The sequence below is a fragment of the Coptis chinensis genome, chromosome 4 (genome assembly GCF_015680905.1).
Source record: "Coptis chinensis isolate HL-2020 chromosome 4, ASM1568090v1, whole genome shotgun sequence".
In the NCBI taxonomy this organism is placed as follows: Eukaryota; Viridiplantae; Streptophyta; class Magnoliopsida; order Ranunculales; family Ranunculaceae; genus Coptis; species Coptis chinensis.
The window spans coordinates 33,180,337-33,252,425 of NC_141459.1; the positions used below are offsets into that span (position 1 = coordinate 33,180,337).

A 72,089-nucleotide genomic window follows, 5' to 3' on the forward strand; every position below is an offset into this window, starting at 1 on the left:
ACGACTCGTACCAATCATTTTAGGGCGTCCCTTCTTGGCTCCGCCAGCGGCTCATAACCGCCCGCGATGGTTCGATGTCCTTGTCCTTTGGCCATCTTCTGTTGAGGTAAATGTTTTCAAAGCGAGGACCGCGGTATCGATTCATCTACAAATGGAGAGGTTAGCATGATCGAGAGCTTAGCTCAAGATTACTTCAAAAACATGTTTCCGGAAAAACAGATTAACAAATTCCTTTCCTTCGGAAATTTCGACTTTAACAATGACTCCCTAGTAGTAGACAAAATCGAAGAAGAATTCCTGCAACTCTTTTGCACCGCTTCTTTACCACTTCGCGAGTCCCCCCTTACCAATAACCATTCATCCCTTGATGCTATGACGGAAGATGAATTTTTCGATCTCTATCCCAGTGACCCTTTTGACCCAACTATTGAGGAATGTCTTGCATATATCAAGATTTCTGATGATATGGACTTGAGAGCTCTAGCTGAGAATCATTCACCTTCCATCACCAATATTCCCCACCCTCCACCTTTTCAAAGGAACCTCGAGTTTGCACTTTCGATCCTTTAGTTTCTCCTCGTGCTTCATGAATTTTTTAATCCACCTAGTAAACAAATACTTCCCAAGGATAAACCACTTGACACCTTCATTTTCAGACTTGAGACAGTCCCTAACTACACCATGAATGAGTTTTGTGCTAAACCCACATCCTCATTTTTTCCATGCTTTTTCTCTAAAACTTATCCCAATCCACCATATCTTCCACAACCATTCACTTTTCCACACTTATTCACTAGGACACCCTCTCGTTCAAAGATGAAATATAAGGTGCATGCTTTCGGTTATGTTATAGGTCTATCCGACTTGGCTTTCATTCCACTAGGCTGCGTCGTAGGAAATCTTGGTGCTTGATTGTGTTTGGATATGTTTTTCTGTGATATTTATTTATGGAGCGATCCACAACTATTTAGGTTGTTGATATATGATAAACTGCATATTCATACATATATTTAGATAAAGTCTCAGTATCGACTATAAGCGACTCAATTTTTTTGTTTGGTGCATTTCCTTTCATTTCCATATATTGGTGAATGCACCATTCAGTAACCGGGCCCTCCCTATGGAGTGTGTGGTTGTAAGTACGGATCCTAAGTCCACGGTTCACATAATTCCGTTTTCCACTCTTGCATGTTTTCTTGGTTTTAAGTCATGTTTTTCTATGGTGTGAATTATGTCTTTTTGCTTATTGTTTTCCTTTATATTAAACCTAATTCATAAAAAGTAAAAAAAGTTTAAAGCTATAAAAATAGTAATCTAGCAAGTCTCGGGGAATCGACCTTAAAAGACCCAAGTTTTAGTACAATACCAACTTTTACGGAGTATAGGCCAAACAAAAATTTCAAACTTAAAAGAGTTTTCCAATTTTGTTTGGGGGTGCATGTATTTTGGTATTCATTTCAAATCTTGTTGCCACCCTAAGCCTGTCATGTTTACTCCGGTAGAGTTTGTGTTAGTTAGCACGTATAACAGTTTAATTGTGCTTCATATTATCATATCATCTTTACAATATTTACATTGCAGTCGCCAATTTTTGCCACGTTTCTATGGTAAATTCTTTCCTTATCTCTTTACACTTTGAGGACAAAGCGTTCGATTGTTTGGGGGTGGGATAGAAACATTTGCAAAAATTAGACACTTTTAGGATGTAAATTATGCACTTTTATTTATAAAATGTTAAAAATTATAAAAATTAGTTAGTTACATAATTTAATTGTGCTATTGAATTGTTTCATGAACCCCCTTCTCCCAAATTGTTTGGGGGTGGTATAGAAACACGATGTAAATGTTAAGCATATATTAGGTTGTATATTACGTGTTATTTGTCTTAAAAAAAATAAATAAAAATAATAAAATAATAAAAAGTTTATGCATACACTTAGGAATATTGGTATTATTTCTTTCTCTATGCTCTTAATAATCTAGAAGTCTCACGTAGCTTTTGCATTAGAATAGTTTTTAGAAACTTAGGTTAATATGTAAGTAATAATCGTTGCATCTATCTATAAATATATTACATGAGTATCTATGATTGTTTGGCAATAAGTTTCTGAAATCTAGGCTAGAGTACTTATTCTACAAATCCTGTGAGAATATAGCATAAAGCCTTATATGAGTGAAACATTTGAGAAATGACACAAGGGAGAAGTATATTCCGAATAGAGAAATCACACGTCCACTTGCTTGACCACTATACCATGTCCTAAGAGAGAATTTAGGCCCTTTTTGGATCGATATAGCTAGAAATTCCGACCTAAGTATATTTTCCGCTAGTCGCCCCACTGAGCCTTTCTTTAGCCTTTCATAAACCACAAATCTTTTACCCTGTTACAAAAACAAAACAAAATTAAAAAAAAAAATCATCAACCTACCCAATTTAGAATAAGTCTGAGAATAGAATGAGGAAGAAAGAAGAAGAGAAAAACCTGTGTAAACAAAAATTAGTTAGTTGCTTCAGAAAATAAAGAAAAGAAGTTTACATCCAAAGAAAAGAAAAATAAAAATAGAAATAAAATAAAAACTCCAAAAAAATAGAATAAAAGGAGTCAAAAGCCAAAGAAAAAAAAAAAAAAATATGGCTAAGGATGGAAACAAAGTGTAGAAGCAAAAGTAAATAACAATGTTTTCTCTAGTTACATAATATGAAGACTCTATTATCTCAGACTTGTCCCTTTTTGAATATCCATTTCCTTCCTTCTTAAACCATCTCCTAATCCCCGAAACACCTAATAAAGACCTCTAGCTCAATTAGGAATTGGTTAGTGTGATAGTAAGTGGCAGATGTGTTTGATCGACTCCGGCTTCCTTGTGTGTCATTGAGATTGTAAGATAAAGTGTGCCCAATGCGCACTAGAGTAGCGAAACTTGAGTGGAAAAATCATAGTGTTGTATTTTGACTATTATTGTGAGAACCTACTTAAGGACGCTATTCCGAGTTTCAGAAATGGACCTGCTATTGCATTTCATAGTATTACTCATTGTATAAATGTTTATTGTAGATGATTGATTATTATGTATATATTAGCTTAGGTTTTTGACTTGGTTATTCTTGTTCATAGCTAGTGAGATGTATAGATAATTTGGAGCATGAATAAGGAAACAATAGTTTTCTTTCTTAGTCGTTGTAGTATAGATGAAGTTTGTGAGTAACTTCACTGGAAAACTCTCACGAGGCTATAACTCGTCCACTAGGGAATTCCTAGAGGTTTAAGGCCTTGTTGCATATTGTCAATGCAATCGCTTTCAGTAGCTTGAGAGTAGTTAGAACTCCATTTTTGGTCACTTATTCTAATTTCTCATCTTTGCTTGAGGACAAGCAAAATGCTGTTTGGGGGTGGTTTGATAAGAGCCCAAAACTGTAGTTTTAACCCCATAATCATACTATTAGACCCAATTATATGAGTAATAATTAAGAGTTAACACTGATTACGTGTTTTTATGCATTTCAGGCTTCAAAGTCGATTATGTGCAGAAATGTGCCACTTTAACGAGATAAAGGAGCAAAGGTCGGTTACTAAGGAGTTCCGTGATTAAAGGCCAAGATTCAAGAAGATAAAGCCTTTCTAAAGCCCGGTCAAAAGCTGAAAAGTCGACGCGGGCAGAAACAGCACACAAGTCAGTAGAACTTCCAAAGGCCGTATGTTTGGACTCAGACCTCGGAATGGGGTCTACCTTATGTCAAAACGACCGACCCGGAAAGAGCTTTCCAATGGTCCAAGCCTTGACCCAATCAGAGTAGCATAAGTGGACGAAAAGTCTGTTGAAGCCAACTGCAGCTGAAGAGGCCTTTTGATTTGAAAAATTGGGTTTGGATTCTTCGCCCAAAACATGGCTCCAAGCCCATGCACGATTTTTGGATCTGAATGTATAAAAACCAAAGCTTCACTCTTTGTTAATGGTAGATAGTTAGACCTAGATTAAAAATTAGATTAGTAGCCTCCATTAATTAATTCTAGATCTAGTTTTCCTTAGATTTAATTAGTTTAATTTAATTAGTTTCATATCTTGTTTTTATTTAATTCCTTGAATGATTGTTCGTCATTTAATTAGATAAATAAAATAGTTATTATTATTCAATTTCGATTTTTGTCATTTGCATTTATAGATCTAGTTTAAATTCTTGTTCTTATTTCATTCTTAGTTAATTAATTAGATTTCAATTATTGTTTAGTTAAATTTCATAAAGTTAGAATTTTTGTAATATGTTGTATTCAATTTCAATGGGAAATGATGGTTTGATGAATCAAGGCTAAAACCTCTATTAGAGGGGTTGATGAAGCCTTGATGAAAACTTAGTTGTATAGTGTAGAAGTGTTGTAGAGTCTATTCCATTCTAGAAGGTCGTGTTTCACCATGAGAATGGGTGGACGACCTCACATGCTAGTTATAATTGGTAGAAATGCCATGTTAATTAGGGATTAGAACGAGCAATTCTTATCGTAAGAACGTAAGAATTGGATTACAACATCTATTCTAGGTGATTAAGTTGGATTAGAGGTGGATTCAATTCCCCTCTAATTCTTTATCTAGATTCAAGAACATTAGTATTTCCATATATTTCGTAGTAACATTCAACATATTACTTTTCGTATTGCATCGTAGTATAATTCCCCCTTCGTAAAGCTCTCATTAGACTTAAGACCGACTAATTAGATTAGGAAACATTCCATGCTAGAGAACTAGGAGTGGAACGAACTTGTTACTCCACTCTATCTCATAGGATTGAGAGTAGAGAAATCTTTGATAAGCATATAGGATCATAAATAGTTTTAGTTTACTTACGTTTTGAGTTCATCGTTCATTTCGTAGGTAGACTATTCATTTTATGTTTATCACCCACCATTCGAGCGTTTCCTTACGGTTACAAGTTTAATCTATCTAAGACCCAAAAGTCAGGTCAAAATTTAGCAAAGCCAATAAGATACAATTGGCTGCCTTTGTGGGCTTAAAACTATGAAGGTGGTAAACACGAAAAGTAACCACGTTTAGCTAATTAACTATTCACTAATGATTAATTAAACAAAATATGTAAAAGCTTAGAAAGTGTTCGTAAAGATTGGAACTTCAACCCCCAAGTTGGGTTGAGATGTGCGAGCGTGATATTACACTACTCGCCTCACACATCCAATCTGTCCAAGTTGCTTGAATCCCCAACTCTTAGTAAGTAAACTTAAACTATTTTGTATTTATCCTAATTAATTTTTTTGTATTTTGATTTAACTATATGATATTATCTTAATCTAACATGCATAAACAACAATTAATAGAAAATAAACCCTAAACATGCTTCTAAATTAATTTTAATGTTTAACTTTACTGATGGATTACTAATTCATTTAAATTAATAAAAAAATTTAAATTTTTAAATTCATTTTTTAATTGAATTTTTAGTTTTGAAAACTCAAAACTTTGCAAATCTATCTACTTTTTATCTTCTCACAGTTGAATTAAAATGACTAGGGGGAATTAAAGCTAACTTACATATGAAGATTCTGAGCCAACAGAATCTTCATTTAAAAAAAAAGAGGTGTAGCCTTGAGACCGACAGTAGCCGCTAAGGCTTAAGGAGGTGCGTGGTTGGCGGCCTGGTCGATTTGCAATTGTTTTTGGCTTGTTTTTCTCTAGCAATCTCCGGTGAACCATCTCATGCTATTCTCGGGCTCCATTGCTCAAAAGATTACTGGAAGTACACGAAAAAGAATCATCAGTAATGAAAATAAAGAAAAAAAACTTGAAAATAAGATTGAGAAGAAGAGTTCAAAGAGTGATTTTTGTCTCCATCTTTCTCCTTGTGCTTAGATCCATGACGGCGGCACCATTTAATTATTATTATATAGTGGTATTGGGTGTGTTGTTCATCTTAGATCATTTGTTAGGAGGAAGGGGTTTTATGGTTGGAAAACCTCTTTCTAAACTTTATACTCTTTCTTTAACTTGTTCTTGATGTTTAAATGGTTAAAACATGGATAAAACTATTGATTTAATAGAGAAAATATGTATGAAATGATTTAGTTGGGATAGCTTGCTCACAAAGTTATACTCATTTGAACATGTCAAATGAGTATGACTAGTGTTTTGGGGTTTTGATGCAAAATTAGAAGAAGTAATGAGGTAAAAGACAGAGTCGAAAACTTTGTATTGAAGACAATAAGAACTTGATTTATCAACCAAAGCTTGAAGAACATGAAAATGAAAAACACTTAATTAAAAGCAATAAAAACTAATTATATTAAAATAAGTAAAATGCTACTTGGTTTGTCAATCCAAGAGGGTTCTAAAAGTGAGTCATCTCTTCACTTATATAGTGTGAAGTGATTGACCCTTTTAGCCTTCTAATTTATTAGACTCTAAGAAACCTAATTCTAGAACTTTTTTTAGCTTTCTTAAGTGGAGTGGGCCTTGGGCCTAAACCCATGTCTGATAGCAGCTTTGGCCTTTTGTCTTATGCAGCTTCCTTTGTAGAGTCCAGGTCTTGGAAGGAGTTGGGTCTTGATCATAGCAGTCTTTGAATGATGTTTTGAGCTTTTGACTTTTTAGGTCCTTCGGTTGACTTTGACCTCTGACTTTTAGCAATTGACTTTTAACACTTTCTCCTGATCTTCCCAATTGGTCCTTTTTAGACTCCTTTTGACTCTAGAATGCATACTTTGAGATTTATGGTTCTAGAATAGGCTTGTAACCTGAAAGGTAATAAGAAGGTGGTTATTCTACATTATTGATCATAATATTAATTGAATTGAAACATTGTAAGGGGATAGAAATACATATTTGAGGCATGATCAATTAGCTCAGGTGGATGATGGTCAGGTGGTGCTCTAGGTAGTTCTGGAGAGGGTGGATCATCACAGGCTCTTAGAAACTCATCGAATTCCTCATCTAGGTTGTTCACATCCACATGATTGGTAGTCATCTGCATCTTTGAGGAATTCATCTATCTCTTCCATTGTGAGATTGACTCCATCTCCTATAGGGTCGGAAGGCAGGTTGGAAAATTCTTCCTCTATTTCAGTTATGTTCAGGGAGTCAAAATTGTGATCTTTGTCTTTTTCCCTAAAAGGGATATCTATTAGTGTAGGGACGAGGTCAACCGCACTAATGTAAGATACAAAACTCTTAATGGACTTCACTTCCTCTTCAATAAGCAAACTTAGTTGTCCATGCTTGAGTCTAAACATGTTACCCTCCATAGAAAGATTTCCAAAGGAAAGAGTCATTGATCCATCCCGATAATTGATTTGGGCATTGGCGGTTGCCAAGAAAGGGCGCCCTAACATGATGGGAAGAGAATCATGAGCAACTTCTGTGTCAAGAATAACGAAGTTGGCTGGGTAGTAAAAATCCTGAACTTTAACGATAATATTTTCAACTACACCCTTGGGATACTTAATAGAATGATCGGCTAACTGCAAAATTATTTTGGTTGGTTGAAGTTTTGTTAGACCTAGTTGTTTATATAAATAAACAGGGAGTAAGTTAACACTCGCCCCGAGGTGTAATAGCGCAGTTGTTATGAAGTAATCTCCCAAGGTGCATTGTACAGTAGGATGACCAGGGTCCTTGTACTTAACAATTCTGTTATGTTCAGATAAAGAGGGATATTGTTTCTTTAAGAAGGCTTCTTTGGGTTTCCTCTTCGTGGTGCACAAATCTTTTAGAAACTTAGCGTGTCCAGGTAGACTTTTCATAGCATCTAGAAAAGGTAGGATTATAGTCATATTTTTAAACACTTCCCTAATCTCATCAAAATTCTCATCCTTTTTAGACACAACTAGTCTCTGGGGAAATGGTGGTTTTTCTCTATACGTACTTAGCATATGGGTTAACATATTTATGAACCGTTATTTTATCTTTTGGTGGATTCCCTTTTGGTTGTGGTTTAACTGGTACTTCTACAGTTGTAGGATCTTCAGTTTCTATTACAGTATTTGGTATGGCTTCGTTCTCAACTTCCATTTACGGGTGATATTCAGGCATAGTCACTTTGTTATCAACTACTTTACCTGAATGAAGGGTAATGATGGCATGTAGGTCCCCTTGGTTTATATTACCATTACATTGAATATTGTTTACATCGAAGGTAGTGTTTGTTGACTTAGGATTAGGCACTGCTTGACCTGGAAACACGCCTTGTTGGTTATTATTGTGGTTAGGAGACAGATCAAGTACCTTTTGGCACAATGCTTGGATCATATTAGTTTATTATTGTTGGTTTTGTATCATGGTTAATAATAAGTCATCTTTTGATGGGTTAGCAGGCTGTGCGGTAATAGGAGGGGTGACTAGGACTATGGTTTGTTGAGTGTTTATGTTATGATTTTGATAGTACTGAGGTACGTGCACTAAACTTCTATTATGGTCACCGAAATATCCTTGTCCTAGATGTTGGTTAAATTGGTGGAAGTTTGCAGTAGACCTAACATTTTGATAATTAAAACATGGAGGTGTAGGTTGTTGTTGTTGATTATAATTAGTGTTTTGCCTCCATTCTGTGTTAGGGTTGGTGAAAGTGTAATTATCTACCAGTTGTGGTGGAGGTGAACTGTAGAGTAAGGGACAAAAGGAATCGGTATGGTTGGGATTAAAACAGACATTACATGGACCAGTGTTTATGTTCATGATCGGATTTGGTTTCGGTTCTTGTTTGTTAACATAGAGGGCATTGACCTTTCGAGTAAGGGATTCAATTAAAGTTCTAAGTTCAGGATCAGGTTTAACCTCAAACATACTGGTTGCCTTAACCTCAAACATACTGGTTACCTCCCCAATTGTTGCGTTTCTTGGATTGATTATCTAAGAAGTTATATGCATCTGTGGCTCCTTTACTTAAGAAATTACATCCGTTCATGATGTCTAAAGTCTCCTTATAGTGTTGAGATAGACCTTTGAAAAAGGCACGAACGAGTGTGTCTTTTGGTGAAAGAAGTGAATATTTTGAAGCATTTCGTTAGTCTTTTGTGGTGGATAGAATTGTTCCATGAATAACCCAACTAGTTTCTCCCATGTGTCCACAGAGTTCGGTTTTTGTGCGGTTACCCAAGCAGCCGCTTTGTTAGCTAGGGTGAAAGGAAACACCCTAAGTTTTATTTGTTCAGGACCTACTTCAAGATGATGGAAGGTGGTTAGTACTTGTTGTATCCTACGTAAGTGGTGATAGGGTTTCTCATGGGCTAACCATGAAAAATAGGTAGTATGTTAAGGATATTAGGGGGATTCTAAAATCTCCTATTGTAGCTGCAAGAACGATGCAAGATTATGGTGCATCATTCACTGCTTTGTAAAAATCAGAGAGAGGTATCTCTGTCTCTTGAGCCATTGCTACAGTTGTGGTGTGTGAATTTCTAGATCTTAATCTCATACAAATTTTAAGTCTAATATGAAATCAACCTAATTAAGTATGCAAAACAGCCTGATTATTGCTAGAAATATAATCCTCTTACAGTAGATTTGAGGATGTAAATAGGTGTTACCAGGAGGGTCCTTGCTACGAGTATAAATAGCGCCTTCAATAGCCTTCAAGCACGTCTATTGTTAGTTGAACAATTATACGAGTACTGGTCCAGGTCCAAGAGATGGATTGTGAAGTCCTATAAAAAGTTCAACCTGATCAGTATAACCTAGAGGGTATGCACTCTCTCTAATAGGGTACATATGGCGCGGGGCGTGCTCTGTATTAAAAATAAAGGTCTTTTTACTATGGGCTTCGTGTTGGGGGCCTGGATGTTAGGCCTGTGGTCGGATGGTTAAACGGGCTTTGGTAGTGGGTGGGCTTACTATGTTTACTACTAAAAACTTTTCAATCCAACAGCCAGGCCACTTAAGAATTGAAGGAGGTTGTTTGTGTGTACACATTCCTTAATTAGATAACCCCAATTCTTTAAGTTTTATAAACACCGTATAGTATGAAAAATTTTGTTATGAAATACTGTAGTTGGTGGGCATACAAGTATTGTACTGTACTCGTGAGGTAATATTGCAATTACTATAAAAGAATTAATTTATTCTATTTAAACTAGGACGCGGGCGTGCTTATGAATAGGCAAATGATGGCGTGGGTTGCGCCTATGAGTGGGAGCGCAGGACACGCTGTGGAAAGGCAAAATTAGAGCGCGGGCACGCTCTAAAGGAAAAACAGGAGGTTCAATTTTTAGGGTCAGGTCACGAGGGTGCAAGAAGTTGGATTCTCAACTCGTATGCACTCAAACAATAGTAGAAATATTTTGAAAAAATACGAACAGTAAAACAAGTTATGTTTTTTGAATAATGAAAAGATTTTTTATATCTAATTAAGCGATACGTAAACAAACAAGATGGCCAACGACGCCATTTGATAAGTCTGTAATTGTATGGGGAAAATAGTGAATTAAAGATGGAAAACATTTATTTAAATGATGAGTGATAAGTGCAGAATTATTACATATTCACGCCCAATTTTATATGAGTTAGTCCAGTTATTTTATATAATTTCGTATTGATTATCGTGTTTCCTTGGTTTTTGCAGAAATGGTATGAATGCGTGAACAGGTTGAAAAGTGCTGGAAGTTGACTGATTGTGCTATAGAGAGGGCCTCTATTTCCTAGCGCTTGACTAAGCCCAAGTGACCAAAGCCTAGAACCGAGAGTTAAAAGGTTGGACCGAACCAGTTAACAATTAATGGCCATACCGGTTCATGTCCACATGAGAGCACCGAATCAGACCTTATGTTTCTCCACCCTTCGCTCATGAACAGAAACATTTTTCACGAACAGGAATCGTTTCCTCCTGATCAGCATCCATTCTCATCTCTCATCCCTTCAATTCAAGCTTCCAAAACCAGTCCATATACACACACTAAAAATCCCGTACCCACTAATTACTGGTCACACCACTTCTTGTCCATCCGAGAAGCACCGTAGCAACCCATCTTACCTTCTCCCATTCACGAACAGAGAACAAAAGGCCGAAAGTCCTTATTCAAATAAAACTGATCGAATTTGAAAATCTCGCTACCAAATTAGATACTCCTAGTTCCATTCCAAATCAAACACTGCTAAAAACCGAAACCTCTATATATACAAGTGAAAATAAAGAAGGAAGCGGGGCGAGCAATTGGGGCTGGTCTTGGCTGGAGAAAAACTGACAGCAGCAGTAGAAAGAAGCGGCTCTTGGCTGGAAAAACAGCACAGCAAGGCGCGGCTCTCAGCTGGAAGAGAGGGAGAACAGAAAGGAGAGAATAGAAAAGCCGGTAGCAGGAAAACACAGCAGTAAAGGAAGGTCGAGAGCGCTGGAAAAACAGCACAGCAAGGACGCACATTGAAGTTAGAGACCGAACCAGAGAACAGGGAGAGAGGCCGAGACTTTGAGCTGGAACGAAGGAGCAGAAGAAGAACGAGACTTTGAGCTGGAACGAAGGAGCAGAAGAAGATAAACCAGCCGCAGTACTCTATTGGATTTATCAATGGGTTTATTCTTTTCTGTTTTTACTGTTCTACTTATTATGTCTAACTAAATCAAAGCTAGGGCTTAGAGGAAGCCCTAGACTTGCGTAGGTTTATACTGTTTAATTGATTAATTGTTCTCTAGATTAATTAATAACTGATTGATTTCGCTGATATTAATAGAATACTTTCATTGATTATATCTCGCATGTTAAAAGTTCATGACTTGACTAGTTAATCGTTAGATAAATATTCTGTTCTTATCAAAGCATCGTTTTTATCGTTTACCTAAACTTGTGAGAAGTCGTGCTTTAAGAAGACGATTTTTGCTAAGAGTTTATATTCTCGTTTGTTGAAATTCGATCAAACCAATATATAGATTTATATAAGAGCTCAACGTTCATATCTCCGAGAAAGCTAGGGTTTCTTTTCCCTCGTGCTACTCGTAATTAAAAGAGAACTTTAAAATTAATTAAACTAAAATAATCTACAACGGTCTAGGGTGGATTCGAATGCCTTAGTGTTTTCTTCGTTAATAGTTAATCCATTTAATTTATTGCTTTCGTAGTAATTAGTTAATTTTAGTTAATAGTAATTCAAACTTCCATAAAAAAATATTGTTCGAATTAGGTTAGGTAATATTTTAGTACTCGTTTGTCCGAAGTAGCAATCCCTGTGGGATCGACCCGTTCACCGCAACTATTTTCAACGATAGTTGTGCGCTTGCGGTTTAACTAGGGTTAGATTAGTCTATTTAATTAGACCGACTAATTACCTACCAAGTTTTTGGCGCCGCTGCCGGGGATTGCAGTGGTGCAATCGAGTTTTAGGGTCTTACTTAACGTAATTCGTAGTTTAAGTTTAGTCGTAGTTATATTAATTTGTAGTTTACGTATTTAATTTTAGTTATTTTTGCAGATAGTTAAGCAAAGATTTCTTCTTACAAGGTTGATAGTCGTGATTTGTTGTGGACTTTGTGAAGTTGCTTGCTGTCGTCACCCGGCGTCGCAAGTAGCCCTCGAAGGCTCACGCCGGAGGTACGTCTCTTTCCTTTGTGGGGTTGAATTTTGTTTGTTCCGTGTGTTTTGCTTGTTTCATTGTTTCTTGCATTTAGTATTGGTTAAGTCACCTTTGACCAGCCTTAGCCATCTTGCATTAGGACAGGTTTTATCCCACTCATTAGGAAAGCTCTTTTGACACGTGGATCGAGTGACGGTGCTTTTGCACAAGAACTGGGAATCGTGTTATTTGGGTTTAGGAGCAAATATATTAAACAATATTTAAAAATTCAATCTGGGTTGAAATATTTGTTTGATATTGTTTGTGTGAGCATCGTTTGCATCATTTATTAGAGTCTTAGGTTTTAGAAGTGGTTTATGATTGAGACTCGATCCAATAATCCAGAGTTAGCACTGTTTGATTCAGAAATTGAACGGACACTTCATAGAAGGATTAGAAATCTCGCCGAGTTAGAGATACCTATAACCTTTGTCGGCAATACACCAATTTTTGCTGACATGGCTAACAATAATAATGACATTGTTGCCCAAGTACCTAGGTCCATTAAGGAATTCATATATCCTGCTAGGACAACTCGACCATCTTGCATCGTTCCTCCACCGACCAATGCTAATCATTTCGAGTTAAAGCCCAATCTACTTGGGTTACTTCCTAAGTTTAGGGGTACGGATGAGGAAGATCCATATCTTCATGTAAGGGAGTTTGAAGATATTTGTGGGACTGTGATGCTTCAACAGTTTTAGCGATGAGGCTATAAAGTCGAAGTTATTCCCTTTTTCCCTTAAGGAGAAAGCTTAAGAGTTGGTTTCACACTCTTCCATCTAATTCCATAACTACATGGGAAAGATTATGCATTGTGTTCTTAAAGAATTTTTCCCTAATCATAAGGCAACCGCTTTTTAGAAAAAATTTATCATCTTTTGCCAAGCCGATGGAGAGTCATTATGGAAGTGTATGGAGAGGTTCAAGGACCTACTCTTGCAGTGTCCTAACCATGGCCTAGAGAAGGGTAGGCTAATACAGATTCTCTATGAGGGTCTTGATTTTAGCTCTAAGGCTATGATTGAGACCATGAGTAATCGGAGATTTTCGTGATAAGACCGTGGATGATGCATGGTCGCTTTTAGAAGACGCGTTCTTGAAAAGGTCCAACAATGGGAAACTAGTCGTGAGCCTAAGAAGGTGGCTAGTAGTACTACAAAGAATGTTATGTTTCACGTTGATAAGGATTTTGACTCGAATGCCAAAATAGCTGCCTTAGTTAGAAGAGTTGAGGCTCTTGAGGTAGAAAAGGAGACAAAATCTCCACTCAAGTTAATAATGTTGACCCCCGGTTGTTTGTTGTGTGATAGTCTTAATCAATTGATTGATAATTGCCCACGGCATCACTGCGCAAGTTAATGCTTTTAATTCATACCAAAAGCCAGGCAATAATCCATTTTCTAATACGTATAACCCTGGGTGGCGTAACCACCCCAACCTATCTTGGTCCAAGGGTATACATCAGGGTGGTCCAGTTAGTAATACAAACCCGGTGCAACAGTATACACCCCAACCACCTAAGCTGTCACCTTTAGAGGAAACCATGGCTCAATTAGCACAGACTACCATGAAATTCCAGGAAACAACCCAACAGTTTATGCAAGCCAGTCAAACGGCTACTCAGGAGAATGCTCAAGCCCTTAGGAAGTTGGAAGTTCAAATTGGTCAAATTGCTAATACTTTGAATGAGAGGGACAAGGGTAAGTTTCCTAGCCAACCAGTAGCTAATCCTAGGGGACAATTTGAAATAGGTTCTAACTTGAACCAAGGGAACCACCAGGAGCAAGCCAAGGCTATTACTATTCTTAGGAGTGGTAAACAGGTTGATAATAGGGTTGAGGTACCTAAGGATGGTGAGGTCGGATCTGATCCTATAGAGACGGAAAGGGAAGAGAATGACGTAAGTGGGACTACTAGTCGTAATACTTCCAAGGAGAGCTTAGAACCTCCTACTCCTGTGCAGACTAGTCCTATACCTTCTTATATACCAAAAGCTCCTTTTCCCCAACGGTTAGATCAGGCTAAGAAAGGTTCTAATTTGAGTGAGATGATGGAGCTGTTTAAACAAGTTCAAATCAACATTCCATTACTTGATGCCATAAAACAAGTTCCTTCTTATGCCAAGTTTCTTAAGGATTTGTGCACACGGAAACGTAAGTTAAATGTGCACAAGAAAGCCTTCCTTACCGAGCAAGTGAGCTCCATTATCCAAAACCAAACCCCGCCTAAGTTTAGAGATCCTGGATGCCCTACTATTTCTTGCATAATTGGTGATCATATGATTGAGATGGCATTGCTAGATTTAGGGGCTAGTGTTAATTTGTTGCCCTATTCGGTTTATTTACAGCTTAGTCTTGGTAAGTTAAAACCCACCACCATTACTCTTCAATTGGCGGATAGGTCTGTGAGAGTTCCACGGGGTATTATTGAGGATGTTTTGATTCAGGTTGACAAGTTTTATTTCCCTGTTGATTTTATTGTTCTAGATACACAGCCTGTTCAGGACCCTAAGCACCACATTCCTGTTATCTTAGGTCGTCCATTCTTGGCCACATCTAATGCTATCATTAACTGCCATAATGGAGTGTTGAAGCTTTCTTTTGGTAATATGACTACCGAGCTTAACGTGTTTAATGTGGGTCAACAACCCCCTGAGCCTGATGATTTTTGGGAAGTTAATCTTATTGAGTCTGTGGTCCATAAGACTTTCTTAGAGAGTTATTCCGATGACCCTCTTGCGTCTTGTTTAGCTCATTTTGGCGGTGATTTTGATGTGGATAGTTCTATTTGTGAAGTTAATGCTTTGCTTGATGCTACCCCGATCTTAGATACTAATAAGTGGAAAACCAAGGTAGAACCTCTTTCTCCTTCTGAGTCTAAACCAGTTTCTTCCATAGAGAGTCCTCCTAAACTCGAGTTGAAACCATTACCTGATACTCTTAAGTATGTCTTTTTGGGGCCTGATGAGACCTTGCCTGTTATTATTGCTTCTAATCTTGATAGTGAACAAGAGAGTAAATTGCTTAGGGTTCTTAGAGACCATAAGACAGCTTTAGGGTGGACTATTGCTGATATTAATGGGATCAGCCCCACTTATTGTATGCATCATATTCATCTAAAGGAGAATGCTAAACCAACCCGTGAATTCCAGAGACGGCTTAATCCTAACATGAGAGAAGTAGTGAGAGCCGAGGTTCTCAAGTTGTTAGATGCGGGTATCATTTATCCCATCTCTGATAGTCAATGGGTGAGTCCGGTTCAGGTTGTCCCTAAGAAGTCTGGTATTACGGTTGTTAAGAATGCGAATGGCGAGTTAGTTCCTACCCGTATGACTACTGGGTGGCGTTTTTGTATTGACTATCGTAAGTTGAATCTAGCCACTAGGAAAGATCACTTTCCTCTTCCTTTTATTGACCAAATGCTTGAACGGTTAGCCGATCATAAGTATTATTGTTTTCTCGATGGTTATTCCGGTTATTACCAAATATGTATTACACCTGAGGATCAAGAAAAGACTACATTTACTTGTCCTTTTGGAACTTTTGCCTACCGTCGTATGCCATTTGGGTTATGTAATGCACCTGGTACCTTCCAGAGATGCATGCTTAGCATTTTTTCTGACATGGTAGAGAAGTTTCTTGAGGTGTTTATGGATGACTTCTCTGTATTTGGTGATTCTTTTGATGAGGGTTTGCACCATTTGGAATTAGTGTTAATTAGGTGCAAGGAGAAGAATCTGGTGTTGAATTGGGAGAAGTGTCATTTTATGGTTCAACAAGGTATTGTTCTTGGTCATATTGTTTCTAGTAAAGGCATTGAGGTTGATAAGGCCAAGATTGATGTCATTTCTAGTCTTCCACCACCTAAGACTGTGAAAGATATTAGGTCTTTTTTAGGTCATGCTGGATTTTATAGGCGATTCATTAAGGACTTTAGCAAGATATCTCGTCCCTTATGCAATTTACTTGGTAAGGATGTCGATTTTGTCTTTGATGATGATTGTTTGAAAGCTTTTGAGAAGCTTAAGCATTTATTGACTACCGCTCCTATCATACAACCACCTGATTGGAGTGTACCTTTTGAGTTAATGTGTGATGCGTCAGACTATGCTATTGGTGCTGTTTTAGGTCAACGGTTTGATAAATTGCCCCATGTAATTTATTATGCAAGTCGAACTCTTAATGATGCCCAAATGAATTACACTACAACCGAGAAGGAATTGTTAGCTGTTGTGTTTGCTTTAGACAAGTTTAGGTCTTATCTCATAGGATCTAAGGTTGTCGTGGTTTATCGATCATTCGGCTTTGAAGTATCTTCTTTCTAAAAAGGATGCTAAAGCCGCCTTATTCGTTGGGTCCTCTTATTACAAGAGTTTGACATTGAGATTAGGGATAAAAGTGGTACAGAGACGCGTGGTCGCTGACCACTTGTCTAGGCTTATAGTAGAGTCTTCTACTAGTCTTTTGCCTTTGAATGAGTCCTTCCCTGATGAGCAACTTTTTGGTGTCTCCCAGTTGCCTTGGTATGCAGATATTGTTAATTATCTTGTTATAGGTCATTTTCCTTCTCATTGGAGAAAACAAGATAAATCTAAGTTTCTTGCTGAGGTTAAGTATTTTTTCTGGGATGACCCATACTTGTTTAAATCATGCCCTGATAATATTATTAGGAGATGTGTTCCGGAGAGTGAGTTTCGTAGTATTCTCTCCTTTTGCCATGACCATGCATGTGGTGGTCACTTTGGTCCTAAGAAAACGGCTGCTAAGGTTTTGCAGTGTGGTTTTTATTGGCCTACTCTATTTAGAGATGCACATGAGTTTTGTTTAGGATGTGATCATTTTGCCGGTGTCAGACGGGTAATATTTCCCATAGGAACATGATGCCTCTTTCCCCTATTTTGGTTGTTGAGCTTTTTGATGTGTGGGGTATAGATTTCATGGGTCCTTTTCCTCCTTCCTTTGGTTATCTTTATATCCTCGTCGCGGTAGATTATGTTTCTAAGTGGGTTGAGGCAGTGCCATGTAAAACGAATGATCACAAGGTTGTAGTTAACTTTTTGAAATATAATATATTTTCTCGTTTTGGTACTCCTCGTGCAATTATGTTGATAATGGTACTCATTTTACACATCGTGCGTTTGAATCCTTAATGAAAAAGTACTCTATTACTCATAAACTTGCTACCCCTTACCATCCCCAAACTAGTGGCCAAGTTGAAGTATCTAATAGGGAAATTAAACGGATTTTAGAAAAGACGGTACGACCTGACCGTAAGGATTGGTCTCAACGTCTTAATGATTCCCTTTGGGCTTATAGGACTGCTTATAAGACTCCCATTGGTATGTCTCCTTATAGGCTTGTGTTTGGGAAGGCATGTCATTTGCCTGTGGAATTAGAACATCGTGCTTTTTGGGCCATTAAAACTTTTAACTTTGACATGCGTAGAGCAGGTTCACAACGTAAGCTTCAATTAAATGAGTTAGCTGAGTTAAGGAATGAGGCATATGAGAATGCCAAGATTTACAAGGAGCGGACTAAGATTTTTCATGATAAATCTATTCTTCGCAAGTCCTTTGAACCTAATCAAAAAATTTTGCTATATAATTCTCGTTTGCGTCTTTTTCCTGGTAAGTTACGTTCTAGGTGGACTGGTCCCTTCATTGTTAAAACTGTTTTTCCTTATGGTGCTGTTGAGATAGAGGATCCTACGGATGGTCGTATGTTTAAGGTTAATGGTGAACGCTTGAAACCATATCTTGATGGTTTTGCTAATAAGGATGTGGAAGAAGTGGATCTTATTGATCCTATTTATCATGACTAAAGGAGTATGCTTGTTGTATTTTAGTAGTTTAGGTTTTGTTTTTTTCGTTGTTTTAGGTTTTGTTTTTCTTTTGTAAGAGTCGCCTTCAGATTGTTCCCAAATATTTCATTCCAGCCCCTAGTCTCCATTTGGGTTAACCAATGAGAAACATATTATTGTGATTTTCAGGTTATGAAATGTTTTGTATTTATGAAATGTCGAAAAATACAAAGGAGGAGACTCAAAAAAAAAATTCAATTTTGGGGAGTTCATTTTGTGTTTAGTTGGTAGACAAAATGCTAATCTAAGAATTGGGTGTGCGAAGCATTCGCCCGCTAGAGACGTTAATCAGAAAGCTTTTATGGGAGGCAACCCATGTTTTTTTATTTTTGTTGAGTCTTTTGTGCACGTATATCATGCATTCCACTCTAGCACCTTTTTCTCTGCCTTTTTGGAGACGTGTAACTCTATGGGATGAGACACGTGACACATTTTAGTCATTGTAGTAACTTGGTTCCTCTTTTATATTATCATTGTTATATCTTTTTTTGTGAGGTACTAATTTCTACAGTGACTCAAAGATATTATTTTTCGCTTTTGGAAGCTCTTGGTAACCTCTTTCCTTATATACTTTTACTTGTCCATGTTGTTATCTTTAAAAATTCAGATCTATGTTAACATTGAGGACAATGTCTATAAGAAGTTTGGGGTGGGAACAAAATGTTTGTTTAGCTTAAAAATAAATATGTCCAACATGGTATGATTAATGGTGATTTTCTATGATGAGAAAAAAAAAAAAAAAAAAAAATTGATTTCTAAAGCCACCGATTTTCAAGGAATCTATGAAGTTAAGAGTCACTTTTTTGAAGTCATTGTTGCTTTTAGACTATTTTCTACCTCTAGAAATAGATTTTGTTGATGAAAGTCTAAGCCAAAGTGGAATATGCACTATTAGCCACCTGATACATGTCAAATTGAAGAGTAATTTAATCTCCTAGTGAACTAGAAGAGGAATATGGAGACTTAACCCGTGAGACTTGAGCCTTTGAATTTCTTGGAGAGTTTTTACGTAAATTCTGAGTCCAAGTTGACTCAATCATTCTTCTCAGGCTTAAATTCGTTGTATGGTCTCATTTTTTCTTATTTTGGTCGATCACGAAGTGACATCAACTGGGGAGATAGCCATTAGGTCTTGTAGTCTATTCGAAGCGGAATATCATACTGATAAGTCAAGTAGTAAGCCAATTGGCCTTTATCTATACCACCTAGTAGGATCATCATGTTAACCCTTTTTGAGCCTTATATATTAAGCCTTTTCTTCTCAAACCAACTATACTTAACCCAACTCCAGATAAGGAGTGTAAACCCATATTATTGGCCTTACCCATATTTCTGAGAATTTCTAAAAGACTAAGGAGAAAGCTAGAAGAAAGAAGATTCGGAAGGAAAATTTACCAAAATCAAATGAAGAAAATCATTCCTTTTGCTCAAAGTGATTCAATTGAAAAGAAAGAAATATATATATATATAGAAAAAAAAAAAAAAAAAAAAAAAAAAAAAAAAAAAAAAAAAAAAAGAAATCATTGAGCAAAAGTAGTGAGAAAGTCAAGTAATGTGATCTACAAAGTGAAGAAATTTTCCATGAAGGTCAAGTACAAGATGGTCTTTAGTTTATTCTCAGAAATTTTTGATTCCTTTTTACCCTTTTCTTGTCAACCAATCCTAAGCCCCGTCTTAATACCCAGACTTATCACAAAAGTATGATATGAAGTGTAGAATAGGTGAGAGGATGCTAAAGTGAAGGACCCGACACTTCACATGTGATTGATGTTCTTTCTATGAGACTAATTTGTTTTTGAAATTTTATAAGTCCGTCTTTCTAGCTAAGTATGTGGGATGTTCTATTATTTTACTCATTTCCCTGCATACAGAGGTAAAATTGAAAACTTATCTAAGAGAGAGACTTTCTTGTGAGTGTATGAATGGTGAGGATTGAGGTTGACATATTCTTTGGATAGCAAGTTAGGAATTATGTTACTTGAATATGAGCTTGTATTAGTTTGGCTAAACACACACACACACTTTGGTTTAAGAAATTAGTCAATGTTTTCTATCTTTGAAAGTAGTGAGGCGTCTTGGTAATAATGATGGAAACTGTGATAATTAATAATTTTGAACTTGTTTAGTAATGGGCGAAAAAGATTTTATCTCTGAGAAAAATTATATCACCATTGGTTATGCTATGTTAATGTTTGTGGGTACCGTTTCTGAAAACCCTCACGAGACTAAACTCGTCCACTAGGGGTAACCTAGAGGTTTAAAGGCTTGTTACACATGCTAAGTGTAATCGTGATTCCTACAAAAGTGAGTTAGAATTTTTGTTTTTGTCATTAGTTTAGTTTTAGTTTTGCTCGAGGACTAGCAAAATGTAAGTTTGGGGGTATTTGATAAGTGCAGAATTATTACATATTCACGCCCAATTTTATATGAGTTAGTCCAGTTATTTTATATAATTTCGTATTGATTATCGTGTTTCCTTGGTTTTTGCAGAAATGGTATGAATGCGTGAACAGGTTGAAAAATGCTGGAAGTTGACTGATTGTGCTATAGAGAGGGCCTCTATTTCCTAGCGCTTGACTAAGCCCAAGTGACCAAAGCCCGTGACCGAGTTAAAAGGTTGGACCGAACCGTTAACAATTAATGGCCATACCGGTTCATGTCCACATGAGAGCACCGAATCAAACCTTATGTTTCTCCACCCTTCGGCCATGAACGTAAACAAAACAGGAATCGTCCTCCTCCGATTCAATCCATTCTCATCTCTCATCCCTTCAATTCAAGCTTCCAAAACCAGTCCATATACACACACTAAAAATTAGACCCACTAATAATTGGTCCACTTCTTGTCCATCCAGAAGCACCGTAAAACCCATCTTACCTTCTCCCATTACAAGAGAACAAAAGGCCGAAAGTCCTTATTCAAATAAAACTGATCAATTCGAAAATCTCGCTACCAAATTAGATACTCCTAGTTCCATTCCAAATCAAACACCGCTAAAACCGAAACCTCTATATATACAAGTGAAAATAAAGAAGGAAGCGGGCGAAAGCAATTGGGGCTGGTCTTGGCTGGAGAAAAAAAAAAGAAAAGAGAAAGAAGTGGCTCTTGGCTGGAAAAACAGAGACAAGCAGCGGCTCAGCTGGAAGAGAGGGAGAGAACAGAAAGGAGAGAATAGAAAAGCCGGTAGCAGGAAAACACAGCAAAAAAGGAAGGTCGAGAGCTGGAAAAACAGCACGGCAAGGGACGCCGCATTGAAGTTAGAGACCGAACCAGAGAACAGGAGAGAGGCCGAGACTTTGAGCTGGAGGTTCTCAGAAGAAACGAGACTTTGGTGGAACGAAGGAGCAAGAAGATAAACCACAAAGATTACTCTATTGGATTTATCAATGGGTTTATTCTTTTCGCTTTTATGGTTCTACTTATTATGTCTAACTAAATCAAAGCTAGGGCTTAGAGGAAGCCCTAGACTTGGCGTGGGGTTTATCTTGTTTAATTGATTAATTGTTCTCTAGATTAATTAATAATTGATTGATTTCATTGATATTAATAGAATACTTTCATTGATTATATCTCATGTTAAAAGTTCATGACTTGACTAGTTAATCGTTAGATAAATATTCGTTCTTATCAAAGCATCGCTTTTATCGCTTTTACCTAAACTTGTGAGAAGTCGTGCTTTAAGAAGACGATTTTTGTTAAGAGTTTATATTCTCGCTTGTTGAAATTGATCAAACCAATATATAGATTTATATAAGAGCTCAACGCTCACATCTCTGAGAAAGCTAGGGTTTCTTTTCCCTCGTGCTACTCGTAATTAAAAGAGAACTTTAAAATTAATTAAACTAAAATAATCTACAATGGTCTAGGGTGGATTCGAATGCCTTAGTGTTTTCTTCGTTAATAGTTAATCCATTTAATTTATTGCTTTCGTAGTAATTAGTTAATTTTAGTTAATAGTAATTCAAACTTCCATAAAAAAATATTGTTCGAATTAGGTTAGGTAATATTTTAGTACTCGTTTGTCCGAAGTAGCAATCCCTGTGGGATCGAATCTGCTCACGCAACTATTTTCAACGATAGGCATTAAAAGGCATGGGTTTAACTAGGGTTAGATTAGTCTATTTAATTAGACTGACTAATTCTCTATCAATGAGAAAGATATTAGAAAGGGGAAATTCCACCACGCAATTCGATTAACTATTAGTTAGTTGTCGAATTTCTTGTTTAATCCCTAGTGAATACCAAGTCATCTCTGATCAAGGTTTCACTAGCATGAGAGATTAGCACCCCACAAATCTCTTCGATGGGGTTTCTAATCTCTAGTTCTCCATTATGAGTTCTATCTCTAGAAACTCACAACAAAGAACTTGAAGCGCTAATTAACAAAACAATAACTATACTACTAACAATCATCCTCATGTGACTTCATAAACCCCCTCTAATGGAGGTTTTAGTCTTGTGTCATTGGACTGAAACTAAAGCAATAAAATAATTACATAATGTAAATAGGAGAATTGAAAACTAAAGCTTTATTGAATAGGTTTTAATGGAGGCTACAAACCCTAACCCTAAACTAAACTATACTAAAGAAATGGGGAGAGAGAGAGATACCTAAATTATCACTAAACTAATGAGGGAGTAGCCTAATTTTGCCCTAATCTCTTTATATAGGAGAGGATTAGGGCTACATTTTCGTGAATAGGCCAAAAAGGGGAACTTTGGGCCTCTAATGTGAGCCCAAAGTCCATTAAGTTAAGTCTAAAAGGGCCAATTCTATTAGAAATTATTTCAGTACCCTTTTATCTACTTTTATAGGTCTGATTGGGGCAAGGCTAGGTCCATTAGAAAGCTCATTCCGAGCCGGTCATTTTGACATAATGTAAGCCCAATTCTGATAGCTGAGTCCAAAGATACGCCCTTTTGAAGTTCTAATAGTTTTTTATCCTTTCTCTACCCGAATTTACTTTGACTTCCCAGCTTTGACTGGGCTTGAAAAAAAAATTTCTTCCAGATTCTTGGGCATTAAACATAGAACTCTTCTAGAAATCATCTTGACTAGTTTTCCATGCAAAATGGCGTCTTTAAGCACATAAACAACTTTAAGACCTGAAATACACTAAAACACGTAAACAGTACTAACTCTTATTTATTGTAAACATAATTAGCCTAAATATAATACTATTATGGGGGTTTAAACTACACTTTTGGGTGCTTATCAGGAGGCCTTGAACTTGCCTTAGTGAAAGACGGCCGGATTTAATTGGACGATCAATAGACTTCAATTAATGTCCTTGATATGTCAACCATTTGGGTAAACCTAGACAATAATCTTTACGTAGTACCTTTTCGAATACTGTTAGTTCTTACGTTTGTGTTCATTTTGTCCTTCATCACTTCTTGGTTTCAGATAGTGTTTCTAAGACATTTGTCTTTAAAATTCTAATAGAATCGGCCCCACTTCGCACTAATATAGGTGATTTCTATAAAAAGTATCATGCAATACTCCACTTGGATAACTGATAAGAATGGAATGAATATGATAAAAATGAATAGTCTACCTACGAAATGAACTATTGATTCACAACGTAAGTAAACTAGAACTAAACTTTTACGTGGTTGATTATCAAAGATTTCTACTCTCAATCCTATGAGATATAGTGGAGTAGATAAGTTCGTTCCACTCCTAGTGCTCTAGCATGGATGTTTTCTAATCTAACTAGTCGTTTTTAAGTCTATGAGAGTTTTACGAAGGGAATTATACTACGATGCAACTACCCACAAGATGCAACTAGTCGATTATCTAAATAATTATGGGAAGGCTACGTTGATTCTATGATAAGGAGTTAGAGGGGGATTGATTCCACCTTAACTCAACTTAATCCACTAATCCATTTAATCGTCAGAATCCGAATTGAACTGCTTCGCAGAACAATTGGTTATTCCTAATCCCTAATTATACATGGCATTTCTACCAATTCATAACTAGCATGTGAACAATTAAACCCATTCTCATGGTGAACTAATCATTTCTAGAGTGGAATAGAGAATACGACGACTCTACGATAATCGGAATCAAGCTTTCATCAAGGCTTCACAACCCCCTCTAATGGAGGTTTAGCCTTGAATCATTCCGCAATCATTTCCATTTAGATTAACACTAAACATAATATAAAGCATTGAAATTTACTTAATTTAACAATAATGAAATCTAATTTAATGACTAAATTGAAATAAGGACATGAATTGAAATTAGATCTAGAATTGGAATTGACAAAAATCGAAATTGATAAAGAATACTACTTTATTGATCTAATCAAATTGAAGAACAAGATCCAAGGGTTTAATCTAATAAAGGATTTGAAACTAATTAAATAAAACAATTAAATCTAGATCTAGAAGCTATTTTAATGGCTACTTTCTATTCTAAGCTATCTACCCTAATTCTCTACTATTTTATCTACCATTAACAAAGAATTAAGCTTTTGTTTTATACATTTAGATCCAAAATCGTGCATGGGCTTGGAGCCATGTTTTGGGCAGAGAATCGGCCCAAAACCCAATTCTTTCAGTCCAAAAAGGCCTCTTCAGCTGCAGTTGGCTTCCACAGACTTTTCGTCCACTTCTGCTCCTCTGATTGGGTCAAGGCTTGGACCATTGCAAAGCTCTTTCCGAGCCGGTCGTTTTGACATAAGGTAGGCCTCATTCCGAGGTCTGAGTCCAAAGATATGGCATTCGGAAGTTCTGCTGACTTTTGCCCCTTTATCTCGCTAAAATGGCATTTTCGCACATAATGGACTTTGAAGCCTGAAATGCATAAAAAACACTTAATCAGTATTAACTCTTACTTATTATTCACATAATTGGTCTAACAGTATGATTATTAAGGGGTTAAAACTACAGTTTTGGGCTCTTATCAAACCACCCCCAAACAGCATTTTGCTTGTCCTCAAGCAAAGATGAGAAATTAGAATAAGTGACCAAAAATGGAGTTCTACCTAATCTCGTTTCGCTGAGTGCGATTGCATTGACCATATGCAACAAGGCCTTAAACCACTAGCCCTTCACTGGAAAACTCTCACGAGGCTATAACTCGTCCACTAGGGAATTCCCTAGTGGACGAAGTTATAGCCCTCGTGAGAGTTTTCGATGAAGGTACTCACAAACTTCATCTATACTACAACGACTAAGAAAATAAAACTATTGTTTCCTTATTCATGCTCAACTATCTATACATCTCTCTAGCAATTACATAAGAATAACCAGTCAAAACCCTAAGTTAATATATGCATAATAATCAATCATCTACAATAAACATATATACAATGAGTAGTACTATCAAATGTTTAGCGAGGTTTGTTTCGAGAACTTCGGAATAAGCGTCCTTAAGTAGGTTCTCACAATAATAGTCAAGAAACAACACTCTGATTTTTCCACTCAGGGTTTAGCTACTCCGATTAATACAGTGGGTACACTTTTACCTTACAATCTCAATGACAACAAGGAAGCCGGGTCGATCAAACACATCTGCCACTTACTATCACACTAACCTATTCCTAATTGAGCTAGAGGTCTTTATTAGGTGTTACGGGATTAGGAGGTGGTTTAAGAAGGAAGGAAATGGATATTCAAAAGGACAAGTCCGAGATAATAGAGTCTTCAGTATTATGTAACTTAGAGAAAACCTTGTTATTTTCTTTTGCTTCTATACTTTGTTTCCATCCTTAGCCATATTTTTTCTTTTTCTTTTCTTTGGCTTTTGACTCCCTTTTATTATATTTTTTGGAGTTTTTATTTTATTTCTATTTTCTTTTCTTTGGATGGAAACTTCTTTTCTTTATTTTTTTTTTTTTTTTTTTTTGAAGCAACTTTTTTTTTTTGTTTACACGGGTTTTTTTCTCTTCTTCTTTCTTCACTCATTCTATTCTCGGACTTATTCTAAATTGGGTAGGTTGATTTATTCTTTTTTTTTTTTTTTTTTTTGTTTTTGTAACAGGGGTAAAGGAATTGTGGTTTATGGAAGGGCTAATGAAAGGCTCGAGTGGCGACTAGCGGAAAATAATTCATAGGTTTGAATTTCTGGCTATATCGATCCAAAGAGCGCCTAAATTCTCACTTAGGATATGGTTTAGTGATCAAGCAAGTGGGCGTGTGATTTCTCTATCGGATTTTACTTCTCCCCTTGTGTCATTTCTCAAATGTTTAGCTCATATAAGGCTTTAGGCTATATTCTCACAGGATTTGTAGAATAAGTACTCTAGCCTAGATTTCGAGAAACTTATCGCTAACAATCATAGATACTCATGTAATATATTTATAGATAGATGCAAAGATTATTACCTACATTATTAACCTAAGTTTCTAACAATTATTGATGCAACTATGTGAGACTTCTAGATTGTTAAAAGCATGGAGAAAGAAACAATACCAATATTCCTAAGTGTATAGCATGACTTATTTATTTATATTTTTAAATTTTTGAAATTTTAACTAGAAAACAAATGCATATTATGTCTATCTATATCGTAACAGATGTCTTAATTACACGTGTTTCTATGCCCCCCCCAAACAAAAAGCATGCTTTGTCCTCAAAGCATTTAAATAAAGAGGGTAGGAAAAATACCATTGAAACGCGTGAATTTCAGGACATCTGCAAAACAAAGTTAGAACGTACTAATATAGGAAATAAAAACTGACACAACTCTATAAGAGTTCTACCCATTATGGGGTTAACATAATTAAATTGCTTGGGACATAAGCAGACACTAACAGAACTAAAACTTACCTCCGCTCTCCCATTGTTATGCATCATCTTCGTCATCCTCTACGCTTCTATAAAGAAGTGAGGTTCCTTCAGCGATCTCCGCCATGCTATGATAATTTGCCGGGCTTCACGCCATTTATCATCTATGGTTGCTAACCTATTAAGTGCCACTTGGTCGATGGGGTGTGTGGCAAACCCGGTGAGGTTGTATCCGCCACCCATGCCAAGTCATTGCACGGAAAGATCGAATAATACTATTGGTGGGTCGCACGCGTGTCTACCTTAATCCAATCCGTGAAGCGTGTACAAAAACAGGAAAGAAACATAGCATAATATTGAAATTAGAACAGGCATAAGAAGGTACTTATGCCTCATGGTATGGGCTCGTGCTAAACTAGACATCAAAGTCCCGGGAAGGTCATAGAACCCGGTCCATTGGCTAAAAAGCAAGGAAAAACGCGCAAGTGGCGTCATTCACGTAAGAAAAACGCCATTCCCCTAAAATGTTTAGCATAATCCAAAACATAACAGTTCCTATGTTCATGGACGGGCTACCAAGGGCAACGCGTTATAGTCCCCTTTGGTCCTCAATCTGGAAAATGCGCCCCATAAGCCTCGTGCAAAAAGACTCATAAGTATAGACATGCATATTATCGACCCAATAGCACCATGGGTCTTGTATCTCAGCGGGCATAGCACCATTGTTCTCCATCCGGTCTCTCAAAGAAAATGCAGTTATTATAAAAATAAGATGCAAGTCTTTGGAGAATAAAGTTCACCCGGTCTTACCATAAGAGGTTCCAAACCAACGTATATGTGATCACCTCATGAAACCAAGCACCGTAAGTAGTGCTTTGGAACAAATCTTCGAAAAGACTGTTCGGTATCAATGTTGGAGATGTCATCTCAAAATTACGCTTTGGGATAGCTGCGAATGATCCGGATACTACGCGAAAAACCGGAAAATTTCTGGTCCGAGAAGTCGGTGCGCTGGCGCTCAACTTAGCGGGCTGGCTCTTTGTATTTTGAATTCCAAGAACTTAAGCTGGTCGCTTTGACTTGCGGGCTTGGGCGCTTCGAGTAAATTTTTTGACAGAAGTGTAGGCGCTGAAGGCTTCAACTAGAAGCTGGCCCGAAAGTTGCAGATTTTGTGAAAATGGAGGCGATTAAAACGTGGGAATCGCGGGTGTGAAGGGTGAGTGATGGGGTTTAGGTGTAGTGTGAGTTGTGAGGGTAGATTGTATCAAGTTTATATAGGTTTAAAGTTGCTAGAATGGATCGGAAAGTTGCCAAAACTAATTACGGCAGCTTTCAGGAAATCCTAAAATTTCCAAACTCGAAAAGCGGAAACAACTCATATCCCGGATTCTGATTCAAACCCAGTATCTCTTATTTGGATTTTATGATTGAATGTACCTATTTAATCTAGATTTCATCCTACAATGATTCTCAATCATAGATAGGCCTAAACTACCATATTTTCACCTTACTCCCACAGTAAATTCTAACACTAGGGTTTTTATAAAAAATACAGCTTGACATAATCAAACCACCCCCAAACAAGTTGGGAAGGTGGGGTCAATATGAAACAAGCACACAAACTGAAAATAACCCCTTATATTAAAATTTTTCATTCGGAGGTCCTTTCACTTACAAAATTCAAATTACGGAAATAAAAGTTACATTACAATAAAAACAACAAAAGTAAATAAAACAACAACTTATAAAACAAAAATAACTACCACTATCACTCCTCATCCTCTCTAAACTCCTCGCCATTGGTGGTGGGTGAGGGGCGATCTCTAGTGGTGGCTCTGGGCTCCGAAGGTCCAAAGCGAGCCGCCCGCCCGTCGACGACGCCATGCCTCAAAAGTTTGTGTCCTCGAGGCGAGTCCGTATGAGGTGGGAAGCGTGCTAGCATATCCACTCTAAACGGGCTTTGGGCTTCCATCTCAGCCCCTCGCTTTGCTCCCATCTCTCATCCTCCCTCCGGGTGCGGATCTCGAAGTTGTGATGAATGGTCGCTGTCGAGTCCGGAGGTCTGCACAGAGAGTGTTGAGTGAACGCATGCCCCTATGAAGCATAGTCATGCGCCCAGCATCAGACCAACACCTCTGGAAGGCATCCGTATCAAAGCAAGTCCCATCCTCCTCATCCTCCTCCGAATCATCCTGCTGTCCCCCAGCCTCCTCTTCTTCTTCCTCTCTATCCTCAGCCCTCCTCCATACTTGTTGGGCACACTCCCTATAGATAATGGTTACGGTGCGGGGTAATGTAAATCCCTCGATGACGAGGAGTTGCTTTCATCTTCAAAGATGATCTTAGTAATAAGCACAGGAGAGGTGCCAAAGACCTTCGAACCCCCTAATAATGTTCATCAAAACTGCGGGATGCAGAAATCATACTTCGCTCTGGAGTACCCATAGGGCGATGGAGGCAGGTCGGACCGATGTCATCGACCTTGTCCTTGCCTAGGACATTCCGACCAATCCATCGAAGCAGTAGCCGGTTGGTTGGTCCCGAGGGATGCTGGCGAACACAATGGGAGTTTGGATTGTAACTCCCATTGATGGCGATGCGCCCATCAACGGCTCTACCCGTCAAACCGAGGATCCCTGTAAAGTGGCATCAGATTGATTCTAGGCGGAATGCCTAGAATCTCACCAACAGCCCGTGAGTCAACTCCCTTTCTTCTTCTTCGACCATCACAAAAATCCTACTCCCCTCCAACTCCCTAGTGTTGTAGAATCGTCGGACCAAGTCTTCATGGTAGAAGTCTTCGATCGAAAGTACCGAGACTATTCCATCTCTACTAGCCATTTCGTCACCGTGAAACGGCGGTGAAATGGTCGGCAGATGAAAACTTGCTCGGTATGATTCGTTGAGCCATCTAGTGTTTGGAATGGAGTGAGGGTCTAAATATGATGTGGTGGTGGTGGATTAGCTTGACCGAACCTAAAGAAACGGTGGTGGTGATGGAGTGGTTCTTGGTAAGCACCAATTTTATAAATTTCGGTGGTTTTAGTGCTTAAAATCGGTGGGGTTGTGGTGGTTTGGTTGTAGAGAAGATTTATGTTAGGATTTGATATTGGGCGTGGGTTTATTGGATTTTCTTTTTAAATTTTATTTTTGCTAGGGTTTTGAACTTTAAGCTTGGAGTTAATGGCGGTGGAAGATGAAGAACGCGATGAACTGTTTCGCGGAGAAGGTAAGAGCGAGCTTGGCCGCTCTCCATGGGGCTGGTGGGCGCTGGTTTGAAGCCCAAAATCGAAATTTTGATTTTTCGATTTTTTTTTTTTTTTTAATTTCAAATCAAAATTCCCGCTTCGTTACATGTCCGATTTTTGCGAATGAGATATGGAAATGATCAGGAGAGAATTTCCTATCCAATGATCCATAAAACACTCTATTCCGACTTTGGATGACATACGAGATAGTGGAAAACGCCTCGAAGTGCGTGCATGACGTAAGTTATGCGAACGAATGAAATCTAAATGAATAGATCATGTCAATCCGAATCGTAATACAATAAAACGGCCTAAGCAACTCTAATGGGACATAAAACATTTTAGTACCGAAATTTAACACCACCCCCCAAACAAATTTTTACAACGAAGCTTAGAAAATTTGTTTTTAGCAGTGGGTCTTTTAAAGTCAGATTCCCGAGACTTCATAGATTACTATGTTTATTTTATTTTTTTTTTTTATTTTAGTTTTAGAAGGAAAAACAATAAGCAATAAAGACATAATTCACACCATAGAGAAACATGACTCAAAAATCCGAGAAAAACATGCAAGAGTGGAAAACGTGAACTATGTGAACCGTGGACTTAGGATCCGGTACTTACAGCCACACACTCCATAGGGAGGGCCCGGTTACCTTAATGGTGCACTCACCAATATATTGGAATGAAAGGAAATGCACCAACACAGAAGTTTGAGTCGTTTATAGTCAGATACTCAAGACTTTATCTAAAACATATGTATGAACATGCAGTTGATCATATATCAACAACCGAAATAGTTGTGGATCATTCCATAAATAAATATCACAGAAAACATATCCAAACACAATGAAGCACCAAGATTTCCTACGACACAGCCTAGTGGAATCCAAACGAAGTCGGATAACCCTATTGTGTAACCTATCATGCACCTTCTTTTTCATTTTTGAATGCGTGGGTGTTTTAGTAAATAAGTGTGGAAAAGTGAATGGTTGTGGAGGATATGGTGGATATGGATAAGTTTTAGAAAGACAGCCTGTGCACAATGAGGATGTGGTTTTAGCACTGAACTCATTCATTGTGTGTGTAGGGACTGTCTCAATTCTGAAAATGAAGGTGTCAAATAGTTTGTCCTTCTGAAGTATCTGTTTGCTAGGAGGATTTAAAAAATTATGAAGCACAGGAGAAACAAAAGGATCGAGTGCAAACTCGAGATTCCTTTGAAAGGGTGGAAGGAGGGGAATCGAGGTGGATGTTGTGCAAGTTAGTTCTTGATAGGGTGAAATTTCACCTACTCGAAAAAACTCATCAAATTCCTCATCTAGATTGGTCATATCCACATTACTATGGTAGTCCTCTACATCTTTGAGAAAGTCATCTATCCCGTCCTCATCAATAATATGTGTATCGACTAGTGTAGGAATGGAAATATTGGAGTCTGACTTTCCAAAGGAAAGAATTTTGGGCATATGACTATCGGGGAACGTGTTGTTGAAATAATCTCGAAAGCAAAGCTCTCGATCATGCTAACCTGTCCATCCATAGACGAATCGGGTAACTGTGTCCTTGTTTTAAAAACATTGACTTCAACAGCAAGATGGCCAAAAGACATGGACATTGAACCATCACGGCAATTAATGAGCGCATTGGCAGTTCCCAGGAAAGGACGCCCTAAAATAATCGGGACAAAGTCGTTAGCGACTTCTGTATCGAGGACTACAAAATCAGCCGGATTGTAGAAATCCTGAACTTTTACCAGCACATTTTCGACTACACCCTTAGGGTACTTAATAGACCGATCAGCTAATTGCAACGTCATTTTAGTGGGTTGCATTTTGTCTAGACCTATTTGTCTATACAAATAAAATGGGAGTAAGTTAACACTAGCCCCCAGGTCTAATAACGCGGTGGTCGTATAGGAATCTCCTAAGGTGCATTGTACAGTAGGACGACCAGGGTCCTTGTACTTAACAATTCCATTATGTTCAGATAAGGTTGGGAATTGTTCTGTTAAAAAGGCGTCTTTTGGTATATTTGTCTTACGCCTAGTAGTACACAATTCCTTTAGAAACTTAGCATGATGTGGTAGCTTTTTAATAGCTTCGAGGAAGGGAAGGTTTATAGTTAGATTCTTGAAAACGTCCCTAATCTCCTCGTAATTTGTATCTCTAGTTAACATGGCTAATTTTTGTGGAAACGGTGGTTTCTGTCGATATTTAGCAATGGTATCACCTGGATGTTTAACCGTGGCTTTTAGTTTCTTAGGTTGTGTTGTAACTGGTACCTCTACAGTGGTAGGCTCTTCAGTTTCTATTTCGGTATCTAGTAATATAGCAGGTGTAGGGGCTACTGGTGGGGTAACTATAGGCATAGGTTACTTTGTTATCAACCACTCTGCCAGAACGGAGAGTGGTGATGGCATTTATCTCACCTACATTTTCATATTCATTACTAGTATTATCGGCGGTGACCTCAAAGGCGTGGTTTGTTGTTTTAGGATTAGGTATTGCGTTACACGGAAACACACCTTTGGGTTGGGCTTTATCTTGAGCCAATTGTTGGGTTAAATTATTAACGGATTGTAGAAGTTTGTTGGTTAGATTGAGCCATGGTTTGGAAAAATTTTGGCTCACTTGTATGAAGGTGTCAAGACGATCCGGTTGGGTGGGTGTAGTGTTCACGGCGGTGTTACTTTGGAACTATTTCCGTGAATTATTTATTGGTGGATTTTGATAGTTATTATTTACCGAACGATACCTCTATTAGCATTATAATTATTATAATTACCTTGACCTTGTGCTTGACCTTGTCGAGGTTGCACTTGGTTGTTATAATTATTAAAATTACCGGACTCTATCCTTGTCGAAAGTGGAGCTTGGTTAAAGCCGCGTTGGCCTAACATATTGATTATTGTACCACTTGAGGTGTGACTTGTTGGTTATTCCTCCAACCGAAGTTGGGATTTTGTCTCCAAGGGCGTTAGGTTCACTATTAATGGAACAAGCCTGTTCATAGGCTATAGGATTGGGGAGTCGGATGCTCGGGGCTCCAACAGAAACTACATGGGTTTGAATTTACATTCATGACGGGGATAGGCTTTTGTTGTACGAAATGGCCTCTACCTTTTTAGTGAGTGATTCGATTAGAGTTTTAAGCTCGAATCGTGGTTTAATTTCAAACATACCGGCGGCCTTAATCTGTTGAAGAAGAACTATCGAGCGGGGATATCATCACTACCCCCAATTATTATTTCGCTTTAGTTTGGTCTTCTAAAAATTTATAAGCCTCGAGGCTCCTTTACTTAAGAAACTACCCCCATTCATAATGTCAAGGACTTCTTTATGGTGATGTTGAAGTCCTTTGAAAAAGGCACGAACTAACGGTCTTTGCTAGGTTATGGTGTGGACACTCTATAAGCAGATCGGGTGAACGATTCCAAGCCTCTCGAAAATGATTCATGAGGATTTTGTCGAAAAGAAATGAATCTTGGAAAGCATCTCATCCGTCTTTAGGGGTGGGTAAAAATGTTCCATAAACAATTTGAACAAGTTTAGCCCACGAGTCCACGTAATTAGGCTTTGGGCAAGTTAACCAAGACGCCTTATCGGCTAAGGTGAAAGGGAATACCCTTAATTTAATTTGTTCAACCAACCGTAGGATGGTGGAATGTTGTTAAGACTTGTTCAATCCTACGATGTCTTTGGTAAGGTTTTTCATGGTCTAAACCATGAAAACGGGTAGCAAATTAAATATATTTGGAGGGATTCTCAAATCCTCACTGGTCCGCTAGAACGATGCAAGATTTGGGGCTATCGCTCAAGGCTTTGTAGAAGTCCGAGAGAGGAGTCTCTTTCTTCCCCATTATATCGGTGGTGTGTGTGGAATAGTAGCTAGAGGTGTAGTTTGTGGTATACTAGATAGACTTGATTGTTGATGTTGTTGTGTATTTACGTTAGGTGTTTTGTTCGCCGCACCTTAATCTCATGCAAGACTAAGTCGAGCTTAACTAAACATGCAAATACCCAAACAATTCGATGTACTAGTATAAACCTCTAACAGAGAGATCGCGAGGTGTGGAAGAAAGGAATACCTGACAAGGCCCTTGCTTCGCTTTTATGAATAACGTCTTGGTAATGCGCGTGTTCAGTGTATATAAGAGAATAGAACACGAAAAACTTGACAACTCGAAGTTCAAGCAAACCGTGGAAACGGAAATTTCAGCTAAGGCGCTGGCGCTTCTATGTAAATTCGAAGTCCAAGAACTTAGAAAGTCCGGAACTTAGCTGGTCGCTCTCTTAGCGCTGGCGCCGGTGTATTGATCAAATTCAAGTAACATAGCGCTGGTGGCGCTCTCTTTCAAGCTGGGCTTCGGTGTTTTTTCGCTGGAAGTTTTCCAAAACTGAAACGGCAACCACAGTATGAATCAAACAAGGGTGGGTGGGTGAAATGGGACTTAAAAATTACTAATTCTATTATGAAAACAATGCTAAAGTGCAACTAAGATGGCAGCGGCGCCATTTGATAAGAATGAAATGAATAAATGTAATGAATGTGATAAAAATGAATAGTCTACCTACGAAATGAACTATTGATTCACAACGTAAGTAAACTAGAACTAAACTTTTACGTGGTTGATTATCAAAGATTTCTACTCTCAATCCTATGAGATATAGTGGAGTAGATAAGTTCGTTCCACTCCTAGTGCTCTAGCATGGATGTTTTCTAATCTAACTAGTCGTTTTTAAGTCTATGAGAGTTTTTTAAGGGAATTATATACTACGATGCAACTACCCACAAGATGCAACTAGTCGATTATCTAAATAATTATGGGAAGGCTACGTTGATTCTATGATAAGGAGTTAGAGGGGATTGATTCCACCTTAACTCAACTTAATCCACTAACCATTTAATCGTCGTAATCCGAATTGAACTGCTTCGCAGAACAATTGGTTATTCCTAATCCCTAATTATACATGGCATTTCTACCAATTCATAACTAGCATGTGAACAATTAAACCCATTCTCATGGTGAACTAATCATTTCTAGAGTGGAATAGAAAACACGACGACTCTACGATAATCGGAATCAAGCTTTCATCAAGGCTTCACAACCCCCTCTAATGGAGGTTTAGCCTTGAATCATTCCGCAATCATTTCCATTTAGATTAACACTAAACATAATATAAAGCATTGAAATTTACTTAATTTAACAATAATGAAATCTAATTTAATGACTAAATTGAAATAAGGACATGAATTGAAATTAGATCTAGAATTGGAATTGACAAAAATCGAAATTGATAAAGAATACTACTTTATTGATCTAATCAAATTGAAGAACAAGATCCAAGGGTTTAATCTAATAAAGGATTTGAAACTAATTAAATAAAACAATTAAATCTAGATCTAGAAGCTATTTTAATGGCTACTTTCTATTCTAAGCTATCTACCCTAATTCTCTACTATTTTATCTACCATTAACAAAGAATTAAGCTTTTGTTTTTATACATTCAGATCCAAAAATCGTGCATGGGCTTGGAGCCATGTTTTGGGCCAGAGAATCAGGCCCAAAACCCAATTCTTTTAGTCCAAAAAGGCCTCTTCAGCTGCAGTTGGCTTCCACAGACTTTTCGTCCACTTCTGCTCCTCTGATTGGGTCAAGGCTTGGACCATTGCAAAGCTCTTTCCGAGCCGGTCGTTTTTACATAAGGTAGGCCTCATTCGGAGGTCCGAGTCCAAAGATATGGCATTCGGAAGTTCTGGCGACTTTTGCCCCTTTATCTAAAATGGCTAAAATGGCACATTTCTGCACATAATGGACTTTGAAGCCTGAAATGCATAAAAAACACTTAATCAGTATTAACTCTTACTTATTATTCACATAATTGGTCTAACAGTATGATTATTAAGGGGTTAAAACTACAGTTTTGGGCTCTTATCAATAACATAACTTTCCAAGATATAGTAAATCATTAGAAGCGTAACTTATCTTGGATCTCGCAGCAGATATGGATTGTTGTTTTATAGGAATGGGTTAGAGTATAGTATTACTCTCCAGTGCTCACTAAGTCACAAAATAATTCAGTTGGCCCTTTGAAGCTAGATCTTGGGATATCTCCAGTCAACTAGGTTGGTTTTTTCCATTATGAGGACTCTTAGTTGATTATCTTAAAGGTTTTAAGCCCATTCCCCTTGATAATCTTTCCACTTGCTCTCTTGTTAAACCTTTTATAAGTGGATACACAATGTTATCTTTTGACCTTACATAGTCGATTGAGATAACTCCAGTTGAGAGCAATTGTCTAACGGTGTTATATCTACGATATATGTGTTGAGACTTCCCGTTAAACATGTTACTTTGTGCTCTACCAATAGCAAATTGGCTATCACAGTGTAAACACACTGCTGGCACAAGTTTAGCCCAGTTTGAAATATCCTCTAAGAAATTTCGAAACCACTCTGTTTCTTTTCCAGCCTTGTCCAATGTTATGAATTCTGATTCCATAATGGACCTCGCTATGCACGTTTGTTTTGAGGATTTCCAAGAAATAGCTACACCTCCAAGTGTAAAGATATATCCACTTGTGGATTTTGAGTCTTTAATGTCAAATATCCAATTAGCATCGCAGTACCCTTCTGGAACGGTTGGATATCTTGTATAGTACAGACCAAAGTTCTGAGTATACTTTTAGTATCCCAAAACTCTTAGTATGGCAGTCCAATGATCTTTACTAGGATTACTCGTATATTGACTTTCCTTGCTCACAGAGTATGCTATGTCAGGCCTTGTACAATTTATGACATACATTAAACTGCACAGTATACGAGAGTAATCAAGTTGAGATATGCTATCTTCAATATTTTTGTCTAAATGAAGATTTACGTCAACTGGTGACCTTTTTGGTGTGATGTTATATTTCTTGAATTTTTCAAGAATTGTCTCAATGTAATGAGATTGTGATAGAACAAGTCCATCTTCCATCACAGAGATCTTAATTCTTAAGATAACATCAGCGGCACCCAAATCTTTCATATCAAACTTAGTGGACAACATTTGTTTGGTAGAATTTATGACATCCATATTACTACCCAAAATTAGCATATCGTCCACATAGAGACAAACAATGACACATCCCTTTTGAGTGCTTTTGACATAGACACACTTGTCACACTCGTTTATTTTGAAACCGTTCGACAACATTGCATTGTCAAATTTCTCATGCCATTGCTTAGATGCTTGCTTTAATCCATATAAGGATTTAACAAGCTTACAAACTTTCCTTTCTTGTCCAGGAGCAATAAACCCTTTGGGTTGTTCCCTGTATATTTCTTCATCTAACTCACCATTCAAGAATGTTATCTTTACATCCATTTGATGTATCTCAAGTCCATGTATTGAAGCTATTATTGTTATTAGCATCCTTATGGAAGTTATTCTTGTAACTGGAGAGTAAGTGTCAAACTAATCCAATCCTTCATTTTGTCTAAAGTCTTTGACCACAAGTCTAGCTTTATACTTGTCGATTGATCCATCAGTCTTAAATTTCTTTGTGAATATCCACTTATATCCCAAAGTCTTGGAACCTGGTGGTAAATCCACCAATTCCCATGTATGATTTTGCATTATGGATTCAATTTCGCTATTTATTGCTTCTTTCCAATAAATAGCTTCTAGAGATGACATTGCCTCCTTGAACGTTTGAGGATTATTTTCCAACAAGTATGTTAGAAAATCATGTCCAAAAGATGTGGACGTCCTTGACCTTTTGCTACGTCTAGGTTCCTTCTCAATTTCGCTTTGTGTAGGATGGTTACTAGTTGTAGCATCTAAAGTTCTTTTTGTTGAACTTGGCTCTATACACATGTTATACGGAAACATATTTTCAAAGAATGAAGCATTCCTTGACTCAATAATCATATTAACATGTATATATATCTTGAATCTCTTATTTATAAACCAGAAAACGATATGTACTACTATTGTTTGCATATCCAATGAATACACAATCAATAGTCTTGGGTCCTATCTTCACCTTCTTAGGTTTAGGGACTTCCACTTTAGCAAGACACCCCCACACTTTTAAGAATTCATAGGAAGTCTAATGACCTTTCCACAATTCGTATGGTGTTTTAAGCGTCTTTTTGTTAGGAATCTTGTTGAGAATGTAATTGGCAGAAATCAAAGCTTCCCCCCCCCCCCACAAATTCTGGGGTAAACCAGAACTTCACAGTATAACATTCATCATCTCTTTTAGAGTTCAGTTTTTGCATTCCCGCAATACCGTTTGATTGAGGTGAATAAAGAGTCGTAGTTTGATGAATGATTCCATGTTCAGAACAGAAACCTTCAAAAGGTGATTCATATTCAACCCAACCCCCCCCCCCCCCCCTAATCTATCACTCCTTATAGCCTTAATATTTTTGCTTAGTTGATTTTCAACTTCATTTTTAATTATAGTGTTTGAACTATATCTTTAATTCTCAACAAGTAAACATAACTATATCTAGTGTTATCGTCAATAAAAGTAATGAAATACTTTTTACCATCTCTAGTTTGCACATACTTAAGATCACATATATCTGTGTGTATTAAGTCTAGAGGTTCAGTACTTCTTTCAATGGAATGAAAGGATGATCTGGTCAACTTGGATTATACACAAGTTTCACATTTATGGTGTGGGTCTATTTTTATCTTTGGTATATAGTCCAAATTAATTAATCTACGTAAAGTGTCATAATTAACATGTCCTAATTTACCATGCCATACATGTGAAGACTCAATCAAGTAAACAGAAGATTCAACTTTATTGGCGCTCTTTGGCACAATAGTAAAATAAGACATCCTAAATAGCCCATCACTTAGATAGCCCTTGCCCACAAATACATCATTCTTTGTCAGTACAAATTTATTAGAAACAAAGACTAAATTAAAGCCATTCTTGCTCATTAGCGACCCAGAAACTAAGTTCTTGCGAATATCAGGCACATAGAGCACATCATTCAAAGTTAGTTCATTCCCAGAAGTCAACCTCATTACCACCTTTCCTTTGCCTTAAACCTTGGAAGTATAAGAATTTCCCATAAAGAGTTGTTTTTCCTTTTCCACATCATGATAAATGGTGAATATCGACTTGTTGGAGCATATATGGCGAGTAGCACCAGTATCTACCCACTGTTCCCTTTCATTTCCAAGCATGAGACATTCAGAAACTACAACAGATAGGTTCATGTCATTAACATTCTCAGAAAGCTTCTCCATAGTCACATTAGCTTCAGTCTTTTGCTTCTTGTACTTCTTTGGCTTGCGACATTCACTTGCCTTGTGTCCAGCCTTTCCACAGTTGTAGCACTTGCGCTTGAACTTAGTAGGTGCACTCCTTTCGCCTTGATTAGTGTCATCTTGGCGCTTCCTCTTTCCTTTAGCACTTGTGCCTTCCACAACATTGGCTTTCGCCACCATGGGATATTTCCCCTTCTTCTCAAATGAGCGGTTATCTTTCTCTATCCTTAGATGGATGATCAGTTCTTCAAGGTTCATCTCTTTGCGTTTATGCTTGAGATAGTTCTTAAAATCCTTCTAAGATGGTGGTAACTTCTCCACCACAACAGCCACTTAGAATGATTAACTCATACTCATTCCTTCAACAATAACATCATGTAGGATTACTTGAAGCTCTTGAACTTGGCTTATGACAGTCTTAGAGTCCGTCATTTTGAAATCAAGAAATCTGCCAACTATGAATTTCTTCATGCTAGCATCTTCACTATTATATTTCTTGTCCAAAGAATCCCAGAGTTCCTTAGCCATTTTCAACACACTATACATATTGTATAATGAGTCAGCCAATCCACTAAGGACATAATTTCTACACAAGAAATCAGCATGAAACCAAGCATCTTTCGCCAACACCTTTTCCTTGTCAGTTTCATCATGACTTATTTCGGGAGCCTTATCCCACAGAAATCTTGCCAAGTTAAGGGTGGTTAGATAGAAGAGCATCTTCTGTTGCCAGTGCTTGAATATACAACTTAAATGTACTTACTTAAGAAGAAGAAAAGATCTATCTTAAGTTGTTAAGAATATACAACTTAAATGTACTTACTCTTTACCAATCACCAAACAGTACAAACATTTTTACTTGTAAGTGTCTTGTACTTCTTTGTTAAATCCGAGCCTAGTATAGAAACACTATGTCCTTAAGACAAATTTTCCCCCTCACGGTGCTTGAAGGTTGATCGGAAGCTGTCTCCCAAGATAGAACGGATTTCCTTCTATAGAAAGCTAGCACTTCAATTCTACAAAATCAGCGAACACAACATATATAGTATTTGACTAAGAACAGAGGAAGAAGAGAAAGATCATAAATGTGTGATTAGGTGTGTCTTTCTCTCCAAATTCGTCCACTATTTATGGGTGAGAAGTGTTTTTTCGAAACAGCACAGTGACTCTTTGAAAAAGTTAGGCACGTCTTTGAAAAGTAACATGTTTCGAAAGGACACACCATTTTGGCATAAAGCACTGTTTCGAACCAGTGGCTATTTTGAAAGGTCGCACCATTTCGACATAAAGCATTGTTTCGAACTAGTGCCTATTTTGAAAGGTCGCTCCTTTTCGGCATAATGCACTGTTTTGAACCAGTGCACCATTTTGAAAATGTTTTTCTCTCTTTACGTACTATTTCAAGTGAAATCCATTTCAGCTCAAGTGGAGTAACTTGGGAGACAAATTACTCATTCATATCTCAATGGATTTGTGCAAATCCATTTTTCTAACAAAGCCATCATCGTCACTCTTTTCCTCCACAACATTGATGCCTGGTAAATTTTAAAAAACAATAAACCAAGAAAGTTGTTCAATTTATTAATATCCTTCAATTTATTAGAACTTTTTATTTAATCCTATGATACTTGAATAAATTGGAGTTAGTAATTGTCTACCATAAGTTGAAATCAAGGTACCTCCAAAACATTTACTTTGTCGACAGAACAAAGTTTTCCACACCGCTTCTGAGCAGTCTCAAAAGCAATACGAGAAATGTGATCAATCTGAATAAAATTTAGACATGAAGAAATTACTATCTGAATAGCTACCACGAACAATGAAGAAGAACAACTTATATATGTAAACTACCAAACTAAATAGAAAAAATACAAAGCAGCAGTAAAGTATAATAGATATTGAATGAGGCGTCAAAAGAAGGCTTCAAACGTCATTTGCTTCTTAGTTTTGACTTATTCAGTCATTTGTACTAATTTCCTATCAAATTCTAAAACGTATCCGGTGATGATTACGGGAACCTGAAACTAATCATGTTAGATTGTGGCCACATTTCAAATATCAATTGGCCTAGTCGGTACTCAATGGACCCTGAAGTATCTCTTCTCCTGTTACCATTGCTAATGCCACAATGTCTAATCAGGGATATGGGAAGGAAAGTTGTATATGAACTGTCAAACAACCCGATGCAGTCAAGGTGCCCCTAGGCCAACGTCAATTCTCTAAGCTCACCCCTGCCTTGTGCTTGACGTTGTACACACTCACATCTAAGGGCACCTACTATTCGCAAGGCCCGTCACAGCCCAGAGCTTTAACTGCATATAGACAACCTCAGAGGCACAAATCCTTCATGTGTATCTCCCATGTATTTACGTAAGAAAAGACAAATAACATCCTATCTCTTGTTAGATCTTGACTATCCTCAACGATGGAAGTTCCATCCAAAATCTTTATAAGAATCTTTCATATAAAAGTATAACAAAATTGCCTAGCCTTAAAAAACATACATTGTTTTTACCAAATTATTTAGGAAACATTGCCTAAACATTAAGCTTACAGACAACTCGTGGCAGAAGTTTGCATTACCTCATAAGTAGCATACACCTCAGTATTGAAACCAATCTCCTCTCCTTTTTCATTTGTACTAAAACCTCTCGGATGCCCAAAATAAATTCATGTTATCATTAAAAAAAGAAGTGCACTGATCAACAAACTACTTTTTCAAAATATAAACTAACTGATTTTAGGTAATCGTTTAAGATAAGTTGAGATGCGCTATGACAACCTCCAGTAAGCTCTCTAACAACCATGAGATCAACCCCCTCGGCAACTTCTTTCTTTAATGTTGAGGAGTCCACTAACTGAGAAAGGTCAATAATTTCAGTGCCTCTAGTTACATTTATATTAATTAAAATAATAAATAGTAACAGTAGCTAAGCATATTACTTGTGGCAAAACAGTTGCGCGACGTAGATTCACGAATACACCAAGACCCGCTCGAAGCTGAAGTAACCCAGTTTCTAGCTTCAAATGTTTCTCATTACTATCCCACTTATACCCTCCACTGGCACCAAGAAGAACAGCATGAGATTGTTTAGCAACAGAAAGGGTTTCATCTGGCAAAGGAACACCAACTAAATCCAATGCAGCTCCACCAATTGGCATTTTCTTAAACTCAAACTCAATACCTACAAACACAACAACGAAGTTAATAAAGAAGCCCAAATGGCATGAACTTAATTATTATCTTTTACTATTTTAAAAATCGTGACCCTGAGTCTATATTTTTTGGACGGTTTTATCCCTATTTAAATTATTAAATTTCAATTGTTGTTTTGTCAAATTATGGTAATAAATGTTGTATTGCAAGAGTACAAAGAGAAATAGAAAAAAGACAGTTGGTTGCTACATGTTTCCTACAAAAAAAGATTGTGGGCGCACTTGTGGACATGTGATATCATAGTACAAAATATTAGGATATGAGTATTTATCGATACTCAATTTCTCGATATGTATCGTGGATATATCTTTCCCCCTCTTTGGGGATATTTGACATTGTTTCACATGTAAATATCGTGAATATATCTAAAATATCGACAAATATTATGGATATTGTGGATATTTCTTGATATATCATAATACATTATTTATATTTATTTGAAATATAATAGTAGATATTAAATAAAATTGTTACATACACAAAATATCGCTAAATATCTCCAAATATCACAAATATCGTTAAAATATCACCAATATTTGCAATCATATATATCTTTGAACATATCGTGATATTTATATATCTTTCTCTGAAATTTCGATAGATATCAACAAATATCGGAATATTTTGTAATATGCGTGCTGTTATCATTTCCTCAAAGAAACTGATTTATAAACAGATGGCAATGAAAAGGATGGAGGATCGTATCTTTGGAATCAAAGGGCATGGGTTTACTACATTCGATTTTTAAGGGTTTCACATAGTATTTTTGAAACCAATCTTCTTGGATTTTGATTTACACTTTTAATGTACTGCCAGCTCTTTATGTTGATTGAATAATATCTTGCAAGTCTGATAAGAAACACAGCCGCTTCAGCATACATCAAGAACAGGTGCACTCTATCTGAAATAAAGCAATGCACGACTTCAGACGACGATCATTTATTGAATTAATGCCCGGCAGCAACGCTAATGTATTAGAGAATTTTCACGTGAATCCATAAATTAAATATATATACAACGAATTTATGATACAGATAGAAATCAACCTGGTCATCACAGTTCCAATGACCACATCACATCGCAACTTAGATTTTCCAGTTCAGCCATGAGAGAGAAACTAGTTCATAGACAGCACTATCACACATGAACACAATTATTAAAAGTAAAGCTGCCTACATTGTGCAACCGTGGCTTCAAGGGGGCAGTACGGGCATTTGAACGTGCGTGTGCTGCTCTTGGAAAGTTTCACAATTGACTGCTTGCACAGCACATGACCACAGGGCATCAACATAGGCGGGTTCTCTTCACTACCTTGATCCCTGGAAACGGGACAGACAAAGATCGAGTGGAACTGAAACTCTCTACCTAAATCCAGCGGCACAGGAAGTTGCTTCATTGCCAACCATTCTTGCTTCTTGGCAGCCATCACATTCGCTAGTTTCAACAGGGTTGGCAAGCCTTGCACTCCAGCCTCTATTACCACATTTAATGGGCTCTCATAAGATTGCCCCAAAAGATTGCAAAACTGCTGAGTCAACTCTTCAGCTAGGTTCTCCCAATGGGTAGGGGACAATATATTCGGATATGGGGAACACTCGAGCTTGCCTGCCCATAAGAGACCACCCATGAGCTTCTGGAACTCAGCCATGTGCCCAGTAGCAAAGCGAGAAAGGTTTGTCTTTGCATACTGTAGTGCATTATCTCTTTCACCCTTCTGTAGAATCTCCACAAACTGTAACCGATGTAGCTTCAGTTCAAGAATTGAACCACTCTGCACAAGATGGTCCCGGTGGGTCGCAGCCCACTCAATCGCAGGCTCAAGGTTTCTAGATTTCATGGCCTCGAGTATTTGATACATCTCCATATAAGGAGATTTAAGGGCAACCAGTGATTCCTTGGCTTCATTCATGAAACAATCACCAAGATCAAACAGGCCTTGCCGATAGAAATGGCAGGCAATGATCTGATTTATTGTGTGCGTGTCAAAATCAACATTCCTGTAAGCCTTGGAAATGTCTGGGTTGAAATATTTCTCAAGAAGTTTGGCATACTTACTCAACCCTACATTTAGCTCCTTCTGAGAACCTTCAAGCTGGATGAGTGGGGCAGCTTCTTTCAATTTGCCATTCAGCTCTGTAACGATGGATTGGCAATTGTCCGTGTTGGCAGGATCATTCACTCCCTGCAGTTTTGCCAATGCCTGAGCAATTTCTTGGCCAACTAGGTCAATTACTTCTTGGGTTTTAGAGTAGGACAGCTTTTGCTTCTTGGCAACACGGTCAAATGCATCTCTGATGCTACCGAGCTCCATCTTCTGTTAAAAACTCAGCTGCTAGCCTTCAGAACCTGCAATGAGAGCAAATGTCAAATGATCGTGCAAGAATGCAAGAACAGGCAGAGCAAATCAATAGAGGATAAATAGACAGACATGCAAGAAAATTGTTGCCCACAGTTTCGCCAATGGAAAAACAATTTGTAAAAGCATAAACATTTTAATGACCTTAACGAAGAATGGGGACATAATACTACTGTAAACCATCTAATATCTCAACAAATCGTAAAACATTGTCAAACAAAAGACCACTTCTAATCCACTCACTCTGGAAAGAGGCCCTCGTCGACAAAGAAGAGATGCAAAACTGAAGCAGTCAAAGACAAGGCGTACTTCCTTTTCTTGATAGAAATAATAGTAGAAATATATTCAATCCTAAGGTAGGAAGTTCAGACGTGTGTAAACTATGAAAGGAGATTCCAACAGTGGCAAGAAATTATCTTAATCAAAGTTCATTTCTTCCAATATTTTGTGTTAGAAGAATTTCTGTTCATGTTTCACTTTTCTGGCTGCTTCCAATGCACAACTTCTAAGAAGCTTCACTTATCAGTCCTTAAGAACGATCCAGTCTCTGTAATTTCTGTACTAAACGACTGTGCAACCATTTGACCACGCACCGTTGCCTACATTATTCCATCAACCAGAGACTGTTCAGCTTGGAGACTTGATGCGGTTATGAGTACGACCGGGCGCAATTAGAAAAAACATATACTATCTAAGGACGTGGAAAACCTAAGCAAAATTATCCAACTTCACCAACTCCCATCAACTTTATATGTAAGTGGATAAACAAAGCCTTCACTTGAGACTTTGACATACTTCCTAGTTACTATAAATACCCTTTCCCTCATAAGCATAACTATCACTCAAACCCAACTTCCAACGGAAACCAATTTATATATCCTTACTTCTGTTGCTTAGTTTCTAGCTAACATGGGTCTCACTGGTTACAATGATGAGATTGTATCTCCAGTTCCTGCAAATAAAATGTTGAAGGCTTCAGTCTTTGACGTGCACCACTTAGCGCCCACAGTCATGCCTGAAATTGTCAAGAGTGCATCTCTTCAAGGCGATTTTGCATTATGTTTCAACGTCACGAATATACCTATATATTTTGAGAAGACAGAATTCTCTAAACTGCAAGCTACAGCCGTCTCTCTATTCATTTCTGCAAGCTGACGAGTCATTATTTATTCCAACCACCTATTAATAAAATAAATTCGATTTGTGTAAATCCTACCACATTTATCTTTATTTGTAATTGGAATTGGGAGTTGACCATATCACACGTGACAATACCAACAAAGATTAACTAATTTACAACGAATTGAAATACTAGCAGTAAAATAATGACACGGAATACTAAATGGAATTTGGGGACAAGTCTAGAGTAATGGGAAATCGAACAAACTAATCCCTCAATCGATACTTTAACCAATGGGAAAGTATCTGATTATTATGGTCGAATAAACGCAGATCTGAAATAAGAAATACAACCCAACATAGAAGAGATAAAGATTAGGGTTTCACCATTAGCACATAATAGAGAGAGAAAAAAACTCACCAGAGAGAGAAAGTGAGAGAGAGAAAAGAAACGAAGGAGTTGTTGTCAAACCTATCAGGAGGAGGCCTAAATGGCTTGGCGTGGTATTTAGTTGGCTTCAAGTTTAGCCTTCGTCATATGGATTTTATACTCGGCTTCAAATTAGCCCAAAACTATTCGGCCCAAACCAAATAACAGAACTGAAACCAAACTGAATAATGGTCGGTTCGGTTTTGGTTTTGGAAATTGAAAAACCGACAAAACTGGGCTTTGTTAAGAGTTCGAGGAGAATGGTCAACCAAATCCACATGCACGGAGCACGAAAATGAAACAAAGAGAGGGAAGTTTTAGTTGATTACTAGCATCATGCACGTAATTACGATACAGATTTATAGAACAGGGCAGCGAAATGCAGAAAAATAGGATATTTAAAAAGGTTCTTACATCCAAACTAAACCTGTTCCTTTATAACCAATTGAAGATAGAAAATCTACACAGGACTGAAATGTCAGAAATTCAATTTTTACATTGACTTAAGAAACTATAACTCTTCACAACACGAAAAATACGTGCAAGATTGTTTTAGCTTTATCTAGTTCCATATCAATGCTCTCTTTTTGCTTTGAGAAATGGTTAGAAAAAAAGTGAGCCTTTGAATCAGATATCCCACTCCACTTATGTGGAAACGTCTTCTTTAAACATTTTGGCATCAACACCTTTAACATCACTATTTTTTACTTTTAAATTAGCTCCTAAGATCCCAGCTTTGGCTCTGCAAGTGACTCGGTTGGCCTTTTTCATTTTCCTTGTTATATGAGTGAGTGCACCTTGCAGCTATGATAGCTCTTCGTTCTTGGGGCTGAAATGCATCAGCTGTAGGTTAGATTATAATAATTTTGGGAAGATAAAACAAAAACCAGTGGGTAACAAAGAAAAGAAGAGGCATTACCCTGCTTTTCTTTTTCCTTAGCTTCATATGACGAAGAAATTGCTCATACGATTTCTGCAACTCCCCAGCTAGCTCTGCAAGACTGTTCAAGTAGTTTAGACAAAGATATTGCTTCAGTGGAACAATTACTGATACATACGGTTTAACACAAAATTTAACTAAACCAACGATTATTAACCACAACATATCTTTCTATGAACCTATTACTTTACCGAAAAAATTAAGGAAACAAAAAGAGACGAAGGTGGTCAAAATGCTCTTTATAAAAACTCTATGTCATAGCGTGGTTTTCTGCCAAGACTCAACAGTCAACAGATATGTAGCAAACAACTCCAACTGATATGTAGGGAACCAAGTATGGCCGACACCTCACATATTTTTGTAATCCTTTCCCGTGGAAACACCTCACATATTTTTGTAATCCTTTCCCATGGAAACACCTCACATATTTTTGTAATCCTTTCCCGTGGAAACACCTCACATATTTTTGTAATCCTTTCCCGTGGAATCAGATGAAATTGGAAACCATTGGCTGCTGATAACGAAAACTCCATGTAAAACAATAGATGGTGAACAATATCTTACCGAAACACTTTATAATTGAGGAAAAGAAGTAAAGAGTAAAGTTAAGTGTCAAAAAAGTATTACCTGATAAAAGACCACAAGGATATGGGGTCATGGTGTCCTTGAAATAGATATTGCATAAGCAACAGACTAAGTACCACATGTTTTTAAGACTCCACATCCTAATTTTCAACTACAACTACAGAAGTGCTGAAAAAGTACAATGAAGTAGGACATTATGAAGACATTATAACTAATGTTCTCATCACACACTGAAATATGTCAACCCTCAAAAGTTATGGGCACCTTTTGGGAAAGTCACTAAAGTATGCAAAACATAATGTGTAAAAAAATCCCAACAACCCAAGTAAAGATGTGGTGGCTGGTAAGATTCAAGTTCGAAAATTATGTATAGAGACATGACCATCAAGTTTGAAATAAAGAGACGTAGGAAAATATCATATAATATATTCTAATCTACCCATTTGAATTAATCAAACAATAGTAAATTGGTGCACCATTTCTCACCATCAGTTCCAATTCTGTCTTCTAATAGTCACCTAGCTCAATCAAGCTGTTTGGCAATTAAAGTTTTATCAGAGTCAATGAGGTATTGAAACCTTTTGCCGCCCCACCATGAAGGGGTGATCAAGTACAAATTCAGCTTCATTGGATTGTTCTCGTGAGCTTGAATTTTGCAATGAAGATAGTGACAGTGTAATTTAAACTACACAACATTAATAGCTCAGTAGGCAGTTGTGGTGCACAACGCTTAGCCACTACATCAAGATAAGAGAGTCAATCATCATTGTAAAGTTGCTACGAAGTTTTTTAGAAAATCTATGATTTATATTAATTAAAACATGGTATATGGGCAAAGAACAGTGTAGGCCAAAGCCTACAGTTGGAATATCGAACCACATACGTGGATACTTAAGACTATTGAGCATTTTGTGTGTTGGAGAGCAAGAAAGCTAGTGTGACACAAACTAACAACAGCTCAAAATATACTGCTAGAAAGGTGTTATTAAGAAAAGATAAAATATGCAAAGAAAGAATTAGTAAATAATAAAGTGCTGAAATCTTACAGTCTTCCACAAAGAACCACTCCCAAAGGATTTTCATCTGCGATAGTTAGAAGTGGTCATGAACATCAAGAAACACATGTTTTAGACATCTGTAATTTTGTTTCTTACCTGGCTTTTGTCACCCCAAATGTGAGTTGTCCAGTTTATGCGCAGTTCATAAGAGGGTGTGCAAATCAAATATGTTTGTACAACATTAAGTCCAGAGAATATATTTAGAAAAGAACATGGAACTAGTGGAAGACATGGCCTGTAATATTGAGGGATTGATAGAGTTCTCAGGCTGAATAATGATCAATATTGACATCTTTTTTTAGGCAGAAGCTTATATACCTCATGAAAATGTAACTATTCTGCCAGAACTTGAAACTTCTGCTTTTTCAAGACAAAACTCATAAACTTTGTGGCAGATTTAACTGCAGAGGGAGGACTTCTTTCCTATTCATTTAAATGCAAGAGTATGAAGAGGGTATGGGAGGGAACTCTAGAACGAAGCCATTCCAACCATATTTTACTTCCCTTGCTTGGGTAGAGAATGTCACCAAAGAAGGAAAACATGTTTGCATTCAGAGATATTGATGTAGATTAAACTGGCGAAACTTTAGTTTATCAAATCTACTCTTGAATTAAACAAAACAACTAAAACTAAAACAAATCTTTATTTCTCTCTGAAATATTCCCAATAACACAACTCTCCCTGAACCCTAATTACCAACCCATTATTTATACTAATCCTAAAAACTATAAACCAATAGGAACACGACATGTGTCAACAACTAAAATAGAATAACTTAAACTAGTGGGCTCACGACCCATGGGTTTGGACTCAGCTAAGGGGCACACACGTATAACACTTACCAGACGAACTAATGTTCTGCATCATTCTCCCCAATTTGAAAAGAACTCGTCTCGAGTTTGTATACGCAATTGACTGTAGCTGATGCCCATCACTCTTCTACTGTTCAAACGAATTCGACCTCGAATTTTGCCCAAATAATTACTCGCAAGAATAAGAATGTACCATAATGTATGCAAGTTTGCAAAATCACAATCATGATTTCTCTGCTCTATGGGAATACTACCACATCCTAAAACAGCAAATACGCATACCTCCAATTGTAACTTTAGATGCACAAAACTAAAGAGCCTTGTATAATTAATATCAAAATCCTCCCAAACCGGATCGGCATACTCAACAAAAAGATTCCCAGACAAAGAGGGAGTAGTGACACAAAATTCAGATTCATCTGCTCCGTATTCATCAAATGTTGGTGGAGTATCTAAAAAACTATCATGGTCCTCCTCTGGACAAACATCAAAAATAGGAGGGGAATCCCAATCAACACAGTTTAACTCCATATTACAGCCTTCACCAACAAATAAATCCTCAGTAGAAGAAAAAGTATAACAAGTCATAACGGGCATAAAAGTGGATGCATCATGGCTGTCCACTGTAGTGTTTGATGCGGCTTGAATAGGGCTTGCTGTCTCGATTTCTGGTTTTTTAGCATACTTATTTTTCTCATGTGATGTAAGAGAGAAAAACATACAAAATTCCCGTGCTTTAGCCAAGAATGTCGTACACATAGTGGTTTCTATATCTGGGGGTTTGAGCGGTTCCAAGATTAATTTCCTACCGTTATGCAAGAATGAGTGAGTGTTCTTGGCGCCATCATGAATACTCCTGTGATCAAACTGCCAAGGACGCCCTAGTAGGAGATGACAAATGTCCATTGGAACAACAGTGCACATTATTGTATCTTTCGTAAGGTCCTATAGGCAGTAGAACTAAACATTGATGATTGACTGCCACTGGATCTCCTTTTTTAAACCATTGGATAAAAAATGGTTTAGGATGTTTAGTGGTCTGTAGTCCTAGTTTATCGACCATCTCTTGGGAAACTACATTATCAGTAGAACCACCATCAATAACAACAGTACACAACTTACCTTTACTGATACATCTGGTTCTGAAAATAGAATGGCGCTTCTATGTCTCCTTATCTCCTTATCACCCTCCCCAATGATCATTGCTAGTGTTGCAACTAAAGAGAAGTGTTGCTGACATTACTGGGTCTTGTGGATGTTGTTTCGGGGAACTCTGAGCTAACGGTTTTGCTTGAACAGTTGAAGTCAGCGCTGTTCTTAACACGGTGTCCTCAGTACTTGGTGTTTCCCACAAAGGCTCACCTAGATTGGGATTAGACGCATCCCAATCAATTTCAGCGCCAGTACCCCATCCTACATCCCAGTCGTCTTCATCAAACTGATTTAACTCTGATTCTGTCATGCCAGTCAGATCTATCGACATAGCTCTGTAAAGATTGAAACTTTAATCTTTAGAAGTAAAGATAATCGTTTTTTTTTTTTTTTCTTGAAAGAAGAAAAATTGAATCTCCGACGAGAAAAGAAGCAAAAGATTGAAATTTAATTTCGGGTGAACAGTAACGCGATGAACAGTACCACAATGAACAATGTTTCGTGAACAGTAACACGAAAAATTAAAACGAATAAGAAAAAAGAAAAATGGGATTTTTCTCAGGAACGATTCGTGCTCCGATACCAAATGATGTAGATTAAACTGGCAGAAGCTTCAGTTTCTCAAATCTACTCTTGAATTAAACAAAACAACTAAAACTAAAACAAATTTTTATTTCTCTCTGAAATATTCTCAATAACACAACTCTCCCTAAACCCTAATTACCATCCCATTATTTATAATAATCCTAAAAACTATAACCAATAAGAACACAACATGTGTCAACAACTAAAATAGAATAACTTAAACTAGTGGGCTCACGACCCATGGGCTTGGACTCAGCTAAAAGGCGCACACGTATAACACTTGACAGACAAACTAATGCTCTGCATCAGATATGATTTTACCAAAATGACAAATTACGTTTATGATCTACTCACTTGAATGGAGGTTCTGTTGAGACGTCTAAGACTGAATATTGTTTGGCTCTATTCTTGCCCATCTTCATGATTTGTGTAACCCAGCGAAAAACATGAATAACCACCATTTAACCCTCTTAATTGGGTCCACAACCAATGCACAACTCTTTAATTCAAAGCTTCAAAACTCTGCAAAACATAATCGAATTATAAGAGAAATTTGCAACGCAAATCAAAAACGAAAAAAAAAACTCTTAAAAATGAGACAATGAAGAATCAGCACATCCACTAATATGGATCATGAAACCTTCGCGTAACAATATCCAAAAAAGCGAAGATATGAATTTAGAAGCCAATAATATTTTCAACATGTGGTCCATTCCAACGAAGTCCACTAAAAAATAAGACTGATATGGAATACAAAAAGTTCCACTATAATAAGAACGAAAGTATGCTTTGTATTGACTTAAGAACACGACAGAATAAAGAATTTCAATGGAGAAGTTCACTCTCAAAATCAATCTAAACATATCTTACTAGTGTTCGGCCATGGATTCTTCAAATTCTCAAGAGCACAAACCTAATGAATATGTTACAGAAGAATGCAAATAATAGACCGTATTTGAGGAAATGCAAAAGATGGATTGATTTGTAGCTAAAAGAGCCAAATCCCTTATGTTATACTACAAACAAAGCATAGGCATAAGATTAAATAAGCTACTGCAGGGATCCTGATTCGAAGGAACATTTGAAATGAGCACTTTCGATTAAAGAAAAACGCATTCACCCACCAATCTTCGACATTGTTCTATAACTCTCTACACCCAAAACTAATGATAAGGTATACTTTATATTCAAATATGCCAAGATACTTGAGGGTTAACAGATGAGTCATAGAAAATAGACATGATCAATTTTTTTTAAGGACGCTTGTTATATGATCTCATGATAACCTGTTCTGCAATTACTTTTAGAAATAAATATATTAAGTATCAGCGAGATGAAACAAATATACCGACAATGTCAGATCGTGAATGTAAAATATGGTAACATCAAGCAGTTAAAGCACAATAAGAGTACAAATGCCTAAAACCAAAACTGTTAAAAAAACATATAAAACCAATACCGGATGCAATAACCAATTAAATTGTGATTATATTGCCCAACGTCCTAAGAATTTCATAATAAACCTCAATTCATATAAAAAGTATCGTTAAACCTCTCTCACCTAGTTCAATGATAAGTGGCAACTGATTAAACTCCTTGAAAACAGCTTTTGCCCTCTTCTAGTACCTGCCGAGTAACAAAGATTGATAGTAAACACAAAGGGTGGAAGAAATTAATCAGCTATATATATATGAACAGACCATTTGCTATTTTTCTTTTACATTCTTATGAGTATTCCTTTATGTGCAAACAGTAGCGCTCGAAGATTGAAGATAGAGTGAAAGCTGGAGACTTTGCGGACGCAAAGAGAGGAATACTCCTGAACAGTAGAGATAATACCTTTTACATAGTGAAAAGACTGTAATACCCCCAAAATAGATAGTGAAATGACTAAAATGCCCCTAGGACGTACACCAAAATTACTATATATATATATATATAGTAAGATATTTCATCGTAAGATAGCAACAGTAAAAGAATGCACATAAACCATTTAATAGACAATCATGCCCAAAAGGTAAAATCTATAATCCTAAGAGTTTAAACATGACTAGTGAATGTCTTGAACAGTTAAAATAATTTTGATTAGACAAAAAACATATACATCCACAAAAAAGAGAAAATAACATTCATACCCAATTATTGGGCATAGTTTTTGGAACAAAGATCCCCCGAGAACAGATGGCTTGAGTAGGTAATATAAAACTGTAAATGCAATAAGCCAATAAGTAAAAGATAGTCAGAAAAACACAAAAGAAAGTATGGGAAAGACACCATGTAATGCCTATGAATTGAAACAAATTCATTTATTTAACTTCAAAGATACAAACATATGACCCAACCAATTGCTTCCCTTGAAGCTACTTGCCACTGATCACGGAAAGGTTTAATTACCAATGCAACTGATAACAGACATATCCCAAAAACATACTTTAATGGCTCCAAGTATATAGCAATATGTATTATATATGCCTAGACGTATACTGTGATTTTTTAAAGAGCATACAAAATGGGTATACCATGTTATCTATAGCATGAATCTAACTAATAAATAAAACATACACCAAATTATTATAATAAATTCAACCTTAAATTGTAGAAATAAATTACAAAGAATGTATTCAACTATTACCCACAACAAATCTCTCCAAAAAAGGCAAAGTTCTTAATCAAATGACTATACAATATGGAAAGATTGTATTACCTATACAATAATCTGGAAGAATACAAACCTAATTAATTAAAAACTATGATTAGGCTAATATGAAAACCCAACAAATGGATTCAATCATATGGTCAACTGGTGCACCAACACAAAAACGTTATCAATTTAAGTACACATGATTTCATTGTAAAATTTAGCCACCAATCCATCAAAAATCAGATTATAGAAACTTGGAACTAACACAACAACAAACATAATATGGATGAAAAGAAAACAAATCAACAGACATGGAGAGTGATCGACAGGACGAACCTTCGATTAACTTCTCATATTTGTACCAACCTTTTGTCGAAGTTTTGAATAATAAGCTCACTGCTAATAAAATGGATCTTCCATTTATTTGGATTTTTTTTTTTTCCAAATCATGAAAGCTTCATATCGATCTTCTCTGCGAATCGGGTCTGGAACAATATTGTGTAGTCCATAATTGGGTATTTTTTTGAGGCCAGAGTGAGAAGAGAGAGTTGGGTTTCCTTCCCTTCGTACTCTCTCTCTCTAGAATTTTCGTTTTTGTTCTATTCTTGTGAAAAGACAAAAATGCCCTTGTGACACGAATTTTCCTGTTCCTCATACCCCTCGTTTTTCTAATATAGTAAGATATAGTAAGATATATTATTGTAAAATAAAATGAGCATACAAAGTTACAAACTAATCTGGTACACCTGTTGACAAATGTTGTTACAAAGAAGTTTCTGTCAATAAAATTGTCTACAGGGAACACAAGAAAACCTCTAAACTAGTCACTATCTGTATGCGTCAATGAGAAACTGATTATATTCCATGATGATGCGTTTAAGAAATGAAGACAAGGTTATTTTGATAGCCATAGTGGTTTACAATAGGACGTAGCGGGTCAATCTTTCCACACACCATCAACAATAAACTTGATCTGCAACCAAAACGTAAACACATCTATTTAAATCATAGTCAAACACCTGTGACTGAAATGGAACAACTCAGCGATATAATTGCAAACCTCATATCGACCAAGATACAACTTTAGACACAATGAAAACATGCCTGGCATTTACATTTCAGAAACAGAGTAGTCAGAAAAACACAAGCAATTAACAAATAACATTTACATTGCGTCTAGCAAATAAAATTATGAATATATGATTTATCAAGCCGTATATCCAGTTGTTACTACTATTCTGATAACAAATTTATCAAGCTGTATATCCAGTTGTTACTGCTAAAGGTTTGTGACACCATCGTGTTAGTACGTGCTTAAATATTCTACAGTTCACAAAACTTTGCTTCTCTTTGGTCCTGCTAATCTGCTATCAGTATATATATATATATATAGCTAATTCATGGCCAAAATCTCATACTTGAGCAACATTATCTAGTAATTTAGTAAAGCCTACTTTTGGAAGCTGTCCACACAATCATTCAACTTCTCTCCACCTGTGATATACAAATCCATTTCAACTGAAAAATCAACTCTCCTCTTGATGACTAGCATTCATGGAAAAATATGACCGACGAACAAAATTTTCTAAAACAACATAGCTATGAGAAACAGAATATACAATCCAAATATGAAATCAAACAGAAATTGAGAATGACTAATTAGGAAATCAGTCACGCTCATAAAACCTTATTTGAGTGCACATAAAACGCGCCGGCAGTCATGGAGTTGATTAATATTAGTCATTAAGTGATATCAAGCAGCAAAATACTTGACAGCTATTTTTTTTTTGTTCATAATGTGTACGTAATTATGTACTCCTGACGTGAGTGAATACCACTCAAGACTTCAACTTTGAATCAACTAGCAGAGCCAGGAGATATAGATATGCAAACCCAAAAGTCTGCAATGTTCCTCCAAAACCCACATTTGATTAGGTAGTGTAAGCAAATCGACACTCTTCTTTTTGTATATTTGCGTTATGCCCTCACAAGAATAAAAATATAGAATACACTTCAAATTCTAAGTTTGCATCAACTAGACCAGTACTAGCTCATCAAATTTTCCTCATTACTATTGCAAATATAATCCGGACACTCCCCCTAACTGAAAACTCCATTTTATTTTTTTTCAATAAACCACATTTGTATTCATGAATTGTTCCAAAGATTACAGCAACAAGAATTTAACCAAAAGAAAATACATGAGTTAAAGCAAATTAGTGACAATAAGCCCATGTGAGCAAACCCCAACAGCTTCTCCTGTCAACCACCAACAACCATGGAGTCCTTCTCCTGTCGACCACCAACAACCATGGAGTCATGTGCATCCACCAATCTACCGCTATTTCAAAATCTTCAAAGCACGTCTCCATCCCGTATCCTCCTAAGAGACCCGAAGGCCAGTAACCAAGATCCGAAAGTTAGAACTTGAGACCTAAAAGCCTCAATCGTCAAAGTGATGTTTCCAAATGAAAGCGTCCCACCAAATGCACTACAGAAGTGCAACAGTGGCCTGACTAAAATCCATGCCAAGGTATCGATACACCATGACGGGCAGAAAGGAGAAAACGGACTAGGAAACCTTCAAATGAGAGGATGAAATGAGTAATTCCAGAAACACAAACAACACACACCATGTTTCTGTGGTAAAATCAGAGGACTCAACCTTGTGGATTTGGAAATACAACTACTATAACTAAAGAGAGCAGAAAATGAACACCAAACAATACTAGAAACTACATACAAATCTGGCTTGTTATAGGTCATATAAGGCACAACAAACCCCAAACTGGTGAAGAAGAAGAAAATCATAATGATAGACTCCTTCAAACAGTCACGAATGGAAATACATCTTAGCACTTGACTCTTGCCGATCACAAAGCGATTTACCGAAAACAAAATCAGAAACCCCATTTTTTCTGTCGTAGTTAAAATACAAGAAATAAAAAACTATGAAAAAAAGCTTTGGAGTGATGAAATTGGTATGAAATTGAAGGATTTATGTGGGTTTTGAGGATGGTGGGGTGTGGATTGAAAGTATTTGGATTGTATTAAGAGATTTGGACAAGAAATTAGTTTAGTTTGGGTGGAAATTTGGAGAAGAAGATATTGTTAAGTGGTACCGTCTCTTAGAAGCAACCCAACCCGTCCACAGTGAAACATTTTCCCGAAAACTCCATTTGCATTAGGATAAAAGGAAAGAAAGATAAACGCTAATACATCTTAGTCAATCAGTTGTATTGAAAAAAGCCAACAAGAAGAAAGGTACGGGATAGAAATTTAGGGATCTGAAACAGTACCCATCTTTCCCCAAATCTCTCAATTCCAAGCCCAAATTCGTCAATTCTATACCCCAAATCCCAAAAACAACAACAAAACAACAAATCCCAACAAATTTCCTCACCCCATTTTATTTTATTTTATTTTTTTCTTTAGTTTTTGTCTTGTGTGAAATCACTTCTGGCAGCAACGATGAGCAACGATGATGAAGAAGAAGAAATTAGTTTTTCTGTTATGAAAACTTGAAGTCGCTAATCACTTTTTGATCGGCAATAGTCATGGGCTAGATTGTTCTTCAATTTGTGGTTGTCCTAAGAATTGCTTTATGATTTTCTTCCTCACCACTTTGGAGTCTGCTATACCTAATAAGATATACAATAAGTCAGATTTGTATATAGGTTTTAGTGTGGCTTAGTGTTCCCGTTCTGCTATCTTTGGTTGTCGTAGTTGTAAGTCCACACCCACCAGTTTGAGTCCTGAGTTTCTGCTACGGAATCATTGTGTCAGTTATGTTTGCTGAATTATACTTCTCATCCTTTACGATGCAGATTTTCGACTTCGTTTTCTTCTCTTTGGTCGCCTTGGTGTATCGATACATTGACATGCATTCCAGTCAGGCCATCGCCACATCTATGTTGTGCACTTGGTGAGGTGTTTCCATTTGGAAGCGTCACTCTGACGATTGAGACTTTTAGGTCTTCTGTTCTGACCTTCAAGTCTTTTTAGAGAAAGCGGGCTGGAGATAGTTGCTTTGAAGGTTTTGATTCGGTGTTAGTTTGGTGGATGTACATCGAACACTCTATGTTTGCTAATGGCGGGCAGAAAGAGAAGTTGTCGAGGTTTGTCTACATGAGTTTATTGTTATTTATATTTGTTTTGACTCATGTAATCTTTGGTTCAGATCATGAATACAAAAGTGGTTTATCGAAAAAAAAAAACAAAAACAGTCATATAACATATATATAAAAAGATCAAATTCGTTCAAAACTTCAAAATTACGAGTTGAATTCCCTCACAACTACTTGATTGAGCCATTTAGACTTTTTGTTCCTACTTTTTAAGTCAATGACAAAAGTTAAAGGGGTAATTTGCTTTTGTGGTCCATCAAGTGTGGAGGTGAACATAAACACACTTTTTCCCATAACTATAGTATGTAGTCACGGTTTGAAAAAGGAAGACAAATAGATAGACATGTCTGCAAAGACATTCCAATCAATATACTAATCATAACTAGCCCAAAGATGAGGAAATCAAATAATCATACCTAGTCGTTGCGTTGAGCTAAAGAACATTCAGCTCCGCACAGTAAGCAACGAAGGAATTGCAGCCAAATTGGGAGTAGTGGCATTGGCATTATGAGTAGAGACAGTGCTAGTGGCGTGGCAGTGGCATTTTCATCCTCAAGTTTTGACGTAGACCTGAATGCTCTCATAGGACTTGCAAAAGCCCATCCCCAACTTTTACTTCGGTCATGTGGTGGAAGTGAACTTGGATGATGCCCAATCCCAACTCCCCTTCGATTATCATTACTATGATTTACCTCTTCAGATGATGATGCCCAATAAGAAGACAAGAATCCCCCAAAAATGCCACCACATTTCACCATCTCTTTGATTATGTGATGGTGTACTCCCATTCCCATTGCGCGACCACACATTCCCATCCCCTTGGACGCCTGCTTAGCTTCTCGCTGAGACTCAACTCTCCTCAATGTGCAATCATCAAACCCAGTAGGGATCCTCTCCAAAATACCCCCAGAAAAACTCCTACTCCCACACCTAACAGATCTAGATCTAGCAACTTTTCGCCCCAAACAACGACGGAGAAGCATGACTACTATTAGGGCTTTCATTCTCATCCCCATAATCTCCTCTCCTCACACAGTTATCCTTAGCTATTAATATATGGTTATTAGTAGTTGTGGGATGAAGTGAAGGTCTAGATTCTCCCTGCTTCATTTTGCCTCTACTACTTCTCGATGAAAAATGAATAAATGACCAAAACCCATTCTTTCTAGGACTATATTCTTCACCATCAAAGAGATGGTGATGTGGGTGACGTCTCATTATAGCAACTGCACCTGAAGAAAAATATTTACTCCTCTTCAAAACCAATAAGTTACTATTATTATTAACCGGCCACCTTATTCATCTTCTTCTTGGAAGATGGAATCATACAAGTAGAGGTAGAACCAGTGAAACCCAAACCACCATAAGTTTTAACACCACCACCATTATTAGTATCAGACCTGAAAGAAGGAGAAGAAGAAGAAGGGAAACAAGAAGGACTAGATTGATGAGATGAAGAAAGAAGCTTACCCAACTTTTCTTGAAGACAAAAAGCACAGATCCCACATTCCCACCTGGGTTATTCTTAATATAAGGATATGATTACTACACTGCAAACCTTCTCCCATATCATCTACTACTCCTACTACTACCCCTGCTTTATCCATTTCCAATTTTTTTTTTCCAAGACTTCACTTCACCACCCTACTTTACTACATTCCCTCTTCTTTTGCTCATATAATGATTGCTTTATAATGAAGTTGATAGTTAGCGTTTTAGCTTCACCATGGCTGGTCCGGCCTTGTGTGCAACTGTGGAAGAACTGTTCATTTTTTTTTATTGCACACAACCGCACACACGAGTGACAAGAGAGATAAAGTGGGAGAGTGTAGTGCAGATCTGTAGATGTACAGTATACAAGAGATAATAGCCTATTGTATGTTTGACTCTTCAAAGAGTATAGTAAAGGAGGATTGCTAGCGTCCTGACCCTATAAAGGGGTAGGACCATTCTCACCCGCTAAAAGACACGAGAAAGGAAACAAGGGTAATGTTTCAACCGGTAAAATCTTTCTAAACTTAAAACTTAGGCTTAAAAGAAAAAAAGAAAAGAGATCAAAGAGAGAGAAAAACCGAGTTATCTTCTTCGTTCCTTTTTTTCAATTTTTATCTCCAAGACTATCCAACAGTGTTGCGAAGAAATAAATCCCGACAAGTCGGGAACTACCGTATTCTTTTCTTCTAGTTCTCATGACTTTGAAAGCATCCGCCCCCAATCAAATTTCATCTGGTATGTATTCTAGATAAATAAATTTCTAAACAATTGATAGAAGAATTTTCGGTTGTTGTGACTTTGTTAAAGGTGTTTACTTTGCTGTGAATTGGAAAAATGTTTACTTTGTTGTGATGTTTCTGTATCTTCTTGTTCATTTTTTTTAGGTGAATTTCTTTAGTTGAGTTTTATTTTTGTGTGGCCGGGTCTTTAGCTCAAATTGGAAGAGCACTTGAGAAATTCAAGATGAACTTAAATATCTCAAGATGATGGTGGTTCAAATCCACCAAGACCCATTGATATTTAAACCATAGAATTGTAACTCTGTAACACTATTTCACTGTACAAAAAAAAATCACAGAAGTATCATATCATTGATCATGAGAATTAGAGAATTAGTTTTTTACAAAATACTTAGTGTCCATATTGACATCGTCACAAAATGACTCTTGCACACTACAAAATTTACATCTTCTCACAAAAATATGTCGATTAATTGTATTTGTTCTGAGGTCTCATTTGTTATTTCTTCTTCTTTAAGTATAAGGAGTCCATAAATCTTCTTCCAATCACCATTCACCAATCAATCTATTCTTGCCGCAAGCTTCTTTGCTATGTTGTAGTCATCACCATTTTCAGTTTGCGAGAGCACTCGATTGGTTGTTGTTGTTGTACCTATAAGATATTCAAATTTGAAGTAACAAGCATCGCCTAACTAATAGCCGGTGTCAATAAAAAGGCTATATAGAATTATAAACTTGTCAAGGGTCTCACCTCTTTACTGACTCTTGATGTTGTGGCGGGTTGTTTACAATCTAATGCACTTGTTTTTTTCTTTCTCTTCTGCTTGGGTCACTTCCACCCGGTTTTGATTCTCTTCGATGGTCAACCTCTAGAACCTGTGGATACGGGATCGTGTACTGTTACGGTGGGCGTCATGCCTTCAACTTGATATCCATCTTGAACTTTTTGCTGCGAAGAACCCGTAACATTATCTAAAGATGACAACTTCTCAGCTGCTTCTTTCAAAATCTGTTTTACAAGTATATACTTGTCTTTGGATGTACAACCTTCCTCAGCAAGTTTGATACAGCCCACACATAAGTCACTAAAGCATGATTATCCTCGTTTACTCTAGTAGAATTTTCATAAACGATATCCAAAGATTTTGCATCCTTACTCCAACGTTTCAGTACATAGTGAGGTGGGATCTCATACACACCTTTTGCAAATAGAACAACCATTGCGTTAATGCATTACGAGAAAACCTTTGAACTTCATGATAGATGACAAATACAAGAAACGTTGGTTTTTGAGTCATCCCACACAACTGTGTATTCCTTTGTTCTCTTTTTACCGTTTAGCTTCACTACCAACTCTTGCACTATATGTATTTCCTTTTCCCCATCTAGCTGGACTGTACCTCTATTACACCTAAGGAATTAAGTAATATTTCCTCTTGGAATTTCTTGAATATTCCAAATGTGTATATAGATGCCATATGAGCTTCATAAGGCGACGTTGTCTTCAAATATGGGGATTTTTGGCGAGTCTCAAAATCCGCTTTCTCTTCATCATTGTATCTTTTTTGTAGAGCTAAATTGTATTGATCTACAAACTCCTTCAAACAAGTCTTACGGTTTACATAATCATCGAAGAAAGAATTTATGCTTTCACTTCGTTGAGACGTTGACATTCCTGCAAAAAAAGTATTATTCAAGCACACCGGAACCCACTGTGTACGACATTTGAACAATGCTAAAAGCCATTCATGATCACCAAGCTCATATGTTTCAATCAGTTTTTTCCACCGTCTTTCGAACTTCGTCGATTTGTCAATGAATCATAAATGCACTTGTTAAACTCATACATGAAGGTCGGATTGGCTACACAAACACGCCCAATTTCTCGGTACTTTCTTGAGAATATGCCACAAGCAAAACGATGGCGTGTTGTTTTGGAAAAACTTCTTTGATTCTTTGCTTTCATCGCCTGGTCTTGATCCGTGATAATGGCTTTAGGAGCTCTTCCTTCCATTGCAATCAACCATGTTTTAAAGACCCAAAAAAAAGATGGTATAGTCTCATCCGTTAGTAAAGCACATCCAAGCAACACTGATTGCCCGTGGTGGTTAACTCCTACGAATGGGGCAAATTTCATGGAATATTTGTTAGTCAAGTATGTAGTGTCAAAAGTAACAACGTCACCAAAGTGTGCATAAGCCATCCTTGACTTGGCATCTTTCCAGAAAACATTCCTCAAGTGTCTCCCTTCATCTAGCTCCATAGCATAAAAAAAGCGAGGATTTGAAACTTGTGTACGAAGAAAAAATTCATAAATGATCTGCGCATCCCCAGTTGACATTGATTCTCTCTTTTCTTTGTCACGAAAATTTCTAAGATCCTTATCCGTGAAAGTCAGATTTTTCACTCCACCCGATTGCTTCACCATTGTTGCCATGATCTTCGGAACACCTACTCCTACTGATGAGAGAGTTCTAATTATGTTCTTTTCCGGTGTGTTAATCTTCTTTTGTGATCTGAAAAAGCGTGAACTATCCGGTTCCACTTCATGATTATGCTCTTTAACAATGTCAAGCAAAATCCACTTTCCATTAGTGATTCTCTTCACCTTCATCATTGCCTTACAATCTGTCCTTGTGTTCGGTCGTGGGTTTTCAACTCCTTTTGCAGCACGTTTTTTGCCTTCTTTAGAACACACATAAGTCCTACCAACCATTCTAAGATTGTTAAAGGTAAAGTCGCTAATGAAAAACAAGAAGATGAGAAATCTTGAAGACTACACCAAAGAGTTTTGGGATGATACTTTGGGACTTACTTATGTGTGTTGTGCTTGCGAAGGTTTCTTTTGCAACTATAAGAAAGCACAGACTCATCTTAGAAAGGATCATTCTAAGATTGTTAAAGAAATCATGACTAGAAAGTAGGATTATCATCTCTACTTTCTTAAGTTCGATTGTAGGATGACTAATATGTTATCTTATGTATGTTAGGTTTGAAGCCTGTCGATATAGTGTCTTTGTGCTCCTCCTTTCAATGATCTAACTCTTAGGGAGGCTTAGCTTGTAAGGTTTAACCTTTTGCAATAATATCAGGTGGGGGTATACCTTAACCCCAGCTTACTTTTTCAAAAAAAAAAAAAAAGTCCTACCAATCACATCATTGTTCAGTTTCAAATGCTTCATGTGTTGTCTACGAATACTAAAGCCAATAATCTTCGCATAGTCATTGTAACATTTATAAGTTTCTTCTTCAGATTCAAATTCCAAACCAACATAGGGATCTACTATTGCATTCTCATTTTCAGCGAACTCCTTGTCAATTTCACCGTCAGCTTCTTCCATGTAAACATTAGTCTCTTCATTTCTAATGTTGTCATTGAAGATGGACTTCTCCGCAACCACGTTTCCATCAATGTATATTGCATCATCCATTATTGTTTGTTCAAAACTCAAGTGTCTTGGACTATCCATGGCGTCGATGTAATCCATATACTCTGTCCAATATAGATAAGATTAAAAAAATTTAGTAAATTATCTAAATTCTATTTCATTGATGATAAACTGAAAATAAACTTGCTAACTAGATACCTGATAAGCAAAACATTGATTCAAAACAATAAAGTACATCATTGCTAACATTTTTTTTGCTCAACCAAAACAAGAACAATGACTGCAATAAATTGTTCCTAATTAAATATGACTCAATCTCGATGAAATTCAATGGGGACACTCAAGGCTAGGAGAAACGGAGGAAAACCCAAACAATTATCAAATAAAAATGAGAGTGCCATCATCCAAGTTAAAGCCTCATGGTAGTAGCTACTAATTTGAAATATTTGATGACTGAAATGTTCAATCTTTTTATCTTTGTAAGTGGTGCTTGCTTGCTGGGGTTATTTTGATATCCACTGCGCTACGTGAAACTACCATTTCAATTTTTCTATAATGTATACCAGCGAAAATGAAGGGGGAGAAGAAGCAGACAAAGTATACAAATTACCTTTTTCCATCAGTTTGTCTCGTTTCCCGCCACTGGCTAAAACCCTCACGCTTTCTTTTTGAGTTTTTTTTTTGTTTCAAACTTTCTTTATGAGTTTCACTAATTAAAATTGTAAACGTATGGAATAAGTCAACACGTATTTTATTTCGACATTTAGCGGGTGAGAATGGTCAGGACGCTAGCAATTCTCATGGTAAAGACTTTAAATGAAATACTAATTATTTGCACCCCGATTTTTTATTCAAAACACACCCAAACTACATGTGGCTAGGTCACATGGGTGGTGGGAGTTTTAGTTGTTTGAAATTGAATTAACTAGTATAGTGCCATTCCAGTGGGCGTTAGCGGAGTGTAGTGGGGCGTGAGCGGAGCAGTGCTTTAGATCAAATATCAACAAAAATGAAGACCGTCCCATAATAACAAGTTAACCAAAAACTACAGCTATGCAGATCTAATAACTACAGCTAAATAAATATTTCTGAATTTACATTATAATAACAAACACACAGAAATGCCAGTTTCGAAGGCAATAATAAGTTCATATAAAAAAAAACATTGTAACTCCACTGAAAAACGCATTAGTAGCATATTTATGACCTGCGCTAGAAACTCTGGCAGTACTCAAACTCAATACCTCTAAAATGTCATTCATTTTCTTACTATACAAAAAAAAATGTCCCAATCTTCATCAAGATTCAAGAAATATGTTAAACGTTTCTTACTTCTTATATACTCTTTTCCACAATGCGACATTTTCACACTTCTGCAGTATTACCATATCCTAATAATACCAACTCCAGCCACTTTTGTATCAAGGGTTCAACCAGTCTAATCCTAGAACTAAGAGACCAAAAATAACCATTCTAATGTTTTTTAGATAATTACAACTTGCTCCAACCAAAAAAACACTAACACTATTACTTTGGCCAACACTCAAAACAAACATTCTCGCGCATTCTTCAAAATAAAATAGTAAAACTATTCACATCATGAGATAATGCATTCTCAACTTCCTAAAATTATGGGTTCAAGATCAAAATTATGGGTTCTCTACTATGACTCAAGTTTATAAACTATAAGCATACAAAGATCAAAAGACCATTTAACTAAACAAACTAACATCAACCCATAATTTTTAGTACCATAAATTTCATAGTAATACTAGACCCTTCATCAGTAAGAACTTCAGTAAGTAAAGAATGTTTTGCCCTTCATTTGCGCAAGAGAATCCCAACAATATAATATTAGTCAACAATATCAACTTATCAGCCCCAATCCGGTGCCCGTTGTACAACACCAATGAAAAGTAAAAATAATAAATCCCCAAAACAGTAGTGGGGTATCGAGAAAGATGATGGGGGCTGTGAGGTATCGAGAGAGAGATGGGGGGAGGACAAGAGAGAAATTTTGAGCAGAGATAAGAATCGTAGCAGAGACGAGAGAGAGAGAGAGAGGAGAGGAGACGAAGGGCATCAAGAGAGAGAGAGATGAGGGGGGGCGCAAGAGAGAATGAAGGCAGACAAATAGAAACCAACCAAATAACATTTTGGGTCACCCCCCTTAGCCCAGAACGTTCGCTCCACTCACTTGATTACATTTTTGGTAGCATTCAATGTATTTAAGTCACTCAATAGTTAACACCCAATTAATTTACAACAATCAAAAAGTTTTTTGGTATATTTTATTTCTAAAGGTTTAAAGTTTGGTGTTTCTCATTTCTCAAGGTACATACAAAATATAAGAACGATACAATCATACAAAGCGCCTCCGGAAATATGATTAGGTGACAATGTGACATATATCATATACGCAAGCAACCTTGTTCCTTGCCTGCTAGTGCTAGCAGTTCTATATGAAGCAAAATATCAAGATATGGACATTTTTCTTTTACTATTATCTGGTCAGAGCATGTGTTTTCTACTGATTAGTAGTGATTTTCCTTCTGTTCCAAGGAAAAAAAAAATGGAATTATTATTAGGTAGGGCATTATGGTGCTGATGTCTCAATTCTTAGTAAGAACATGACCACCCAGAGGAGAAAATGTGGTTCTTATTAACTTATATATACTAGCAAAATGCACGTGATTGACAAACAAATTTATTACGGAATATATATATATGAAAATTAGTAAAATATGTGAATTTGGGTGATGCAAGTATTGGTTAGTGTAACATGCATGCATATGGACTTCTTTAAAGTTTGTTTGACGACCATTCCTTTTTTGCTTTGAGGGGCCGGGTGAGGGCAATACAATGAAGCATTGCTATAATGTATATACCAAGAAGAACCTCCAGTTATGAGTACTATTCTCGGCATCGAAAGTAAAAAAAAAAAAAAACAAATTATATACTAACATATTTTAGTCTGGAAATAGGTCCCTTCTTCATAATTCTATACTAACATATACTTTTAAGTTAGACTGTTTTTTTCCATCCTCTAAAATGATGATGTACAATCTAACACTATATACAAACTAATTGGTGGCTGAAATAAGAAACTAAATACAATCAAACATAATTCGAAAAGGATTGAAAAATGGTGAATGAATAAATTGTCTGTAACAAACAGTTCAAGACAATTAGAAAACAATAAGAATAATAGGCAATATCTACCAGCACGGTCATCACATGAATTAAGATGATAAAATCCCTATAGAGTAGATAGATAACAGGACGAATAGGGAAAAAATATTAAACATAGCACGTATAATGGCTTGAATTTATAGCCAACACTCATCACCATGAACATAGAAAAAGGGTGAACGCATGTAAACTCCCGTTATCAGTTGCAAGGCTAAAGGAAATATCATAGCAAATAGGGAATTTGAAATGAAGTGCTCAATATTTTCGTACAAACACATGCATAAACTTGATAGGCGTTAGAGGACCGAAACACTTATTTACATTGATGAACAATTCAATTGAATACTAAGCGTATGGAAAATTGAGACGTATGGAATACAAAGGAACTGTCACACCCAATTTTCGGCTGAATTGGAAAAATATTATTTGTTCCCGACTCTTCGATCTCAGAGGTGTGGCGACTCTCAACTCCTAAAACCCATAAAGCAGTTTAAATATCACGGATAATAAAAATCCAATAAAAATTTTAACTTAAACAAAAAGTCTTCTTCATTACAAAAATTTATAAATGAAAATACAAATAACTTTGTCTCATTTGAAACTCTATATCACCTCGAGGGAAAACAAAACATATCCCGAGATGCAACGCTTAACGCAAAACCACAAAAGAACCAATCTTCTTCAACACTAAACCTGTCAAGACTTATCAACTGTGTTCATTTAATGAACACACCCGATAGGCAAACATGCAAATCGATTGACATTATAAAAATCTTTGGTGTGAGTAGCCCTAAAATACAACATATAATTATACATATATATACACAATCCATACGGCAGTTAGTTCCTCCATCGAGGCGCCTTAACTTTCAACAACTAATACAACATCCTTAAGTACAATAATCTAGGTAGGTAGTTCCTCCACGAGGCGCCTTAGGTTCTAACTAAACTATAACCAGCCAAGCATATACAATCATCTATCTAAAGATACATCATTAACCAATACATTACCATAATTATATTAATTAAGGCTTTCTTTGCGTGTCCCTAAAATCACGTCGTATCTATGTCTTACCTAGTTTCCCTGGCTACCACAATCGCTACCCAACGCCGAACATGTACATCCACATGCCTCCCCTTACATAATGTACCACTCCGTGCGTAACTACCCTGAGCGGGATGCCGCACACCAGGTAAATCCTCACACGGAAGCCATTATGTAAGTAATGCCACTATTCGGCATAAAATATCGCGCATCATCGTTCTATTTTGCGAACGGAATAATCAAGCCACTATTCAGCTACGCCAGGAGGGCCATTCAGCTTTACTGAAACGCTAGGAGGGCCAATCACATTACTTACGCCCGAAGGCCATTCAGATTAACTGAAACGCCAGAAGGGCCAATCACATTACTTATGCCCGAAGGCCATTCAGATTAACTGAAACGCCAGAAGGGCCAATCACATGAGTTGTGGTAGCTAGGTTCTAGGATTTTCGTTACGTAATTTATTCAAGTGTCATACATCTATGACTCATAATCATTCCACTATATCACGTGCAGGTCAATTACCTTATTGCACTAAGCCACAATATTCAGAAAACATCTCAATTATATCTCATAACTACTTTCATTCTGTCACGTGCCAATATACTATTGCACTAAGCCATAATCTCGTGGGAAAATATCCACACATATTATACTATCTCATAGTAGCATCTCACATATAAAATAATGGAGCGTTTATATAAATCTATGTCTCCAAAACTATTGCATTCAATATATATATCCCACATATTACATAGTGTCACAATATCCACGTCAAATCTTAATTAGATAAATGACAACCAAATTTATACAAGCTTTCACAGCATTTTAGCATTGGATTTGTCCATACAATTTACAACATAAAATGTAGCACAATTAAACAGTTCACAGTCCACAATCAAAGCCCAATATATATATATATATAGGTTTTACACACTACTCACGTCAAATCATAATTAGATAATGACAAACAATGTTATATAATGTTCGACAATATTTTATTACTATATTTGTCCATATTCTTAAATATGATAAAAACTGGAAAAAAAGTCAACATTCTACAGTCAACGGTCAAAGTCAAAGTCAAAGTCAACATGTCATGGTCAAAGTCAACGGTCAATGGTCAAAGTCAACACATCATAGTCGAAGTCAACATGTAATGGTCAAAGTCAACATGCCATGGTCAAAGTCAAACTGTCGTTTCCATGTTCGACAGGTTCAGGGTCATAGCCATGGTTCATGGCTAAGGGCAAAGGTGCATGGCTCATGGGCTCATGACCAAGGTCATAGTTCGGACCCAACTGGCCAAGCCCAAACCTTAGAACCCGAAAGTCTAAAACCAACTCATTTATTCCACCTGACCCAATTGGGATCTATATTAAGTCCTATGGACTGGCCCCAAGCAATATTAGAAACTGGCCCAAAACAGTTAAGTGGTTCGGTCCAAAAATTGAACTGAAACCGGCCCAAAAACTTTAAATTAAACTGGTCCATAAATTAAACAAAACAAATAGAAAAGGGCCCAAACAAAACCAAAAAGAACTGGCCCAAAACTTAACATAAAAACCGGCCCAAACTAAAATAGATTTTTGGGCCCAACCAAACAAATTAGACCGGCCCAAAAACTGAAACCGACCCAGGCCCAAGCCCAAGCCGTCATCTTCTCCAACTGTTTCTCTCCTCCACCACCAGCACCAAACCGACCACCACACCTTCTACACGACCACCCAATTAAACTAAGCGGTTTTACTCCAAATGAAAAACCCCACATCTTTAATTCATGGCAAAGTCGAAGTTCCTCTCCCTCTCACCAACAAGCACCGGTAGCGACTTCAAGCAAATCGTGCGCCATTGATGGCTTCAACCACCTCAGGCAGCCCTCACACAAATCCAACCTTTAATCCGACATCACAACCTAACCTCAACCCAACCAAGCAAAACAACACAACCAATTAAACCAAACACAGCCCAACCACGGCCATTAATGCCTCCCACCAAGCTTTGGCAAAGCACCTTACCACCCATCGAACACCACTAACCAATATCCAACACATAACCCCCCGACATCCAACAATCAAAAGTTCAAAGCAACAACAACTACAACAGTTTTTAAGTTCAAACAATGAACAGGACGCCTCCGTGCTCACGCCGCCATTAACGGCCTCCGAGCTTCGACAGTTCAAAAGCACAATATCACAGTATTACAGTACAACATAATAATAAAGGTTTAAATAGAAATACTGGCGATTTCTTGCTGTTGAACTCGCGACTCCGCCATTGACGAATTTTTCCGAGTTCTAACAGTTCGGACAGTTTCAATATCAAAAATTCAGAGTTTTCAAGCTTTAACAACACGACAGAAAAATAGACAGTAACAAGGATTTTATAAAATAAAAATCCATACAATATCTACTCACTTGACGTAACCGCTCGACGAATCTTCCGAGTCCGAGTCGTCGCGCTCCAACGCTCTAGCCTCCATTTTTAATATTTTATTTTTCTTAGAACCCTATTCTCCAGAACAATATGTTTATATACTTGGGTCTGAAACCCAATCCCAACACAGACTCGGGCCCAGAAATCCAGCCCGCGTATCCCAAATCCAATCCAGCCGATTTTTAAATAAATAATTAAATTAATTAATTAATAAATAAATAAATCCGTATTTTAAATACGGGCGTTACAGAACCAGTTGTCTAATCAACACAAATAATAGGCCATCTATTCTACATCCCCCGCCTATTCTCCTAGGCATCAACATCTTTTACTCACAATAGGCCATTGATTTGAAACCAACTCTTCAACACTGTTTGATATGATGTTGTTATTCATGATACTGTAGCGTGTAGCAGTATCGTGTGCAAATGATCTTAGATAACAAAACAATGTCAATATGTAAAGAGCCCTCATATGTAAATGATAGAAACAAATATCCAATTGAAAATTAGTCAAGAGAAAATTTAATAAATGGGATTGTAGAATAGTGACGAACACAATATAATTTCAAGACTCCTCTTTATTTTATGTATTCATGAAGCTTTGTCTCGAAAGCTTAAAACATTTTCAGAGCTTTTTTTTAAGATGAGAAGAAATACAATAGACACGGAAAGTTTCAAATGAAGTCTGCCTTTCCAAGGGAGGTTGATACTCTTTGATAAGAAATGGTCTATTACGTACTAACACTATTAAGACGGTAGAGAAGATAAATGACAGGGACTCAAAAAGTGTTAGAGGAGGGTACAACCTCTTATTTGTAGTAGTAGTATATAACCATAGCCGAAGAAGAAAAAATTGTCCATAAACACAATTGACAGAATAGATAACACTTACCTAGCTTGGCCCAAAGCAACAACATACCTGAGACACTTATACCATACAATAACAATTTTAATATAAAAAATTGTTTCCATACACAAACCTATAAGTCGTGCATAATTTAAAATAAACCAAAAACAATTGGTGGAAAAATAACTGTAGAATGCTTTGAACTTTAAGTATCCAAAGCACTCTAAAATTCTTGGAAGCCACTAAAAAGAATGGAAGTTGC

At 37.0% G+C, this 72,089-nt stretch overlaps 3 protein-coding genes and 2 pseudogenes across 6 annotated transcripts; 1 reads left to right on the forward strand and 4 right to left on the reverse strand.

The window, feature by feature from the left end:
* The first annotated feature begins 13,889 nt into the window (after positions 1–13,889).
* Positions 13,890–18,354, forward strand: LOC147503245 (uncharacterized). Its single transcript, XM_086604754.1, has 3 exons — positions 13,890–16,810; positions 16,863–17,056; positions 18,177–18,354. The coding sequence occupies exons 1-3, from the start codon at positions 14,078–14,080 to the stop codon at positions 18,352–18,354; spliced, it is 3,105 nt and encodes a 1,034-aa protein (XP_086460880.1). The 5' UTR covers positions 13,890–14,077.
* A 22,756-nt stretch (positions 18,355–41,110) lies between these two features.
* On the reverse strand, positions 41,111–42,821 carry LOC147503246 (3-isopropylmalate dehydrogenase, chloroplastic-like). The gene is made up of 5 exons (XM_086604756.1): positions 42,603–42,821; positions 42,442–42,517; positions 42,243–42,331; positions 41,339–41,425; positions 41,111–41,194 (listed from the first exon to the last, which is right to left on the reverse strand). The coding sequence occupies exons 1-5, from the start codon at positions 42,819–42,821 to the stop codon at positions 41,111–41,113; spliced, it is 555 nt and encodes a 184-aa protein (XP_086460882.1).
* Positions 42,822–43,850: 1,029 nt separating this feature from the next.
* Positions 43,851–46,893, reverse strand: LOC147503247 (LisH/CRA/RING-U-box domains-containing protein). 3 transcript variants are annotated; one of them, XM_086608009.1, is made up of 2 exons: positions 46,773–46,893; positions 43,851–45,222 (listed from the first exon to the last, which is right to left on the reverse strand). In XM_086608009.1, exon 2 carries the CDS (start codon positions 45,185–45,187, stop codon positions 44,033–44,035), a length of 1,155 nt encoding a protein of 384 aa, XP_086464135.1. In that variant the 5' UTR covers positions 45,188–45,222; positions 46,773–46,893; the 3' UTR covers positions 43,851–44,032. The 3 variants fall into 3 exon arrangements, with proteins under 3 accessions (XP_086464135.1, XP_086464137.1, XP_086464136.1); XM_086608011.1 differs by lacking the exon at positions 46,773–46,893 and adding an exon at positions 46,739–46,765; XM_086608010.1 differs by lacking the exon at positions 46,773–46,893 and adding an exon at positions 45,476–46,708.
* A 295-nt stretch (positions 46,894–47,188) lies between these two features.
* LOC147503248 (uncharacterized) lies at positions 47,189–60,537 on the reverse strand (annotated as a pseudogene). The gene is made up of 7 exons (XR_015221948.1): positions 59,099–60,537; positions 55,616–55,659; positions 54,050–55,528; positions 53,476–53,540; positions 48,141–52,436; positions 47,701–48,068; positions 47,189–47,610 (listed from the first exon to the last, which is right to left on the reverse strand). The product of XR_015221948.1 is annotated as an uncharacterized LOC147503248 (transcript).
* A 939-nt stretch (positions 60,538–61,476) lies between these two features.
* LOC147503249 (protein FAR-RED IMPAIRED RESPONSE 1-like) lies at positions 61,477–64,347 on the reverse strand (annotated as a pseudogene).
* Positions 64,348–72,089: the final 7,742 nt, after the last annotated feature.

Coding starts and splice junctions, on each gene's coding strand:
- LOC147503245 (XM_086604754.1), top strand. CDS start 14,078: ATGGCTCAATTAGCACAGACTACCATGAAATTCCAGGAAACAACCCAA. Junction 16,811..16,862: donor CTTATCTCATAGGATCTAAG/GTTGTCGTGGTT, acceptor CTTTCTAAAAAG/GATGCTAAAGCCGCCTTATT. Junction 17,057..18,176: donor GGTGTCTCCCAGTTGCCTTG/GTATGCAGATAT, acceptor GTTACGTTCTAG/GTGGACTGGTCCCTTCATTG.
- LOC147503246 (XM_086604756.1), bottom strand. CDS start 42,821: ATGCCAATTGGTGGAGCTGCATTGGATTTAGTTGGTGTTCCTTTGCCA. Junction 42,332..42,441: donor TGTTAGAGAGCTTACTGGAG/GTTGTCATAGCG, acceptor TAATGATAACAT/GAATTTATTTTGGGCATCCG. Junction 41,195..41,338: donor ACAAAGTAAATGTTTTGGAG/GTACCTTGATTT, acceptor AAAATTTACCAG/GCATCAATGTTGTGGAGGAA.
- LOC147503247 (XM_086608009.1), bottom strand. CDS start 45,187: ATGGAGCTCGGTAGCATCAGAGATGCATTTGACCGTGTTGCCAAGAAG.